This window comes from Typha angustifolia, chromosome 10, assembly GCF_048772165.1.
Source record: "Typha angustifolia cultivar Huaian chromosome 10, ASM4877216v1, whole genome shotgun sequence".
Lineage (NCBI taxonomy): Eukaryota > Viridiplantae > Streptophyta > Magnoliopsida > Poales > Typhaceae > Typha > Typha angustifolia.
In genome coordinates, this window is record NC_133248.1 from 6,772,743 (window position 1) to 6,833,690 (window position 60,948).

The 60,948-nt window shown below is 35.6% G+C and overlaps 3 protein-coding genes and 1 long non-coding RNA gene across 12 annotated transcripts; 1 reads left to right on the plus strand and 3 right to left on the minus strand.

Moving 5' to 3' along the window:
• Positions 1–7,507: 7,507 nt before the first annotated feature.
• On the minus strand, positions 7,508–16,847 carry LOC140767984 (pentatricopeptide repeat-containing protein At2g22410, mitochondrial-like). 3 transcript variants are annotated; one of them, XM_073108051.1, is made up of 5 exons: positions 15,044–16,847; positions 14,021–14,174; positions 13,200–13,266; positions 8,972–9,075; positions 7,508–7,735 (listed from the first exon to the last, which is right to left on the minus strand). In XM_073108051.1, exon 1 carries the CDS (start codon positions 16,819–16,821, stop codon positions 15,190–15,192), a length of 1,632 nt encoding a protein of 543 aa, XP_072964152.1. In that variant the 5' UTR covers positions 16,822–16,847; the 3' UTR covers positions 7,508–7,735; positions 8,972–9,075; positions 13,200–13,266; positions 14,021–14,174; positions 15,044–15,189. The 3 variants fall into 3 exon arrangements, with proteins under 3 accessions (XP_072964152.1, XP_072964153.1, XP_072964154.1); XM_073108052.1 differs by lacking the exon at positions 7,508–7,735 and having other exon boundaries at positions 8,784–9,075; positions 14,021–14,118; XM_073108053.1 differs by lacking the exons at positions 7,508–7,735; positions 14,021–14,174 and having other exon boundaries at positions 8,784–9,075.
• A 6,609-nt stretch (positions 16,848–23,456) lies between these two features.
• LOC140768656 (lysine histidine transporter 1-like) lies at positions 23,457–27,749 on the plus strand. 2 transcript variants are annotated; one of them, XM_073109011.1, is made up of 8 exons: positions 23,457–23,734; positions 25,316–25,470; positions 25,611–25,994; positions 26,074–26,467; positions 26,881–26,986; positions 27,088–27,179; positions 27,285–27,353; positions 27,438–27,749. In XM_073109011.1, the coding sequence occupies exons 1-8, from the start codon at positions 23,684–23,686 to the stop codon at positions 27,534–27,536; spliced, it is 1,350 nt and encodes a 449-aa protein (XP_072965112.1). In that variant the 5' UTR covers positions 23,457–23,683; the 3' UTR covers positions 27,537–27,749. The 2 variants fall into 2 exon arrangements, with proteins under 2 accessions (XP_072965112.1, XP_072965111.1); XM_073109010.1 differs by having other exon boundaries at positions 23,462–23,734; positions 25,316–25,485.
• Positions 27,750–31,335: 3,586 nt separating this feature from the next.
• LOC140768891 (uncharacterized) lies at positions 31,336–32,918 on the minus strand. Of its 2 annotated transcripts, none has more exons than XR_012105815.1 (2): positions 32,158–32,918; positions 31,336–31,846 (listed from the first exon to the last, which is right to left on the minus strand). It is a non-coding gene; the product is annotated as an uncharacterized lncRNA (long non-coding RNA). The 2 variants fall into 2 exon arrangements; XR_012105814.1 differs by having other exon boundaries at positions 31,926–32,918.
• A 3,252-nt stretch (positions 32,919–36,170) lies between these two features.
• LOC140768081 (4-coumarate--CoA ligase-like 5) lies at positions 36,171–55,758 on the minus strand. 5 transcript variants are annotated; one of them, XM_073108173.1, is made up of 6 exons: positions 54,251–55,748; positions 53,864–54,053; positions 51,798–51,943; positions 38,469–38,536; positions 37,025–37,127; positions 36,171–36,707 (listed from the first exon to the last, which is right to left on the minus strand). In XM_073108173.1, exons 1-6 carry the CDS (start codon positions 55,262–55,264, stop codon positions 36,582–36,584), a joined length of 1,647 nt encoding a protein of 548 aa, XP_072964274.1. In that variant the 5' UTR covers positions 55,265–55,748; the 3' UTR covers positions 36,171–36,581. The 5 variants fall into 5 exon arrangements, 1 of the variants encoding a protein (XP_072964274.1); XR_012105688.1 differs by lacking the exon at positions 36,171–36,707 and adding an exon at positions 48,281–48,385 and having other exon boundaries at positions 37,060–37,127; positions 54,251–55,758; XR_012105690.1 differs by lacking the exons at positions 36,171–36,707; positions 37,025–37,127; positions 38,469–38,536 and adding exons at positions 39,787–46,507; positions 48,281–48,385 and having other exon boundaries at positions 54,251–55,758.
• Between the last annotated feature and the right edge of the window lie 5,190 nt (positions 55,759–60,948).

A 60,948-nucleotide genomic window follows, 5' to 3' on the forward strand; every position in this document is an offset into this window, starting at 1 on the left:
GGGGAGAGGAGAAGATGATAAAAGATGGTGATAGCGGTGGCGAAGACGACCATGGTGGAAGAGGTAGGTAGGGAAGATAGTGGAAGAGGTAGGTGGGGAAGATGGTGGAAGAATATAGAAATTGAGACAGTATGATGGGATTATTTTAGTAACCTGGTCGACGTTAGTTAGTTAAAATAATGTTAGAGTATTAAATAAGAATTATAGGATAAAATGGAGAGGGTATTAATTACAAAATAAGTAAAATATGTGGTGTGATTTGCAAAAATCTCTTAGAAATAAAATGGGTAAAATTACAAAGGTAAACCAAAATGCATAAGAGTGAAAAAGGAAATTTAATTTTAGTTTTTGATAATAATCGCCCTATAAATTAGGCATATCTATAATTGTTTTATATTTTATTATATGGTTGTAAAATGGGTATAACTTTGAAATGTGTATAAAACCAAAATAAAATGTGAATAGCTTAACGCATAACTTACCTTATAAAAGGTTTTATTAATACAGACATAACTAATTGTTTTGTTGCAACTATTTAGAAGAGATCTGATTCTTGAATGAATACCCTTTATGCACGGTTGTTGACTAAACTAGGAGTTTACGTCTATTTTAAATCTGCACCTAATAACTTTTTTTACATGTCTAGTTCATTTTAAAATTTAAATACAAGATTATGCGTGTTTGAAAACAATCTAACCTAGTTGACGATTCCTAAATATAGGTCGCTAACTAAATCTCTCATTTATGAAAATTCATTCCTTTAAAAAATTAGCTAAGTTTTAGGAAGATATTTTTATATAAATTATTTTTCGATTCAATGACTTTCATATATAAGTTGCTAACTAAGTCAATGATTTGTATGAAAATTTAGTCCTCTAAATATAAATTATTTTTTCGGTTCAGTAACTTCTATATATAAGTCGCTAACAACTTATATGAAAACTTTAATATAAGTCACTAATTTAATCAACAAATTATATTTAAGTGTTAGCTACAAGATACACATAATCTCATAGTTAAACTTAGAATTGTATATAAAATAAACTTTTTGGTTAGATATATTTTACCATCCCGTATATATGCCCAAAATTATTTTACTTCTCTTATACTTAAAAAAAATTAAATTAATTTTTGTATTTATTATTAAAGTGAGATCGTTAGGTTTTCTTTTATTAAGCTGAACTAAACAGTATTAAAATAATTAAAAAAAAATACCCCCATTGTATTTGTTGGATAAGATGCACATGTTTTGAGATAATACTGCTAATGACTAAAATAATCACGATGTTAGGTTAAATTTAATAGAAAAATTAATAATTTTACTTATTTGAGACGTTTAAAAGTATAGAAAATAAAATGATTTTAAGCATAAATATAAAATGATAAGATATATTTAACTCTAAATATTTAAGAGCGCTTATTTGATAATAAAAAAACCCTCACCGTACGAGTTCTCCTATGTTTACAAGTTAAATATAAAATTAGCCTGATTTGCCATGCCATCAAAATCCACTTTTGTAGTGTTGATTGGATAAGTGACTACTTGCATAGAAATTTAAAAGCTGCTAAGAAAATATAAGTTACATTTAAATTCATGATTTATATTTGGAAGATGCTGAACCAAAAACAGAATTATATGGAAATTTCTCCTTTCCTTGGTGAATTTTAAATAGGTTGGCTGGTAACTTATTTTAGAAATCGTCAACGATTTCACACTCACCTAATCTCATATTTAAATTTCAAAATGAATTAGATATGTGATAAAAATGCTTGGCAGAGTTAAAAGAATCAAAAGCTTGAATTTAGACCACTGGTTGCTGATTCATTGTAGTTTTTGTGAAATAACAAAAATATGTTTTATTTTTTATTCACCAAAATAGGCCCCACCACAAATTTATTTACCCAAATAGTTTATCTCTCAAAGTTAACATAAAAAAGAGTAAGTTTAAGATACATCAATTGTTAACTCATAACCTCAAAGGAAAAATGCAGAACTCATCAGTATTTTATGTGAGTTGTAGCCGATTAAAATTTATCTATTCTACAAGTAAAACAATGAACTCGTCACACTTTATTCTTATTAAAACATGTACGAAAAAAGAGAAGATTATCCTTTGATTTGCTCTATGTTACTTCACTAAACTATAGAAATTTATCATGCACCATAACAAACTAGATAAAATATTAAATTTAATTGTGCCAACCTAGCCCTAAAAAGAATATAATAAAATAAATATAAATAAAAGATATTAGATTAAAATTATTTAGGCACATTGTGGTCGTCCTTTTGCCTAGGAGCCATGGTAGGCTTTGGGGACACCACGCCCACCCAGCTGTCGTCCCAACTAGCTAGCTAGGGTGGACCCCTCCATCGCCACACCCGTCGCCACCCTCCATCGACTTTCGCCACTACCTCTCTCTCTCTCTCTCTCTCAAATTTCTCCCGTCAGATTCTTATCACCATCCCTGGAACTGCCACCACCACCGAGTAGCGCCGGTGAGCCTCCTCCCTTATCCTCTCCCTTCTTCTCTTCTTCTCTTCTTCTCTTCTTCTCCCTTCTCCTCTTCTCCTCTCCCTCCCCTTTTCGGGCTTGGGTTCACCAAAATCGAGCCGCCGAAGAAAGGCCCATGATTACCTGGTAAGAAGCAGTTGATCCCTTCTCGACCGGCATGGCTTCTCCCTCATCTTCTCTTCTCTTTCCTCTTCTCTTCTTCTTCTCCTTCTCCTTATTTTTCTCCTTCTTTCCTTCCCTCTTTATTCTCCTCTCTCTACTAATATAGTGCTGGCAGACACTCTCCTTTTCTTTTAATTATTAATTTTATTATTATAAATTAGATCTAATTAGATAATTAATTATTTTAAATAATTATACTCACCAACATAATTATTAGCAAAGTATGATAAGCATAATAATTAACTAATTGTAATTATTATTTATCTATAGCTTATATTAGGTTAATATGTACAACCTTATTAATAATAATAAAACTGATAAAACTGATATATATATATATATATATATATATATTGAAAAAAAATTGAAACTTATATGAATACTTAGGTATGCTCTTATATCAATTGAAAAACTTAAGAAACATCCTAGGAGATTAGATCTGTCACACGCTATCGATAATAATATACAGAAAATAAAGTTTGAAAAAGACGATCCCAAATACAAAAAAATTTATGTGGAAAAACCTAAAATCGGGTAAAAACCACATATCCTAACTTGGATTAAACTAATCACTAAAATTTGTAGCAGTTTATAAGAAGTTTATAGATCACTCACCAATTCTCATGACTCAATCTGTACCAACTTTGCTGGTTAGACCTGCGAAACACGACACACTGCTTCCGGTGATAGATTTTCAAACCTTAGTAACCCTCGAGGTTGATCTTTCCATCTCAATAGCCCTCGAGACATAGTTCTTTCAAATCAAATGTAGATGCGTTGAGATAAGAATGGTTCAGCACGTTCCATCTAAAGCTGAGAATTGATCTTTAAATAGCCTCCAAAAGATGATCTCTAGATTAATACTTAACTATCCTTCATCCTAGGGTTAGACTAAACCCTTTTATATTCTTAGAGATAAGATAAATATCTCTTAAATATCTCTTTAAAGATTCTCTATGGGTTTTCTTAGAGATAAAGCCAAATCTAAGTCAAATCAAGTCTCACATAACTCTAGAAATTACAAATTTCACTGATGTATTCGAACGCAGCTAATTGTGTTTGAACATGATGACTTGAAGTGTGAACACGCTGTGAACGACCAAATATGAACTTCTATATGTGTGAACGCCACCACCTCTGTATTTGTGAACAGTTGCAGGTTATGTTCGGCCAAAACAAGCTCTATATATGTGTAATACTTGCAGGGTGTGTTCAAATGCAGCCCAAGTGTGTTTGAACGCCCTGTTCAAATAGTAGACTAAACAGTTGAATGCAGAGTGCCTGTTCCTATATCTTTTGGTAAAATTTTATATTTCTTTAACTATCATGACACAGTTTAAGCACTTCAATAACAATTCTAAAATCATTTCAAATACTTTGATTTTAAAATTAATTTTTCACTTCAATATTCTTCATCAAATATCTCACATATTGTATGTATGCTCATACATAAAATTTAAACACATTATATAAATATAAGTTATATTTTGAAATATAATTTGCCAATTACATAAATACAAATAAATCTAACAATCTCCCCCTTTAGCAATTTGTGACAAAACATAATTTCCTAAAATACAAAGTGTCTACTCATAATAATGTATACATCCTAATAGAGCATAGCACAAGTTATCTTTGCTATAAAAATCCTACACAAGTTCAATACTTATACCAAGTAAAATGCATGTGAGGCTATAAAAAAATTAAGCAACTTGATCATCAACCCAAAGGTTTCGATGAGGATGGGGTCTCCATTGAGGACTAGTCTTGTATTAGAACTATCTTTAATAATTTCTAACTAAACCTTTAGGCCGATGATCATGTTGATAGTGTCTTTCTTAGTCACTAGCCACCCTCCCTCAGCTTGAGCAAGCCTCTACTGCCTTTCTTGAGTGGTCGGTCACATGTGAGGAGATCAAAAAGGTTTTGTGGGCCATGCCCCCCTAACGACGCTCTTCTTGGGTTTGGAAAACCTTGTGGGTGGTTACCAACAAAATCAAGGAAATAAAGTATTCAGTGAAGAATGGTAACCTGACTAGTGTTTTACATGATCCCTTAGGATAGATGGAAAACGGGTCAGATTAACTCTGACTCGATATGCTATCCAACCCGATTCAAATTGAATTTGGATAAAATAATTTCTATCATATTTAAATATAGATTTAGATACGAATAGAACTGTTAGAAAAAATTTGGATACGAGTCGGATATAATTTTCGGATTGGGATACAGATATCGGATATCCATTTACCCACATATTTTTTTTGAATAATTTACAATTTTTAGTTTGCTTATTTAAATAATGAATATTGATATTGTTACTAATGATGTGTTATATATTATTTGTAGAGATAAATTTCTCTAATTTTTTATATATTTGACATACAAAAAATTTATTTTTTATGAAACTCTTAATATTTTTGTGTTAAATTATACCTAAATAAAATATCATAATTCGTTTAAAATTCGATCAACATCTGTTTAAGATCTGATCCTTTATTCAAAAATTATCCGTATTTGTTTAATTTGGATATGGTTTTAAATTTTGCTATACGTCTAATATCCATATCGAATCCGTATTCAGACTAAAAATATGGATCCGGATATGGATTGAGCATTATCCGGTTCGTATCCAATCTGTTTTCACCTTACCCCTCAGTGACCACCATCTCTCTATCGAACACACCTACCTATGTTAAGTATGCCAATTTGTCGACATAAATCATTGTTAGTGATTTGCGGGTAAATGGCCAATGGAATGAACGCTACCTCATGGAAAATTTTGGCACCAAGATCTGTACCTCTATCACCAACCTAATGGTGAGTTCTTTGGAGGATAGGTGGATCTAGTAGCCTAACAACAAAGGGAAGGCCAATGCTAAGGCCATCTACTCCTTCTTTAGTACAAAGACTAACCAACTTGGGCCCGAATGGATGGCCCTTTGAAAATTAAGAGTCAATTCTCGGGTCAAGGCTTTTACATGGAAAGTTCAATGGAGAAGGATTCTTATTAAAACTCTCATCTATAACTTACACATTGGGTCGGCTGACATGTGCCTAATGTGTGGCCTATGGGAAGAAAGTGTGGATCACCTTTTGTCATTGTATGTATGCCCCATTGCTCATAATCTTAGGGCAGCCTTCACCTTGGATTGCAACTGGCTGCATTTTGACTAGTCTCACTTTGGAGGAGGGGGTGGGGGGTGACTAGGGAAAGTTTAAGTCTATTATAGCCTTTACTATTTGAATGATCCGGAAGGCTCTAAACAAGCTTTGCTTTGACTCAATTAAAACGAAGACTGAGCACTCTATTTAGCTAGCCTTTTACATGGCCATGGAGTATTTTGACAAGGGTGGGGTCAAGAAACTAGCTACTAGACCTAGGGTCGAACTGGAGAACTGGACTTCCCCGACAATTGGTTTCATTAAAATTAATTTTGACGACTCCTGAAACCCTTGGTCACTTACTAGGCAACCCAATTAGCTAAAGTGGGCTCAGCCCTTGAAATAGAGGTCGAAACCCTCCTTAAAGCTGTCACTACTTCTCGCCACAACCTACACATGCTATTTTTGAAGAGGACTCTATTGTTGTCATCACAACTATCAACATCACTGAAGACATTCCCTAATGCATTTGTAACTACGTCCCCTAATGCAAGTTGATATGTCAATCCTTGACTTCCTTTTCTTTTGTACATGCCTATAGAGTCTATAATATGGTAATCAATTGGGGTGCTTGTTTTGGTAGGCTTCACACTTTTGACGCTCTAGGAGAGGACATTGATCATTTGCCATTAGAGCTAATTGTTATTGCTTTTGCTGACTGCCCGGGTCCCTTGAATCTGGGGTAGCCATTCTCTAATACATAGGTGATCTCACAGTTCTCCTTTAATCAAAAATAGAAAACACAATAGTAGTGATTGGGCTAAGTCATTGATTAGGGCCATCTACCTTAATTAGGTTGCTGATGAAATCGAGCAGATTTATCTGCTCTAAAATGAGAGAGAACAAATAAACTAGTGTGAAATACCACCAAATCAGGAAAATTCTCAACCAAATTAGCTTACATATTGTTAGCTACTAGATATTGGATGTGCTTTACTGTTGATTGCAGTAGAGTAAGGTTTTGACAATGGTTTTGGTCAAGTTCTGCGGTCATCACGAGAGTCAATGTTCTAAAGTGGCCCTATCTCTCGGGGGCTATCCTGATCTGAGGAGATTTGAAAAGAATTCTGTTGGGGTTGGACGTGAGCTGTCCATTCTATAACGAGGTGGAAGAATGGGTGAAGCACCTCTTTCGGGGTTGCCATTTCACTGGAGTAGTGTGGGTTGCGTGCTCGTGGTCGTTGACAGTTACAATTGAACCTAATTAAGTGGGTTTAAAGTTGAAGCAACTTAGCCCTCTCTCCCCTACCAGATGGATTATGGGCTTAACTCAATTTGGATTGTTTGAAACGCTCACAACTAATTGGTGTTCCAAAATATGAAGCCGGTAAGGTGGTTTTATGAGTGAATGCTTTTTAACTACTGTGTGAGGGCAGTTTTGTTTTTCTTCCACAGTTAATACCAACGAGAAAGGTGTCTTATTTTGTAACGAAAAACGTCTTCTAATTACAAAAAAATGTTGGTGTATAAATTCTCCTTATTCTTTCTTCTTGAACTACTTGATTTAAACATGATATAGTTATCTATTGAGTTGTCTGACACATTACTCTTCTTTAGATATTTGATTACAGGGAGTACTTTCTCCCCTTTCCTCTTTTGTTCCCTTTGCCAGATTTCATCTTCAGAGACAAACTGCTTGTTACTTCCCAAGAGCTTTCATGAAATTAAAATAACAAGAAAAATAACCTTAAAACTAACATCGAGCTGACCTACATTAGCAAAGCAAGAAATCTGACGGTTAAGATGTCAAAAACAAGGTTAATAGGGTATTGAATATGACGGTGTACCCAAACAAGGCACAAATTCCAATCCAAAACCAACGCCTCTCTGTAAACAAGCTGTAATCCTTCAATAAAACTGTATCACCTAATGGATCATTTGTGTTCTGCAACTTTCTGCAGTAATCATAAGTAATAGTACCTTATTAGTAACGCATATAACTTCTAAAACACCTTTCATATGACGAAAGTAACATGATATTCTGTCAGTAAGATAATCATTAGAGTCTATGAATAAGCTTGACCGCAGACATTCTTGCCTATAATTTATATCCATGTTAATTGTATCTTTTATCAGGTGCAATGCACGCACTCTCAGAAAACATCTGTTGTTCCTCCGACGGAGATAAGCAAGAAAGATAATGGTTTTGTCATAACGAATGTTCTTCCATCACACATTGTTTTAAGAATGTTGTCTTGCAGCAGATTTTACAACTTAATATTATTAGTTCAAGAATTACGGCACTTGTTTGAAATCCTATAAGGTGGCATGGTTGTGGAATATCTTCCATAGTTTAGCTATGCCCATTTTTCAAACTTGCTTAAGAAAACTAATATCGTTTAGACGATTATAGTGTTTGGTTGTAAACCAGTAATTATATAATAATTACATTTGATGTGGTATAAAAAATTAATAAATTTAAGAGATATTTCAGCAAACGACTAAAACACCCTTTATAGTGGATGGATAAGGAGGGAAAAAAGAAGAGAGAAAATGATTGAAATAATAGTTTGTGGAAATAATGTTTGACGGAAAATAATAATTAGATTTTGTTGCTAAATATAAAATATTGAATGGAATAGGAGAGGAAAAAAGAATAGGTATTAGTAAATTAGTATTGAGATAAACTATTGTTTGGTTACTATACTAGCAACAAACTTCATAAAACTAGAACAAGCTGGTGTTAATACCCTAAAAACTTATCATAATATTTCTAAATAGCATGTCTCACATAGATTTGAGCTTCTAAAATACAATATAATTGAACCCTCATTTATGGTTTCCTAAACTCATGCTAGGAAGAACTCGCAATGATTCTGACGAGGAGGCAATAACAAGCATTAGATTTTCTATAAGCTGCATTTAAGGTCTCAATATGGCATAGTTATATAATAAGTATGTTTTTCAATCAGTGATTCTAGAGATATAGGAAGTTTTACGAAATCAGACTTTTAAACGATTGATTAATAAAGAAAGTAAGATTGCTCTCCCTAATTAGCAGTAGCAAAATAACAAGGTAATTCATGTGAAACTCACATGTTTCAAGAATAAAAAAATTTAAAGATGAGAAAACATAATCGGATTCCATTGGGAGATGTATGAACATCAGTTGCTTGTAGATGCACCATTACCTTGTCCCAATAATGACCAAGGAATTCATTAATTGAAATAGCTTTTTGGGCATTCATCAAAGGCGGGATCCAATAGCACCAAATGCAAAAGCCTGGGGTGCTATCTGCGATAAATGAAGGAAAGAACCATTAGAAGAAACCAGAAGTACAAAAACAAGAAAGAAAATACTCATGGAGTGTCTTTAAAGAAAGTTCAACATTCGGAAATGATAAATCATCCAAGAATCATGACAACGAATATGGAGGAGCATCCAAAGATGTTTGAAAGTATCATATTTTGACCCAAAGATGCTGTCACATGAAAAAGAGCTAAAAAGCAACAGAAATTGTGGAAGGAATCTGCAGATTAATATACCAAAATGACACTCCAATGTCAAGCTTCTTTGCACTTACAATATAACAACCGGAAACATAGTTAAGTTGTTACCTTGTAAATTGTCAATCATAGCCAACCATATGATACATAACTAGTGCTCACATCCCAGGTTCCATAAGTGAAGTTGAAATGCTTAAAATCCAAGAAGGAAGTCTGTATGTCCAGGGAATGTCCAGGGATTTAAGTCATGAGATATCTAATGAAACCGTAGCTGGAATTAAGATCTCATTCAATGAGAAAGATAGCAAATATCTGGAGTTCATTTTTTATCCTATATGGATGAAACCACATAATATGTAATTAGCACCCACTTCCCTGATTCTATAAGAGAAGTTGGAATGCCTAAGATCCAAGAAGGAAGTGTGTTAAGTCCACAGCAGATAGAAGTGCAAGTCCCTGGGATTGTGAAGCACTGTAAGCTTTGTAATTAGTGACAAAACTTCTTTGAAGCCATTAAACAGAATCATTATTATTGCAAAATAGTGCCCGAAGATAGATAATTCCATCATCTATTGTATACCGGTGGATTGTTGATCGAAAAAACACTATCATTGTGATTAGAGCAACTAACAGAAGCTGTAAAAAGAGACAACAGGAGTCACATTACTCAAAAATAGAATACTTCTATATGGTTAAATTAAAATTATTGAGACTATCTCAGACTAGATGTCCATATCAAAAAACTGTAACATTGTTCCACATGCCATATTAATGATCCTGATGGAATTCTAATATGCACATCAGGCTGAAGTTTTTGTTACAAGATTTAGATCATACTGCAGTTCAAAGGTTCATTGTTTAGAATTCTGGCCATATCAGACAAACACAAAAGCACCGATTAAAGTGGAAGCATTGATCCTAACATGAAATTAGCAAAAAGGCCATTGATAAGCTGCAGAAACCAAATGAGTTTTAAGGGGAAAAAAAAAGTTTATTAGCACTTGGCATGACAGACAGCCTATTAAAGGCAATTTATACTATAATCATATATAGTGAAACCATATGATTATGCAAACGTCCAATATCAATTGTTAATCATCTTAATAAATCCATAGACAAATAAATCCGCTTCATCAACAAAAACTGTAAGAACTGGAAAAAAAAAAATTCTTGGAGTGCACGTGCACACCCTTCACCCTCTCCTTCGCCGTCTTGCAATGAGGCAGCCGCAAGTTTTTTGGCCAAATCTAAATCAAAATCAAAATTCAGATTCTGTCTATAAATAAAAACCCTAAATCCCTTCTCTCTCCCTTACCCCAACCCACTTCTTCCCTCTCATTTCTTCTTTCTTTCTTTCTTTCTTTATCATCGGAGTCACATTGTGGGATCGGACCATCAGAGCATCGTCGGAGCAATCGGAGACCACCATGCAACTCGCAAGTCAGCACTCTTCTACCCCTCAAATTTAATTTAAGTTTAAGGAGTTAAAATAGAAATACCTAAAATTGTTGGGTGTTGCGGTTTCATCGGTAAATCCGGCCGATCGACGGCTTCGGGTTTGTTGTAGAAATCGATTCCGTGGACGCCAACTACGAAATAGAGTCGTCAGCTGTCGTTAGCGGCTTCTCCTCCACCTTGTGTGGCCAGTGTGGTTGCATGGGTGGCAGAGACCTTGCGATGCGGCCGGTGGACCATCGACAACGATGATCACCGATGGTTTCTCCCTCTCTTTTTCTTTCTTCTTCTTCTCTTCTCTTCTCTTCGATCTTCATGAGGAAGAAGATAAGGTTGGGCTCAGGGTCAACCCGAGCTAACCTAATTTAATTGAGTTCGGGTATAGATTTCATATCCAACAGACCCGACCCAAATAAATAAGTCATGGGCTGTGATTTAGCCTGTAGCCTAGTCCATATATATTAGTGAGTTTGGGCCTTAAGTCCAAACCATTTATTGGTTCTTGTATAAGCTGCGAGCTAGCCACAGCCCAACTATTTAGACTTAATCTAGCCTATTTGAGTAATCCAATAAGTTTTAAATTTTAGATATCATGATATTGGTTAAATTAAAATATGTTATTTATGCATTATTAAAGATGGTGATTTTTCTTAGTGCGTGGACTAGAGATTTTAGTCAATTGACTTAGACTCAGATTAATGGATTTACTCACATATTTATTTGTCTTGTATTTCATATTATTTATTAGATCATGTATTTCTCTGTGCGCAAATTAATTATCATATTTCAGTGTGCAATTTAATTATTATATTTCTGTTTCTGTGTGCAAAATATATGATTCAGTGTATTGCTATACTTTGTGCAAAATAATAATTTTAATAAATAAAAAAACCTAACTGATATTTAGTATGACTTAGAAAACAGTCTCGGTATAAATTATTTGCGACTTTTCGTATACTCAAATTTACTTGAAAGTTTAAGAAAATATCTTATTTTAGATCACTGCGATAACTTTCTTAGCTGACTCTGGCAGAGTTAGAAAATAATCTTAGATTAGATCGAAAGACTTCCTAAGATAACTCTAATTTCTCTCAACGATTAATGAAAAAGACATATTGCGTTTGTCATATAGTGGCACCTGGGGCTCTTAGGGAAAGAGATAGGGTGCATTTATTATAAAGCGACATCTCTTATTAACTATAATCGGATCAGCTCTGAGAAAAAGACTCGAGCATTATCTCGTGTGACTTCTAATTAATTTTGATCCACAGGGCATTAACCCAATTGAGACATGTAATTATTATTATTATTATTATTATTATTATTATTATTATTATTATTATTATTATTATTATTAAGAAAAATTTAGTATATTGGAACTAAGCATGTTATAAAATATGACTTACTTTGTTATTATTTGCGTCGTTATTACTATTACTATAAGCATGCTTGATAAGATTGTCATTTATTTCAAGTTATGTTTATGGATTCGGATTTATTTAGCTTTTGAGTGGATTACACTCACTGAGCTATACTTGTTACCTCATAGGATCCCAATTAATGTGGCGACTGAATGAGATACACCAAAGCTCCACCTACACTTATAATCTATCATTTTTTATCTTTCAATTCTTTATTCTTTATGTTTTAAACTATTTGTTAACTTAGTTTGATTAGAGACACATTAGTAATAACATTGGTTATTTCCATTATTATTGGATTAAATTTATCGAAGTCAGATTTTCATATTAATTCTTGTCATTGTGGACTTAGAAAATTAATTTAGGTTTCGTGTATTTCAAGTATATTGAAGTAGACGGCCAGTCATGATTCCGATTTTAGATCGTGACAAAAGCTGACAGGTTAAATTGGCCTTGAGAAGCTTAAACCTCTTTACACCATAGTTAGAAGTTGAAACCACGACATGATGCTATATGGAATAGCCAACTACTCGGACAATCTCTTGCCAAACAGATATAAGAACACTCGTTTGTGATGGTCTCTCACAGGCAATTGTAGTTGGAGATATTCATCAGGATTAAGTTAAGTTTTTCACCAAATATTCTAGAGCAACATACATTATAAATAATAGTTGTGCTTATAACCTGACTATGTAGTGAGCCCTGAGGAGGGTAAAACAGAAGATATACATACCTTCATCTATAAGAAGCATCCTTTATTCAAGAGAACTAGTGTTGGAATTCAAAAGGAAAGAAAGGAAAAATAGAAATCTCTTTCAGCAACTTACAGTTAAAGTCAGAGCTATATTTCGGCCTAATAGTCACCGTCTAAATTAATCAGTTTGTAGCATGAAAGATGTGACATCAAAGAAGTAAAAGAGGTAGTAATAAATGAAAAGTGAGATGCTTCAAGGCTTAATTACAGACAGTAGCTCCAGCACAAGAAATCACAAGGATCCAACATTAAGATTAGACTCAAATAAAAGAAGAAACTTACCTGATTTATGTTACTGGGTGAGCATATGTATCTCATATTCTCATCTATTGATCCCTGCTTGGTAAGCCTGCAAAGAGAGATATCCAATAACAATTTCAATTTTCAAGTTAACCTAATCCAAATTCCAAAGTAAATTTGTCACAAAGTACATTTCTGCAACCATGACTAAAAGATAATCCAAAATAAAAGAAAAATATACTTTTACTTTTTTTTAAAAAAACTTTCTACAACCACTCAAGCACCTGCGGATAATGAAAATCATTTTCTTATGGAAACAAATTTAGGGAACCATCTTGACTTTCAATAAAAGGACTGCCGGACAGAAGCATAACATGGCAAGTTGCATTGACTTATTGTGACCACATTATGTTATTGAAAATTGAAAACAGATAGCTGCTTAGGCTAAGTGTCTAAGGCCACTTTTTGGCCCAGGCATCATCTTCAAGCATAGAAGGCATAGATCGTTTAGAGATCATTACGCATTTGCTATCAATGGAACCATGAAGGAACTTTCCAGATGTTGCGTTTGATTTCTGCGGGGCTATGCCATAATCGCAAGTGATTTACAGTGCCAACAGCTACCATCCGTAGTTCATACATCGCAGGAAGTAAAATAAATAGTCTAAAACACTCTGTCAGTACTCAGTAGGAAGTATGTCACTTTTATGGAGATTATCAGACTTGAGAGGGTGGAAGTAAGCTTTGGGCCTTGCCACCTATGGCAGCATCTTAATTAGCCAACTAATCCACAATCACTGCAACTAAACCCCTGTCTCTCTCCAGGTGGTACTAGCAAATTATACAACATCAAGTTCTAGTACCTGACCAAGCTCCAGTTGACCCTGAACCGGAAACCTCCACGGAGGCGGAGCCAAAGGTAGCATAGCTTGTTCCAGTTCCAATTTTCATCAGTGAAACCCTGAAGGAAGATCATCTGATTGAGATAACTTGCATCAAGTTCTTGTGGAGGGTCTCCTGGATAAGAAGCTATCATGAGTTCATTAGCGGAGACTACTGAAACGGGCAATTAAATTTGTCATTGGCATCTTCTGTCGTAAGCAGACCATCCTTCTCCTTTTGAACTATCATGCATGAACTATGGAAAGAGATGCTTAACTTGAAAAGGAACATAGCTTTCAACTTTATAGTGACGAAATGGAGATGGGTGGGCCAGAGACTCGGGAAGGTGAAAGAGAGGACAAGAGGAAAGGCCTCAAGGCTGGATACTAGCTTGTTTCCATATGAAAACAGTAACTTGGGAGTATAACTCAGGCTGTCACTTGGGTAACATCGCTTCTATTTTTCCTTTTTCTCATCATAAGATAATCCCATAATTTACCTAGACACCACATATTGAGTTTGAAGAGTCATAATGCTCAAAAAGTTAGGGCATGTTAGGAAATCTCGAAGTGCATCAGATCATCAAATACAATCCTCCTTTGACAATTCTAATGACTCTAAGTAGCATCAGATTGATAAAAAGTTCTATAACATTTATGAATTAACAAACATTCAAATGCAAATAGTCTATTATCATTACTAGACATTCATCCATGTATATATCTCACATATAAATATTATCTGCATATGTCCTTAACTCCTTATAAAGAATTCCAATGGTTTCAAGTTATGGATATTTTGACAATTGTAAACTTCAAAATCATAATACTCCATCTAATTCACAAACAAATCTTAAAGACAAACGGCCTCACACTACTTTTGATATCTTGATTGATGGTCATGATTGCCTAGTTGAAGTATTTATATTTTGACCAAACCATCATTTGACCCTTCTACTACATTTAAAGAAGCAAGATGAAACAACAAGCGGGCCCAAAGTGTACCTGATATGTTTATCTGCTCTTGTGAAAATGAATCATTCTAGTATGGAATCTCATCTATCAATAGAGTAGCTAGTTCCACCCGCTATGGTTTCATAGAACGAGGAGAAAGAATCACACACTCACAAGTGATGTTAGCTCACTCTTGATCAGAAATGTACATTGTCTCCATGTCGGTCCTCAGTCCAACTATATCCAGGGAGTTTTAAAGGTATCTTTTCCCTCATCGTTTTTCTAATTCTTGCAGCAGAATTCCACTGTTCTCTTTCTGCATATATACTTGAAAGCAATATATAGTTCCCAGTATTTTCGGGTTCCAACTCAAAGAGCTCACTTGCAACACTCTCTGCAATCTCAACATTGTTGTAGGTCTTACAAGCTGCTAATAGCGCCCCAAGAGCCCCGGGGTGAGGCCCCATTGGCATCTTTTGTATCATTTTGTGAGCTTCTTCGAGCCTCCCTGCTCGACCTAGCATGTCTGTCATGCAAGCATAGTGGTCAGCCTGATGCTCCATCCCATAGTCATGCACCATCGCTTCCCAAAACTCTATCCCCTTCTCAACAAATCCTCCATGGCTGCAGGCATTTAGCACACCAATGAACGTAATAGGATCAGGCACAATTTCCTCACTTCGCATCCTATCAAAGATCTCAAGTGCCTCCTCTGCATGCCCATGAGATGCAAGCCCATTGATGAGAGCAGTATATGAGTAAGCATCAGGACAAGGGATCTGCTCAAAAAATCGGAAGGCTTCACCAACATTGCCACACTTAGCGTTCATGTCCACCAGAGCAGTGAGAACACGCTCATTCTTCTCGATCTTCTTCCAATCCACATAAGCACCAACCCAATTTGCCAACTCCGCACTCCCCAACTGTGCAGCCGCAGAAATAACACCAACCATCATAGCAGCATCTGGTTCAATCCCCTCTGCTTCCATCTCACGAAACAGTGCAAGTGCCTCCCTCGGCTTCCCACACTGTGAATACCCATGTATCATCACAGTCCAAGAGACCAAATTCTTTTCCCGCATCCCTTCAAACAACACCCGAGCAGCATCCACAGACCCAACTTTACAATACCCAACTATCATCACGGACCATGAGACTGAATTCCTGACAGGCATCCTATCAAACACCTCCTGCGCAGATACCAAATCCCCAGCATTAACATACCCGACCACCATTGCATTCCACGATATCACATTCCTCTCAGGCATTTCATCAAACAATGCATGTGCGACATCCATGTCAACCCCAACCCGCGCATGAGCACCAAGAAGGGAATTATAGCTGACAACATCTCTAAGCGGCATTTCGCCGAATGCTTTGTGGGCGAGTGGGAGGTCACGGCATTTGCCATACATGTCGACAAGGGCGTTAGCAACAGGGAGGAAGGGTAGGAGGCCGGAGCGGAAGGCGAAAGAGTGGAAGGCGGAGCCGAGGGGAAGGTCGGACAGGGCGGCTGCGGAGTTGAGGACGAAAGGGAGGGTGAAGTGGTTGGGGGCGAGGGAGGAGCGGGTGATAAGGAGGAAGAGGCGGAGGGAGAGAGAGGGGGACTTGGTGGAGAAGAGGCGGATGGCGCGGTTGAAGAGGGAGAGGAGGCAGTTGGTGGCGGGGAGGTGGGAGCGGAGGATGTGAGCGTGGATTTGGTTGAGTTGGAGGTGGGAGAAGGAAGAGCGGGAGGAGAGGAGGGTCGAGAGTTGGGTGAGTCGGTTGCTGAGCTTGTTAATGGCGGGAGTGGTATCCGAGTGGTGAACTCGTTGAGGAGAGGGGCTCATCACAGTATTGGTAATGGTACGTTCTTCTATGCATGACTGTGAGAGGATGATGATATTTATATTAATTTTCTAATATACTCTCGCTCTTCTCTTCCCAGTTTAAAATATTTTAATAACCTCAAAGAGTTTTATATTTTTAGATAAAGATAAGCGTGACATGATTTAAGTATAAAAATATCATATTAATTTATCAACTATTCTAATAATTTTAGTAGTTAGTGAATGATAATTTTTATATTTATTTTGTAACAAAACATAGATGGGTCAAAAACAAAGGTGGTGTTTAGATGTTGTTTAGGGTATTTTTCGTGCTTGAATCTTGTGCGTTTATATGGATATAGATGTTTTGAGTGTTTGATTGTGAAACATGGGTATTAGTGTAATCATTCCTCTGATAAGACTTACATTTTAAATTTGAAGGTTGTTAAATTTAGAATAAGAAGGTTAACACAACTACCCTTAGTTGATAGAGTAAATCAAAATAATATTATTAATATTAACCTTCTCTTCCGCTATTTTTTGTTATGTTTGAAAGATTGTGTCTATTTCTTACTCTTATGTGCAATGCCCTGCTATATACGCATTTAGTAATACTTGTGAGTGCATAAATTTATTATTATTAATAGATTGGTAAGTAAGTATTGATTTAATAGAATTTGTTCAAAATATTTGTAAGAACTAGGTGTTTGAAAATCTTAAAAATAATTTTAATCTAATTAAAAAAATTACAAAATTGGTAGAAAAAAATAAACTTTTTTGACAGATCTTTGTTTTGAATGAGTGTAAGAGAAGTAAAAAAGGTTCCGGAATTCTCTTTGTCAATAATAATTTATATTAACTAATTAAAATATTTGTTTAACAAATCATTATTATCTTTAAATGAGTAAAATTTGTTTTCATAGAAATTATGTTTTTTCTTATTTAAAAAAGATATATAGAGTAAGACTTTTATATTAAAGTTGGTAGATAACTTATGACTAAGGAAGTTATGTGATTGACTCCAACTTTAAACAATTATTATGGAGAAAATTGTTTGGTGGTGAAAATTGTTTGGTGGCTTAACTTAATGGCTTATTTTCGTTGATGGTTTAGACAAGCAGCTTGATAGTGTGACGACTTAAAGTAGGTTTCGGTAACGTTTAGTTTGGAGTAATAGTTTGATGATGCACATGACTTGAAACCTAACCTACGCAACTTACTATATTAGCTAAAATTTAGTGGGACCTAAGTGTCTCTGTATCTAGAGAAGATTAGCGATTTGTCCGGTCTATCTTTAGCCTTCAGACTCTTGAATAATAAAAAAAATAATTAATATCCAATATCTAAACAACAAATGATTCCGAAATTAAGGTAAAAAAATATAAATAATGAAGAAGGGTCGAAATATGACAAAAATAAGAAACCCAACATTACAGAGGTCATTAGAAGGTGGAGGAGCTTAGTTATATTGAGTGGGTGACTTGTGCAGGTAGATTGTGGTTTAGATTTGGAAGTAAAATTAGAGTTCTAAATTAGATATATTCCTAAGAAAATTAACAGCTATGATTAAAAAAGTAAAAGCAAGATAAAAAAGTGGCTAAATTAATTTTTATTCCATGATCCTACATGAATAACGATCACTCATATTTATAAGAGTAGAAGCATAGCAAGTCAGATCTAACTCGCCCCACCAAGTTTACATATATAAATTATTCGCTTTAATTCAAATTTAAAAGCAAATAACAAAAGTAATCAACTAGACTTAACTCAATTCAACCTAATTGACTCAATTCGACCCAATCTAATCGACCGTTATGGTTGGATAGTATCACAAATTCAAACTAGAAGAAATTAATCTAAACTCGAAATGACTTCAATCTATTAAATATGGTTTTAGCGAAGAATACTTACGTTAAATTTGTTTGTTTCTAATTAATCTATTATCTTTTTAAAGTGGTCTAGGCACAATAAAAAAGGGATAAGCTAAGATTGTTGTGCCATATTCAAGATTCATTGCTTATATATAGACCAACATTACATACTGTAGATAATATAAAACATATTACTGTTTTTATACAAATGCAATGCACAGACAGTATTACTTATTACAGACATATAACTAGAGATTGGTCATATAGTTTACCCATTGCATATAGGCATGTATATCATATTTATTTATTTATTAAGAGAAATTAGCATATAACATCATGTCTTTTAATATAATTATGATTTACACTTTACATTTTTATTATTTGTAAATCAAGTTGTATAATTTAGCGAATATGTGAAACTTAACTAAATCTCAGAGTTAAGTTAACTTAATTAAAATAATTACAAAAATATTCTCAACTAAATATTTTAGTTATTTTAAAATAAGAGCAGATTAGTCATATTAAAAATAAAATATATCTATTTAACGAAATATTCTGACGATGTTAGTTTAAATTTAACCGGGATATATTTTACATATATTCACTAAATCAGAGGGCTCAATTTGTAAATAGTAAAAATATAGGACGTAAACCATAATTACGTTATAAAGCAAGGTGTTATATATAAATTTTTTATTTTTTAAATTATATAATTTTTATTTTAATTAATATTTACTACTAATAAAAAACTAATATACATACATACATACATATATACATAAAAAAAAATATATATGCAAATTAATATGCAATTCAAATCCATGCCGTGGATTAATTTCGCCTTTTTGAACTCGTCAGCACAAATCGATGAAGTAGTGTCACTGCCGCCAACATCTTGAGATGATCTATAAGGTGTGTCTGACTTGCAAAAGTTATTAATATATTTATTTCTCATCTACAGATTTGGAATCTCTTAAAACTTTAGATTTGGAATCTTCTTTTACTACTGTAAATTATAATCAAAAGTTTATCCTTAAACTATAAATTTTATATTTAAACTAAGAATTTTTTATTCCGCCACAAATTGAATCGAAATATGAAGAAACTCTTATACAAAAGTTCTAGATTATAGCATTACGGATCTTATCCAATCGATTTCATATTATTTAAAGATCAGATGAATATAGTCTAAATATTTTTTGAAAACTATTAAAAAATTAAAATTTTGTAAATTAAGTATGAAAGTCATAGTTATATATAAATTTCGTACTTAAACTAAGAATTTTTAATTTTGCACAGTGTTGAAAAAATATTCAAAAGACAATCGTATGAACTTTTGTATTTAAAGTTTCTTTAGATTCAAAATTTATCTGCAATGGAACCAAGAATTCATAGTTTAAATATAAAATTTATAGTTTAAGTATAAAATTTTAACAGTATTTATAGTTTTTTTAAATAGATATTATAATTTATTTATAACATAGATTAAGCTCTCTTTTTAAAACATTGATTAAAAAGTTTATATTTATTTAAATTATATATATTTAGTCTCTTATTATATTTATTAAAGAACGATTAAAAAGACTTATATAAATAAAAGAGAGAAAATTAAGCTAGTAATAGTGCCACTTGATGAGCGTTATACTTATTCATATTTAACATATGTTGCAAATTTATTTCTATCATTGTGGGAGCTCAGTAGTAGTTTCACTTAGTAAGACATTAGGTGTTATATTATTTTGTGACATGTTTATGCAATTTTCCCTTTTTTGTATCTTCTTTTCAACATGTAATCTTATATTTAGAATCTTTACATGTATTATTGTATTATTGATAGATTTGTTATAGCCTGTGAGCTCCTCCCTTATTTTTATTATTTTAGTTTTATTTTATATTAATTATATATTTCTAGCCCTCTTATCCTCTACATGAATCTCACATGGGAGGCACATAGCAGGTTGGGGATGTTTTAATTTATGTCAGATGAGTTAAGGAGATAGTCTATGGGCCTAACGTTAGGTGTGATAAGTAATTATAGTCAGCATACTTGGAGTCAAACCGTGCTAATTAATATATTGGTATGAATATCTCATTATTATAATGGTGATCAGTTATTTTGTTCATACATCTGTCATGTTTGATGATGTCACTTGCTGAGTGTTATTTCATCAATATTTTAATATATATTTATAGCAGTTCACCTAGTAAGGCATTAGGCTTCTTTTAATTCTTATGGTGCAGTAGTATTGTGAGGGGCATATTCTTCCCCTTACTGTATCTTATTTTGAAAACTCCACTTATTTGTGTACTATTTATATGCTTATTGTGACATGCAGGCTATTATATTATTTCCTTGCTAGTCTTTTTGGCCTCCAAGTAAGGCAGTTATTTAAATAGGACTTATTTAGACTAAACCCAAGGACTCCTTTTGTGAACGAAAGGTTTCTCTTGGTTATCTCTTCTTGTGAGAAGAAGCTAAGAGATTATTATCGGTTTTGCTAGCTTTCTAAAGCCATCTCACCACTCTAAGAGGTATAAGATTGGCTTCAGGTGGTTCATAGAAAACTCTGGAAACAAAATAGACTTATTACAAGGCTTGACAATGAAGGTTCTCATTGTAAAGAAGACTCAGTTCCATATCAGAGTTTTGTTTAGTTATAGACTTTAATTAATATACTTATCCACCAGTCTTCATACTAAGATTTATGTATTGAAGTATATTATTCAAGTTTGTATGTACATGCCCACATAGATTCAAAGTGGAGCAATTCTTGTTTTTAAGCCCACTCTAAAGTCCAGATCTCTATTATGCGAAGACCCAAGAAATAGAAACCTCATTGGAGGATCTGACACATTTTTCTTGAGATCTTCCATCTTCTACAAAGCTTACACGTAATCTCTTGTTGTAAATTGGTTAGCCACCTTATAGGACTTAGAAAAAAATTCTACTATTTGGGTAGAGGTTACTCCTCCTAATCTCTGTTAGATCTTTTGTATTAATTGCGAGATTAAAGGTATCTAATGAGATTATCCAAACACTTTTGATAGGGAGTTGAGGTCAAAGTAAGTGTTAGAGGATGACTCAAACTCTTGATCACATTGGTGAGTAATACGTCTTGTCGCACTGTTAGTAGGAAAGTAGAGAGAAATTTAACGAGGAGAATTCGAACATGGCAAGCTCTTAACTCTTTCTGGGTTTGACTTCTACCCTTTGAATTCTGCCATCTTTTTCATAGGTAGCCTTTCCATGGTGGTGTTTATCCTCGTCGTCAATTCTGAAAAATCTCTGTTTCTTTATTATCATTCACAAAAACCCTTTGGTGTTAGTTTTCTTAATAAATAATTACTGTATAAATGAGTTAAATTAACTCTTGACTACACGAATACGATCGAGTAGTTTCTTAATATTAGTTTAGAAGTAAACGGAGAATCATATTTTAAAATAAAATTAAGAATATTTTAGATGTTTTGAAATTTTTTACTTTGTAAAATATAATAAAATATTCTCTATTGTTTTGTAGGATTCAAGTGATCTAAATTTATCCGATAAAAATGTAGGATACGACGATAAAAATTAGTATATGAGGTGGTAAATTAGATTAAAAGCGAAACACAGTATGTTTTTGATAAATTTTGCCATGGGGTTTCTTACAGGTATTTGTATACATAAAAAATTTGAGCAAATTTAGTAGTAACAACTACCATTAAGGGTTTTCAATTTTAACATAGTTGAGAAGTGTGGTAAGAAACATCCTTAAAAGAGCTCCCATAGAAAATCCCACTCCCAGAATATTGGATGGATGGATGGATCACCTTAAAAGTGTTGTCATTTGGAAGCTGCATGGATTTCATGAATCTTCTCATCTTCCTTCATGTCTTTCTCCTCTACCCATATTCAAGCAGCTATCAATAATGTCTCACTTGATTCTTTTCACCTCTCTTTAAAGTTTAGCTTTTAAAACACTCTCCTCCCCTTTGGTCAAGGCCAATTAAATTGTAACTGTTAGTATGATGTAAATAGGCTTTATTATCCCTGCAGAAATATACTCTGATTTGAAAATAATAAGAATAGTTTTATCCTTTTACGAACTTACTTATAGCAAAAAATATTGGTGCAAATGGGCCATCGTTAATTTTGGAGAAAAAAATAATCTAATCACTATAATTTGGCCTGAGCCACAGAGGATTAAGTGCTCAAGATTGCAATACATGGGGCAAAGTTAAAATCAGATTAGATCACAAGTCATGAGATGAACTATAATTTGATCTTTTTAATTATGAATCTTATGTTGGATCAATTGAAAATCACCACCCTCATGACAGACTAAGTTCTTAATAAAATTAAAAAAAAAAGCCAAAGCCAAAGCTAGGCTTGCGAATTTACTCTCTGATACATATCTTCTCAAAGGTATGAGGAAGGTATCCAATAACTTTAGAAAAAATAAATAAAGTTACTTGCCCTTGACAATTCAACTCCCAACCAAGTAAAGGAATCAAATCTGAAAAACTAACTAAATAATTTATTTTGTCCCTCTCACTTGCCAGCCAACCCACCAGCTCTAAAAGATTTTGTGGATACAAGTTAAACAGAATCACTACATACTTTTCAAATCCTCATTTTCACAAACTAGAAAACCAGGAAAAGAAATTTCCACAGTAGATATCTGCAATCTGCATATATAGATTGGGTTTACTTGCATAGGAAAAATTCTATTTCTCCTCTAGCTTTCCATTAGTTAAAACCATCACATAATCCATTATTTATATACCTCCATCTACTCGCATTGCTATAGATAAAAATGGCTTAAATATCTTTCAGAAAGAGCGCGTAGGAATGTTCTCCTGACACATATAAAGTAGATTATATAAGAAGAAAGATCTCAGTTGTCTCTGGTCAATCATAACATCACCAACAACATTAAACAGGGTGTGAATCCTCTGCTCTTTATATATACCTGCAGGGCTCCTCTACTTCCTTGCAAGATCCATCTCTCTCTCTCCACCTTCTAACCATGGAAGCAGAAGGTGCTTCATCCTCTGGTACTAGTGGCGAGCATAGAAAGGTATGTGAAATTCCTTAATTGCTCTCTCTCTTTTGCTTTTATGTTTATTAAGGTTCTTGAAAAGAATAGAAGAGTAGCATAAGTAGTATAAAGGCTATGTCTTTATTGGGATCTTATGATGGTAGAATTACCATTAATCTGTGGTAGTTTGCACCAACCCTTTCTCCTCCCTAAATTTCTAGTGTTCTCTTTCTTTATTGACTAAAATCAGGCCAGTTTAACTTAAAAAAAAATAGAGTTTTCTTATCAGATAAGCAGGTATTCGTCTCTCTCGCTAAGCCATCTATCATGGCATTACAGTTCTAATCAATGAAAACGTAGAAAATAAAATCTAGATTAGCAATTGACTTCAGTGTTCTCTTTAGAAGACTTGGCTGGAGATATGAGACTTTTCAGGTACTAGTGTGGCTCTATATTTCTAAATCTACGATTGCTTTGTTGAAACTGGAGCAAGAGAAAGGTCCGTAGAGACTTCTCTTAAGTCTCTTCTAAGTTAATTAATCTACACACTAACACTCGAAACTTTTATTCTAAAACCTCTCTCAATCTTTTCAATGATTCCGGTAACAATTCTAGTATATTAAAGAATAGAGTAGTTATAATAATAATAATAATTCAATAGTAATCATGTAAAAAAAAACTAATTTGAATTAGAACTGAATCCATTCACCTTATACGTTTCATCCACCCGTTAAGATTTTCTTACACTCGTTGTCTAGTGATGCTTAATCACATCGTGCACGCGACATGTGGCAGCATCTCTTTGGCTTGACAAATTGGCTTCTTTGAGAAAGTCAATAAGAAAGTCAATATGGAAATCCAAGGGGGATTTTCGTTGCATGAAGGATACTGTAAATTAAATGAAATCATAAGGGTATAACTGTAAATTAATACACATCTTTGGAGAGTTTTATTTTTTTATCAAACTAGCCCTCCCAAAATTTTATTTTACATATCTAATATATTTTAAAACTTAAATATAAAACTAAGGGGGTTTCAAATATAAGTTACTAAATACAACTAGGTAGGATATTTGGATATTAGTTTTATCACTTATGCTACACCTTTATCCATTGTTCGAGCTAAGGATCTAGATAAGTCTAATATGCTTCTAGCTTTTTTAGTCGATATAGAAATGAGAGTACTTTGTGAATAAATCCTTAGTTATCAAGAATAATTAAATATTATTACACTTCAACTTCAACTAACCCCAAATAAAGTTAAGTTATTTTTGTATTTTTTTTTCTTATTTATCAAACTTCCTGTTGCTCAGTAGCATAAAAGGGTATGCACAAACCAAATCATTCTCTCCGATTAATCCACAAGTCAATGCTTTCATAAGTGCACAAGAAAGCAAAAGACTCAGCAGTGGTGGGAGAGCTCTTCTCTGTTAATCCCAAAATGCTCTACAAAATTATTTACTTATAACTGAGAGATGAGATTAGATAGCAAAATTCTATACAAAGATGCATGTCACATAATAAATTCTCCAATGTCAGCATTAAGACTTACTTTTAGACTCGTTTGTAAATCTGCAGAGATACACAGATGAGTAATAATTGTTATTGTACCTATGTGCAGGCTGAGGTGAACGGTGATTTACAGCCGGCCGGGAACATAAAGATGAACGAATGGCTTCCAATCTCCTCGTCGCGAAATGCCAAATGGTGGTACTCGGCTTTCCACAACGTCACGGCCATGGTCGGAGCCGGCGTGCTCGGCCTTCCATACGCCATGTCCGAACTCGGATGGTACATATACACACACACACACACACACACATATATATATATATATATATATATATTCAACATTTCAATCGTAATTACTCTCGATCATCCTCCTGCCAACTAAATGAGTAAATGCAATGCAACAGGGGTCCCGGCATTGCAGTTCTGGTAATCTCGTGGATCGTCACCTTCTACACCCTGTGGCAGATGGTGGAAATGCATGAGATGGTGCCCGGGAAGCGCTTCGATCGGTACCACGAGCTCGGGCAGCACGCCTTCGGCGAGAAGCTCGGCCTGTGGATCGTCGTCCCGCAGCAGCTCGTCGTGGAAGTGGCAGTGAACATAGTGTACATGGTCACAGGAGGGCAGTCCCTTAAGAAGTTCCATGACGTTATTTGCCCCCACTGCAAGAGCATTAAGCAAACTTACTTCATCATGATCTTCGCCTCTGTCCATTTTGTTCTCTCACAGCTCCCCAACTTCAATTCCATCGTTGGGGTCTCATTGGCTGCTGCTGTCATGTCTTTGAGGTATTAAATCCTAACTTAGCATACCAGAACATGGATTACTCTTCATGACTAAGTCATTGGGCTCTTAATTAATTACCAGCTACTCGACCATTGCATGGGGAGCTTCTGTTGACAAAGGGAAGCAAGCCAATGTGGAGTATGGCTACAAGTCCTCTACCGCAGTAGGCACTATGTTCAACTTCTTCAGCGCGTTGGGCGATGTGGCCTTCGCATACGCCGGCCATAACGTCGTCTTGGAGATCCAGGCGACCATCCCTTCCACTCCGGAGAAGCCCTCCAAGAAGCCAATGTGGAAGGGTGTCATAGTTGCCTACATCATAGTTGCTATGTGCTACTTCCCTGTTGCTCTAGTTGGATACTGGGCTTTTGGTAACGCTGTTCAGGACAATATCCTCATCACACTGGAGAAGCCAAGGTGGCTCATCGCCACGGCCAACATGATGGTCGTTGTCCACGTCATCGGCAGCTATCAGGTAATCATAGTTGGTCATAGTTAAAACGTACTGAATTTTAAATTAATAAAAGGATCGTTTCACTCTTTTAACAAATTGTCTAAAAATAGTGGGAAAAACAAGTTCATGAGGAAGCTGTTAGCATCTTTTAATTAAAATGTTGCTCTGCTTGATAAGTAATATAATAGCTAACTCTGATTTCTTTCTGTTGCTGGTATGACACTCTCATTAATAGTCACCACAAGCTCTATTCATTGCATTCATCGTTGTAGTGATAGTGTAACTGAAACTTGAGAGTACTGTAAAGGAAATCAGAATAAGATAGTTCTGAATAGTTCATTTGGCTAGCTAGCTGTATCTTCTTGATGATCTTAAAACTATTAGCCAATAAACTAGAATTTTAGATGACATTGTATTATTATTCATCAATGCAGATCTATGCAATGCCAGTCTTTGACATGATGGAGACAGTGTTGGTAAAGAAACTTCACTTCTCACCTGGTCTCACTCTTCGCCTAATCTCACGTTCTGTTTACGTCGGTAATGCTCTCCTTTCCCCCTTGACAACATCATATCCATATCGCTTTACATTCCACTGTAAGAGCTAGTAATTCATAGTTTTACATCATCTTCGTTTGCAGCCATTACGATGTTCCTCGCGATGACCTTCCCATTCTTTAGTGGGCTGCTTGGATTCTTCGGGGGATTCGTATTTGCTCCGACTACATATTTTGTAAGCCTAAACATTCCCCTGAAATAGTACAAAAGTTCCTGTTCAAAGGCTATATGATCTATTACACAAGATCTTACTCTAACTCTCTGAACTATTCTTCAACAGCTTCCTTGCGTAATGTGGCTTTCCATCTACAAGCCTAAAAGATATAGCTTATCTTGGTTTACTAACTGGGTAAGCTAACTTATTTTGTATCTGTTTTACATTTAACATGATTTTGAGTTAGAAAACTGATCTTCTAACGCCATGGTTCACCAGATATGCATCATTCTGGGGGTTATATTGATGATTGTAGCACCCATTGGAGGACTACGGCAGATCATTATTAAAGCAAAGACTTACAAATTTTACTCATAAGCTTCTTCCAATCAAGAATAGAAGAAGACGATATAGATGGACTTCAAAAGTACTATTCTACATGGCGAAAAGTGATTCCTTAATTATTGGTGTTAATTAGTTCCTTACGAGAAAAAAATACCCAAATTGATGTATTCTGATAGCATTAGCGTGAAACTCGAATAAGTTGAAAAATAAAATAAAATACCCAAATAGATCAAACTTTGAACTGTTATTCTTATTTGTTGAAAAGTGTAGCCATTTCTATTTAATTGCTTGTGAGGGACATCTACAAACTAGAGCCAACTTGTACTTGGTTTACTGCTGAGAAAAGAATGCAGCCTATTTTTGCTGCCAGACATACTTAGATCCATGAATCCTAGAGATAAAGTATGCTGCAAAGAGTTAGGCCAGAAGTCATATGATCAATATGCTATAAAAATATGCATGATGTACAATTAAATTAGGTGCTCATTTGCTGTATCACAGTAGTTTCAAAGGTACTTCCAAGTAATAAAGAAGGTGGAGTAAAAGATAGTAGCGAAATGTGCATGACTTATATAATTAAGCAATAGTTATATATTCTGATATTCAATAGGAACCTTAATTTTTCTCATGAATTTGACTTGTTCTCAACTAAAAGAGGCCTTTTGTAGCAATGCGGGATTAGAATTTTTATGCACTCAATGTAGAACTATAAGTTGAGAAGCATCTTTTTAATGCTCTTAAGATTGACATGTTCTTCTTTGCCTAGATTACCTTCATATTCCAAGTTTTGAATGGTGAGTGGGTCGTCACGAGACCATTAATGTGAGATATTGCATATGTGAAGAAGACGTTTAAATACATGATTTTAGAGATGCTTAATTTTCAATGTTCCTGTCATTGATATAGGTGTGGCAACTGGTTTAGGTTAGCCGAGTTTGAGTTGGATTGGTTCGGATCGAGTCATTATATCATAAACACGAATAGGATTCATTTATTAAACAAGTTACACGTGTCATAAACGGGTTATTAGGTTGTACAAGTTATTAAAATTTATATATATTATTCATGTTAAAAATGAGTGTTTGGAGTTATAAATAAATTTCTTTGGATTACAAATGAGTTTTTTTTAATGTTATAAATGAATTAGTCAGGTCATAAACGGCTTAGCGTGTCATAAATAAATTATCGTGCCATAAATGGGTTGGAGGGTCAAGCCATAATTAAACCGGTAATATAAGTTGAAGTAATAAACATAAATACCATTGTTCGTCGGATCGACGGATTCTCATCCCAATCCAGGTTTATCCGAACTCTTTCTCTCTCTTTTTAACTGTTTCTTTTCACTCTCTTTTTTACTCTCTGTCTTCGGCGAACTCCAACAAACTTACGGTATATAATTTTTAATTAATTTTTTATTTCTCTCTCAGTTTTTTTATTTCTTCTACTTTCTCTCTTTTCTCCTTCTTTTTCTTCTTCTTCTTCACTGCATTATGATTTTTTTTTTCTTTTATTTGATTTTCTTCCATTGATGCTCTTTCTAATCTCTTCTTCGTTTCAACTTTTATTGTACCATAGTTTTTTTTTCTTTTCTTATTTTTGGTAAAATTTTTTCTAAACTTTTAGAAGTTTTCCTATATTTTTAAATAATATTTAGAATTTTATGTAATTAAAAAGTCTGATCCGATCTAGGCAATCTATACGTATCATTTTTTTAGAAGGCCGATCCGATTTTTCGAACCTTAATAAACACTGCTCTTTTAATAATTAGGTTGACCCCATAAATTAAATCTAAATCTATTTAAAAGACAGTGCACTGCTTCGGATTAGGATCCATCGACTTTTACCACCTGCAACAGGATGAAAACACTAGAGATTGGTTGTTATATAGAGAAGATTTAAGAAAGAAATGGTAGGCTTTTGCAAAAAAACTGTCTCAACTTTAATCGAAACCACAAAAGAAGGTTTCATGGGATGAGCAGTTAGCTTTAGAAAGGATCAAACAAAGTCCTCCAATGGAAAACGGTCATTTTCCTATAAAATAGGAAGGAAAAGCAGCATACTCTAAGAACATCAGATTATTTAATAGACATAATGCCTTAATTCTTTGCAAGGTAATGAAGATTAATTAAAAAGACTGCTAAAGATTCACGTTATAATGTCCCTCCTAAACTTTGGGGCAAAATAAACTATTAATGATAGTGACGAAAAATACCAAATAATAATTATACCATTTGTAAGCTAACCAGCTCATCAATTTAATTAGCAAAATAAAAAAAAATTCTGAAATTACTTAAATATCCTCAGTGAACCTATAATTTTTAAGCCTCTCTCTTCCAGCAAACCCAACCACCCATCATCAAGAACCTTGCCTCTCTCCTTTAGCAAACCCAACCACCCATCATTGGCGTGGATGACAACCCTTAGTAACGTTGCGCTGCATGTCGTAACCGTCTTGGAGGCAGTGGCCAAGCTCGCGAAAAGCGTCCACGTGGCCGACCCCGATGGCGCGAACACAAAGAGCAACGACAACACTCAGCGATATTGTGCCAGACGCTGTTACCATCTCCACATGCCATAGCCGTCCTAGAGGTAGTGGGCGAGCTCGCGGAGGACGTCCACATGCTAGACAGTGGCGATGCGGGCACAACTGTCCTACAGGTAGTGGCTTGAGTGGTTTGATCACTTTGTTGTTTGGAGTCATGTCATATGATTCTTATGTTGTTTGATTTGAAGTTTGAAGCCATGGATTATCTAGTATCATAAAAAATCCTTCATCTCTATTGCTGAATCTAATACTGTTATTTATTTTTTCCAAGAAAGTATCAAAAAGCATCTATGGCTGCATTTCCTTTAGCGATCTTCATATTAGTAGTTAATAGCTGCATAATGGATGTTGATGAGAAAAATAGTTACGATATTGGTGTGAGACCTTTAGGCTCAAGTATGTCCTCATATTAATATTGTCTATAAGTGAGCAATGTGTATCTGTTGCTATTTGAACTATTGTCCTGTGTTTATTTGAAAGTTACAGACATTATTTGAATAAAATTGATCATAGTTCTAAAGAGAAATCATTGTCCTCTAATCCGAGAACCTCTTTTTCTCCAAGTGTAGAAACTCAATATTTCCTACATGTCCAAAATCGCACAACCTAAATAGAAATAAGAATGGAGAAAATAACCTCACAATAAAACACCCAAATAATCACAATGCATATAGATCATAATATTAACCTCAAGAGATAATAACTAAGGTATAAACCCAATAGTGCCAAGTCTTCACAAATAGAAAATTATGAAACTTACTGGACAAACTTACAAAGAGGAGGTAGAATAGAAAATCACCCACCATCTATCTAGCAAAACTTGACACCAAAAATGAAAAAAATGACCTTAAGTTCTCTTGACATATATAATGACTTACTTACATATTACTAAACAAGACTCATACCTAACAAGATAAAATTATTTCCAAAATGCCCCTAATAAGTATGAGGACTATCAAAATAACCTTGGTAGTAACACACCAACTAGATGAAATAGTATGACAAAATGATAACCAAGTTTAGCACTAACTTTTAACACTCCCCCTTAGTACAAACTTGTGAGTAACCAAACCAAGCTTCTTTGAAGTTTTTCAAACTTGGCTTTTGGAATAGTTTTAGTAAAGATATCCGCCAAGTTGTCTTGAGAGCACACAACTATAAGCTTGATTTCTTTCAGAAGCACTTTCTCTCAAATGAAATGATGCTCCATTTCAATATGCTTTGTTCTTTTATAAAAAAATTGGGTTTGTCGCTAATTTGATTGCACTTTGATTGTCACAACTAACCTTCATCAAATAGTCAATCTCTTTTTAAACATCACCAACCAAAGTCCGCAATCATACATATTTTTATGCCACAAGGGTCATTGCTTTATACTCCGGTTCCATACTAGAGAATGCCACGGTATCTTATTTTTTGCTACACCACGATACACAAGACGAACCCAAGCTAAAAACATAACCCGATGTCGACTTTCTCTCATCAAGACCATTGGCCCAATTTGCATCAGTGAAACCTACAAGTTCACAACTTGCATTTTTCTTGTAAAGTAAACTAATATCAAGAGAGAAATTGACAAACCGAAGAATTCTCTTGGCAGCATCCAAATGAGGCTTTCTAGGTGCTTGCATAAACCGGCTCATTCCTCCAACCAAAAATACAATATCCGGCCTTGTAATTGTGAAATACAATAAGCTACCTACAAATGTTCGGAAAAGTCTTGGATCTTCAAGAACCTTGCCATCACCTTTCCTCAATTTGACATCCACATCCATGGTAGTAGAACATGATTTACTTCCTTGCAATCCAAAAATTTTAATAAGCTTTGATGCATAGTTCTTTTGAAAACTAAAAATGTCATCAACATGTTTCTCTACCTCCAACACAAGAAAATGATTTAGCTTCCATAAGTTCTTCATTTCAAATCGAATAGCAAGCTCATCATGAAGGTTGCTAATCTCTTTATCATTATCACTTGTAACAACCATGTCATCCACGTAAAGTAAAACTATAACATGCATATCACCATGCTTCTTCAAGAACATGCTACGATAGGAATTTGAAACATGAAAGCTACAAAATATAAGGTATTGAGCAATTTTACTATACCAAGCTCTAGATGCTGCTTGAGACCATAAAATGCCTTTTTCAATTTGCATATATGGTTCGATGAAGTCCTCAAAATGAAACTCGAGGGTTGGTTTATATAAATTTCTTGATCTACCTTGCCATACAGAAAGCATTTTTGACATGAAGTTGTCACATCTTCCATCCCAGGCTAGTTGCTAATGAGATGAGAATCTAAACTGATGTCATCTTGGCCACTAGACTAAAAGTCTCATCGTAATCTATACCATGTTGTTGTGTGAACCCACGAACGACCAACCTTGACTTGCACCTATCCACGGATAGGGGTGTAAACGAGCCGAGCTCAGGCTTGGCTTGAAATTACTTTTGAGTCTCATAATTTTGCTCAGGCTCGGCTCAGCTCAACTCAAGCCGAGCTCGAGCTGAGCCTAACCGAGCCCGAGCAAAGCTCGGGCTTGATTAGAGGATGAGGCGGTGGTTGCATGGACAATGCCTTGCCGAAGGAGTCGGAGACAGATGGAGGAGGAGGCAACGATGAGGAGATAGTGATTGAAGGAAGAAGAAGCCGATGAAGTGGATGAGGAGGAGGCCAATGGAGGAGGGGGAGGAGGAGGAGGAGGCTGATGGAGAGGAGGACATGAGGTCGTGGTGGTGGCTTGCTGATGGAGGCCGATAGAGAGAAAGGAGGTCGCGACGCATAGGGTGAGGCTATGAGTGGTGATCGGGTGGATGAGGGTGAGGGTGAGAGTGAGGGTGAAGGTGAGGGTGGTGTGGGTGAGGGAATTGAGGGTGATGGCCTAATGGGTGAGGATAGGAAAAGTGACGTGATAGGGGAGAGTAGGGTAGGTGAGGGTGGGGTGGTTGAGGGAATTGAGGGTGATGGCCTAATGGGTGAGGATGGGGAAGGTGATGTGATGGGTGAGAGTGGGGTAGGTGAGGGTGGGTGAGGGTAATGGATGGGTTACGGGTGAGGGTGAGGATGGGTTAGTGAGGGACACGTGGTAATATTTTTTTATGCCACATGTCCTTAGTTATAGCTAGTCAGGCTATCGAGCCTATCGAGCCGAGCCTAAGTGAGCCGGCTCTAGCTCAAGCTCGGCTTGATATTAATTTTGAGCTTGTTACAACGGCTCAAGCTCGGCTTCACCCAAGCCGAGCCCGAGCCAAGCCCAAGCCAAGCCGAACTCGAGCTTCACCCATCTTTACAACACCTGAGCCAAGCTGAACTCAAGCCGAGCCCGAGCCGAGCCTGAGCCAAGCCCGAGCCGCTCGTCAACCCTGACAGCCCTATCCACAGATCTATCGACCTTTCTTTTAATTTATACACCCACTTACATGAAGCTGGCTCCACATCCTTTGGCTTTGGCACCAAATCCCAAGTTTCATTCTTCTTAAGTGCTCTAATTTTTTTTTCTTCCATGGCATTCTCCCATATATGAACTCCTTTTGCATCATCATAGCATACGGGCTCATCTACATCAATAGGACCCACAAAGAAGCATGAAACAACATCTACCAAATTTAACATCATTTAGATAAGGTATTTCATACACCAACTTCTTTGAGAATATATGTTTCATTTTATCAAGCCCACATGTGCCAATCTTGCATACCACAAATTAGCATTGTCATCTTTATTAGTTTTCTCCACATATGAAGTCCCAGCTGAAAGAATATTAAGAGATTTCACCCTCTTTCCATAATGGATAACATCCGCATCAACATTCCAAACATTCCACATAATTCGCACATCATTAGGCCCAAAGAGAATATAATGATCGAAATCCGCTACTTGATAGATGGAAAAAAGATTTTTAGGTATACTGGACACATGGAAGACACTCTTCAAAGTGACTCCATCCATATTCACCACTGGATGAACTGTTTTGTCTGTCGTGACAATAGCATCATTCCCTTCGTAATGCATGAACTTATTAAATTTAGACTTGTTACCGGTTAAATGATGAGAGCACCCCGAGTCAACTATCCAATCATTATGATGGTTAACACTTGTTAATGCTTGAACATATTTAGAGCTATCTTCCAAAGTATCACTAGATATAAAGCAAGAGCCTTGATCATACCATTGCTCTCTTTGAGTTTTCTTAGAGCCAATATTTGCATCTTTGGGCTTGACCCTACAATATCTTTTGATATGCCTCATCTTGCCACATCGATATCATTTCTTCTTGGAGCTTCATTTCTATAACTTGACCTTTCACCTTCATATGCCTTTATATTTGTCTTACCTCTACTAGAATCGCCTTCTTGCCTTTAGTGAACAAAGCTTCTTCTTTTTCATCTTTACTAGAGATTGAACACTCCGTCATTTGCTTCACCAATTCTTCTTGGTTGCTAAGCAAATTCTCAAATTCTACTATACTTGGTTGTTTAGCTCAATCTTGTAGTGATGAGACAAAAAGATGATATTCCTTTCGAAGCCCTCAAATAAGGTATTGCTTCATCTTTGCTTCACTAATCGATTCATCTGAATCCAAACTAGAAATCTCCACACACAGGTTTTTTACTTTCAAAAAATACTCTTCAATGCTTATGTTCCCTTGAATTGTATTTGACAACTCATTCTCTAAAAATTTCAATCGAGCCTCATTTTTTTTTTGTCAACAACTTTTCAAAAGTATTCCAAATTTTTTTTGGTGTCTTGGCCTCCCGGATATAACCAAACATATCCCTATAGATAGATGTCTTCAAGACAAACATAGCCTTGCCACTTCTACCAAGTCATCTATTTCTTCCTTCTTCATTTTCCAGTGCATCATCCAGTATTTGGGTGTCACTCTCACAAACGGTCTCCCATAACTCTCCTTGAAGGTATGCCTCCATATATGATTTCCATATTAGGTAATTTAAACTTGTGAGCATTTTCATTCCAAGATGATTGAACCTTCCCATGAATCCATTACAGAGACAATTTAACAAACACCTTGTGTGCACAAATTGAAACACCCCCCTCTTGCTTCTCAAGGATGTAGAATCTACAAATGCCCTTGTAGCTCTGATACCATAAAGAGAAATCGTTGTCATCTAATTCGAGAACCTGCTTTCCTCAAAGTGTAGAAACTCAATATTTCCTACATACCCAAAATCGCATAACCTCAAATAGAAATAAGAACGGAGAAGATAACCTCACAATAAAACACCTAAATAATCACAATGCATATAAATCATTATATTCACCTCAAGAGATAATAACCAAGGTATAAATTTAATAGTGCCTAAGTCTTCACAAATAGAAAGTTACCAAACTTACCAGCCAAACTTACAAGAAAGGTAGGAGGTAGAATAGAAGATCATCCACCTTCTATCTAGCAAAACTTGACACCAAAAGTAACGAAGATGACTTAAAGTTCTCTTGATATATACAATGACTTACTTACATATGATTAAGCAAGACTCACATATAATATGATAAAACTATTTCTAAAATGCCCCTAATAAGTATGAGGACTACCAACATAACCTTTGTAGTAACACACCAATTAGCTAGATGAAATAATATGACAAAATGATTATCGAGTTTAGCACTAAACTTTAACAAGTTCTACAAAAAATTTGAATGCTTAGGGACCGGTAAGTTTTAACTCAAAATGAATTGCAGGGCAAAATGGGCGAGAAATGACTTAAAGATCTGAAGAATTGGATCTGATGGCCTGAGGCAAGTAGATAAAAGAAGAAATGAAGAAGTTAGTGTAGAGTATTTCAAGCCTTTTTTATGCGTATATATGGATATAAAATGGGAAAATTCCTTCAACTCTACAGTGAATTCAATAGATATTAGTTGATTGGACTTTTGAGTTTTGAGTCCAAAAAATTATACCCCTCGAAATGCTTATGCTTTAGAAAGCTCAATTGGTGGTTATAAGCTGGTATCGCCCATTCAATGGCATGAAAGTTAGAAGAAAAATACATTTTAATTCTCTATTTCTGCCAACTATTTTACAGTATTAATCTATCAATCTCCTATTCTGTAGAGCAGATATACATATGAACACTTTTATGAAAATGCTTTTTGCATACCAACTATGTCAAATGGTAGAAGTACCTATGAGATCCAGATGTAAAGAAATAATGTTTACAACTTTAAGAAAATTATAAGTTTAGAACTTCCAGCATTCACTTGCTAATGGTCAGTTAACACCAACGTTAACACCAACAATATACATAATCTCTTCAGTTACTAATGAATAACAGAAGGGCAAGCTCTGGCACACACCACATATGCAGAAGAACAGAAATCCATTGTGCTGTTTGATGCTGTAGTCTGCTTCAGATATTTGGATATATCCCTTTATATAAATTTCCCCCAAATGTTATTTTTTTATTCTCTATTACCTTTTTGAATTCAATAATTAATCATTCTTTTCTCTTTTAACAAATCAACTACACATATATAGGAACTGGTTCTTTAAGGGCAACAATACCAATCAAAGCTTAGAGGCAGGGATTGATGTAGCATAATTCATGAGCTCCCTTCTCAAAATCTTTCCTGCAGCTGATTTTGGTATCAAGCTAACAAAGGCAACTCGTCGGATTTTCTTGTATGGTGCAACCTGTTGAAAAAGGAGAAACTTTTGTTAAAGAATTGTTTGGCTAGCAGAACTTCCAAACTACTTGAATAATGGTAATGAAAACTACAGCAAGAACCACATATAGTTGAGTAAGAAATTATCAGGAAACCACTATAATTAGTGTGCTACTTTCATGATAGTGGAGAAGATGGGAAGGTAAGGAAGCAAATTTAAATTGGCATTTATTTTCTCAACAGAAATCACCAAAGAAAACATGCAGAGAGGACCCTTACGTTGTCTGTGGCAAATGGAACAATAGAGAACAAATGGTAATATTATCATTGTCTGTTGTATATTACCTGTTCTGCAGTAAAATCCATGACTTGTTTGTCAGTGACGATGCTATTAGGTTTTCTTACAATGAATGCCATTGGTATTTGCCCAGCTTCTTCATCTGGATACCTGTCATATTACAGAAGAAATTGAAATCATCAATTGTTCTTTTTCTCCCAGTAAGAACAAGCCTTTCAGCTCAAAATATTAAAAGAATGTCATGATCCGAGAAACACTAGTGGATTCACTGTTAGATATAGGTTGAGGGCCATAGTACTTGTTTGTGGACTGTCATAAGATGCAGTTTCTGAGTAGATGCTTCATCAGAAGTTTTAACTTGATGAAGACTTCACTAGTTTACAATACTTTCAGTTCATATGGACTAACTTATGCTTGTAAAACTCTTGCCAAAAGGCCCAAAACCAACAAGTTTAACACCTTACTACAATAACAAGCCTTGTTCCAACTGAGTAGAATTTACTCTGATAGATTTCTGACAACTCACTCCATCATGCGCTTCTCTGATCTAATTCCAAGATTTCCAGTATTCTTCCTCACAAACTCTTCCATGCTTTCTTAGGTCCTTCATTTCGTCTTAAGGCATTCGTCAATAACTGATTTGTTCATTGCAACCACTTCAAATGTAACTCTTTGTGTGCATACCATTCATCCATCCACCCTGTACTTGAATAGGAAGTCCACAACTTTCTAGTATATTTGTTAATTTGCCCTTCCTCATTAAACCAAACATTCACCACAGTATTCAAATATTACAATATTTATCTTGAAATTGTAAATTTTCAGTCAGACATCAAAGGTCAGTTTACCTTTGCCCACATAATATTACATCTCTATTGCATATAAGTGCACAAAGCGCAAGTCACTCACAGCTAATCCGAAAAGGAAGCACCTAATGTCCTAAACTCTATAAGTATGTGTTCATTGTAAATTCTAATAGTGGAAAATCTCATTTAGAATTGCGGACCAATGATATTTCATTGACAACCTAGACTCTTTGGCACCACTCATAATTGGGGTAGCGTAGTGCTGATTTTAAAAGTTCCGCACGAAGCTACTTCTACTCCACAATATTTCTCATATTTTGTACAGATGACATACTTAGAATACAGTTTAGTGCTAACAGAACTAGTTAATTCTGTTACTTGAAGCTCCTTTTCTATAATATAGCCGAGTGTTTATGTCAACTCTTCCAGAACATTCAACTGTTTGTAGGAAAAATAGAGTGCTCTGAGATGGTTGAGGCTCATGATATTTCTTTACATTGCACAAATAGGCATTTTCTTCTGCAATATTAAGTTTTGATAAACTAAACGGTTCTGAGTTATGCAATCTCATCAGTGAAAGGATAAACACAATATTTCCTACTTTATTGCATTTTCACATATAGCACCATATGAAAGTAATAAAGAAAAACAGATATAATCGGAAGATTTCATTGTGGATACATACGGTATGACAGCAGCATCAGCAATTTCTGGATGCGATTGAAGAATATGTTCTAATTCAGCAGGAGGCACCTGAACTTGGGGCAGTTAATATATGCAATAACTGTGGTTTGAGGAACTTAAATTCAAATAAGGACTTCATAATTCTCAAACTGTGAAGCACAGATATGAATACAGGATATGGATACACTAGAATACGAATATGGGGACATGGTAAAATCCTTATAGGAACAGATTCAGATATGGCAAATCCATAAAAATAAAGGATACAAATACCACAAGTATATGCCAATAAATAGATTAATTTAATAATATATTTGCAATCTATTTTCAACCAATATAATAAATGATAAAGAAAGCATATCAATTTATCCACAATAAGCAATTCATATTGCCAAAAGTTCATTGGGAGGATATTGCAAGCCTTCCATAGTCGCACATCACAATCCTTGTGCCATCGAAGCATGAGAGAGGAGTGGCGCAAGCTTTTTGCCGTCAAAGCGTGAGAGAGAAAACTAGAAATTAGGGTTTCTCTCCTCTCAATTCAATTACCGGGAAAAAGAGTAAAGGCTTTCCAATTCTATTCTATTGATCCGAGTTTGGATCCGTGATTTTTTTCCGTTTGGGTTTTTTCTATATTAAAATTTTGATGTTCATCTTTGCTTTTGTTTTTTAATATTTCTTCTGCTTTTTACTTAAGCAAAGAAATGATATCATTGCCTAGGGTTTAGATACATACGTGTGTCTAGGTGTTTTTTAATTGGTATTAGAGCAGGTTCTCTCACCCTTAGAGAGAGATCAAATAGGCATGGATTTTCATAAATATGGACAATTGTCTATTAGACCTCCTATTCTAGATGGATCAAATTATGGATATTAAAAAGCTAGAATGAGAGCTTACTTGAAATCTATGCAAAACTGAGTGATATAGTCAACTCCAGTTTCAACCTAAGAGAGAATTCGTGAAAACAAAATTGTTCGTAAGATCATTAGGCCTCTCTTAGAAAGGTTTCAGGCGAAAGTTACAGCTATTGAGGAAAGTAAGGACATCAATTCTATGAAGGTTAAACAATTGGTAGAAAATCTACAAACTTTTGAATCCAGTCTTTCAAAACCTAGGAAGTCTAAAGGTATGACCTTAACCACTGTTGAACAAAATTTAGAATCTGATGATGAAGTTAATTTAGATGTTGTGATGTTGGCCTTGTTTGTTAAAAAGTTCAATAAAATTTTTCGGAAACCAAACAAATTAAAGGCTGAAAAACTTGAGAAAAACAAAACATTTGTGAAAAAGAAGAATCCTGTGAGTTTGAATATTGAGGTAAGTAACAACAATGTGAAACAGAAAAATAAGAATTCTGATAATAAAGTTCAATGTTTTTTTAATATTCTGCTTTTGGACACATTGCACAAGAATGCCCTAATCGTCTTAAGAGGAAAGGTAAAGCTATGAAAGTCACTTGAGATGACTCAGCTGAATCTGATAATGATTTTGAGAAAAACCAAGAGAACTTTGTAGCTTTCGTCTCCTCTCTTTTTAATAATGACTCTGTTATTGATTCTGATAGTACAAATGAACTGGAAGTGTTACCAGCTGAAGAAGAAGAACATGAAGGGTAGTTGTGACATTTGGAGATGGTAATTCATCCAAGGTAATAGATAAGGAAAATGTGAGTACTCCAAGTGTTTCTATTCTTGAAAATGTCCTTTATGTTAAAGGCTTGAAAGCAAATCTACTAAGCATTAGTCAATTTTGTGATGAAGATTATGAGATAAAATTCTCCAAAAATTATTGTACTATTCTAGATGATGATGGTAATGTTATATATTATGGATCTAGAACATCTGATAATTGTTATGTTGTTAGAACTTCATATAATCTGAAATATAACAGTGCTTCTTTTGACATTGTAGATCTTTGGCATCAACGTCTTGGACATGTGAATCACAAGGAATTGTTTAATCTATTCAAACAAGAAGTGGTAAAAGGAATACCTAAGATGAAGAAAATGTCAAAAGGTGTGTGCGGTCCGTGTTAAATTGGAAAACAAATTAGGATCTCACACAAGAAAGTAAATACAACTACCATTGACTGTGTGTTACAATTAGTCCATATGGACTTAATGAGTCCAACAAAAACGAAAAGTCTTGGAGGTAAACGGTATATATTCTTAATGGTTGATGATTTCTTCAGATATACCTGACTTGTTTTTTTACATGAGAAGTCTGAAATTTTTGAAGTTTTTAAATCACTGTGCTTGAAACTGCAGAATGAAAAATCTACCATCTTAGTTAGGATTAGTTTTGATCATGGTAGAGAATTTGAAAATAAAAGTTTTTTCATATTTTGTAATTCTCTTGGTATTTAGCATGAATTTTCAGCTCCTATAATTCCACAACAGAACGGGATTGTGAAAAGAGAACCGTGTTATGTAGGAAATGGCTAGGGTTATGCTTCATACTAAAAATGTTCCTTAAAGGTTTTGGGCTGAGGCGATCAATACAACCGTACATGTGATAGATCGTGTTTATTTAATATCAGGTACAAAAATGACTGCATATGAAATATGGAAATGCTATATCTTGATATTTTCGAGTATTTGATAGCAAATACTATATCTTGATATTTTTTAGTATTTGATAGCAAATACTATATCTTGATATTTTCGAGTATTTGATAGCAAATGCTATATCTTGCGTGATCGAGAACACTTGACTAAATTTGACACTAGTAGTAATGAGGGCATCTTCTTAGGGCATTCTGATAATAGCAGAGCCTACAGAGTATTCAATCTTGACACTTCTATTGTTATGGAATCTGCTAATATTATTATAGATGAAACCACTGCTGACAAAACAAAAGTTACTTCTATTCTTGTTCCTGCAGGTACATATGACGAAGACTTGAAAAAGGAGCTTAATCTATCAATTGAGAAACTAGACGAGGACAAGGTTGAAATGAACAAAGATGACTGCAATGTACTAGAACCATCAGCTAGAGTAAAACTAAATCATCCACTGTCACAAGTGATTGGAGACGTGAATGTACCAATGAAGACAAGACAAATCCAAAGTAAGGTATCATTTACTTATTATACATCTACTTTTGAACCTAAAAATGTTAAGGAAACATTGTTAGATGATTTTTAGGTCAATACTATGCATGAGAAATTAGAGCAATTTTTTAGAAATGATGTTTGGTATTTAGTTCCTAGACCCAAGAATGTGAACGTAATTGGAACAAAATGGATATATAAGAATAAAAGTGATGAACATGACAATATAGTTCGAAATAAAGTCAGACTAGTAGCATAGGGATACATTTGAAGGTATAGATTTTGATGAGATATTTGCTCCTATTGCTAGATTAGAGTCTATTCGTATACTGCTTGCCATTACTTATCATTTAAAATTTAAATTGTTTCAAATGGACGTTAAAAGTGCTTTCTTGAATGGTATCTTAAATGAAGATGTATATGTGGAACAACCTAAGGGTTTCGAAGATCATAAATTTTCTTCTCATGTGTTTAAATTGAAAAAAGCTCTTTACGGACTAAAACAAGCTCCAAGAGCTTGGTATGAGAAGTTGACCACTTTTTTAGTGAATACAGAGTTCACTTAAGGGGGAGTGGACAAGACATTGTTCATTAGACGTGAAAACAAGAATTTAATTGTGGCACAAATATATGTGGATGACATTGTCTTCGAGGCAATGAGTCAATATTTAGCTAAGGAGTTTGCAGATCTCATACACAGTCATTTTGAGATGAGCATGATGGGTGAGTTGAAGTTCTTTTTGGAACTTCAAATTACTCAATTGGAGAGAGATTTTTATTGCTCAAACCAAATATGCTAAGAATCTTGTGACTAAATTCGGATTAGAAAATGCAAAACATACTAGAACTCCTATGAGTACAACTACCAAACTAGGAGCATGATTAGTAGTCTTTTGTACTTAACTGCTAGTAGACCAGACATTGCATTTAGCACAGATGTGTGTGCTAGGTTTCAGTTTGAACTTAAGGAGACACATTTGTTTGCCGTGAAACGTATCATAAAATATGTCAGTGGCACAGTTATTTGTGTATCTGGTTTACTTATGACTCGGGTGCTATCATATCGGGATACATAGAATTTAATTGGGTAGGTTCATGTGATGACAGAAAAAGTACCTTAGGTGGCTGTTTTTATGTTGGAAATAATCTGGTTGTTTAGCACAGTAAGAAACAGAAATCGACATTTTTATCTACTGCAGGGGCTGAGTACATTACAGCGAGCAGTTGTTGCTCTTAGTTATTGTGGATGAAACAGATAGTCAAGGATTATGGCATTGAACAAGATACTATGATGCATATTATGACAATATGAGTGCTATTACTATATCGAAAAATTTTGTTCAACACTCGCATACAAAACACATTGATATCCAACATCATTTTATACGGGAGTTAGTTGAAGACAAAGATGTCGGATACCAATCCAAGATCTAAGTACATTCAGTTTACTCTAAATTTTTTTTTTGTTTCAGTTCTAGATTGTATATATGTTATTTGTTGAGAGTTTCTTTTTTTAAAAAAATGGTGCACTTCTAGATTCAAAAATGCACTCTTGACATATAAATATGACTTTTTCCTTAATTATGAGTTATTAAAGTCAATTTTGTCATCTTATAGTATATTGTCATTTCTGATTTATTCTCTCTCGATTTATATAATAATTAAATTTAATACACTCATAACGTGTGTATAATTTTTGAGTGAGCATGACATCATGAAATATCTTCTTAGATAGCTCACTATTGACTTTGATTTACACAGTTTGACCTCATACTTAGTCATTAATAATGTGTTCATAAAAGATCAATGAAAAGGGCTATAATGAGTTAATATAAAAGCCATCTTGTTTAGATTTCAGTTTGACTCAGTACATTACTTGAAAATTTTTCAAAAAAGAAAGAGATATATGCAAATATCTGTTTACACATTGTTCAATATGTACTCCAAGAAAAGAGCTACCTACTTATGTGTGAAAGTGATCATTGCACCTATATAGTTTCAGTGAAAAAAAATACAGAAAATATTCTTGTCAAGTTCTAGAAAGTAGGTCAAAAAATGCATAATTATATACTAAGTCGGTTTAACTACTACGTTGTATCATTGTTTAAATATGAAAGTTTATTTAAGAAGATTGTTTCATGTCTATGCTTAACTTGCATATGGATATTGTTATAATCAATCAAGATTAATTTATAATTTGAGTGATGCATTAGAGTTGATCATAATATGCTCTTGATTATTTTATTGATCTGTGTATAACTTATTTCATTTAATTGTCATATTTTATGTCTTGAATCTATTCTGAATTTTTAGAAGTACATCTCCAAAAATATATATATTCTTTTTACTGATTTAAAATAATAATGACGGCGTTCGAACGCACTCGAGGGTTCTTTAATATTACGTCCGAACCTAGGGTTTCATCTTTCTCCTTTCAAACCCTAAAACCCCTTCTTTTCACATTTTTCACCAAATCTTTCACTTCATACTCTCTCAAAGGCTATTTCTCCTACAGATCTAGTGTTTTTTGGTCGAATTTTCATCACTTTTTGCGAAGTATGATTTGTGAATACTTTTTTCTTATTCAAATTATCCAAAGTTCTCTTCATCAAATGTTACAGATAGATACAAACACTACTTTGAAACTTGCCCGATAATTTGTGAGAGGCCCGTAGTCATCTCAAATTGTCTTCTTGGAATTGAAAAAATGTTCACTGAACAAGGGTGGCTATAAATTTGTAAGATGGATGGGATAGCGTATGTGGAGGTTGTCTGAGAGTTTTTCAGTAATGCCACTATTTTGGATCAGTGTATACAGTTTATAGTCTGAGGTGTATCCGTGTACTTGGATTTTGACATCATCCGTGCAGAATTTCAACTTCCTAATGGCGACTTCGAGTATCCCTCTTCTGAGCTTTTTTTCTGCTATTCAAGATTATGCAAGTAATATCTTAATACAGGGGGAAGAGTGGATAGGTAATATGATGCCACATGCAAAACTGACATCTGTGGCTCGCATGTTACATCTCATTTGTCTATACAACATCACTCCGAAAACTCGGCATTCCAGTATCAGTCAGGACCAGGTCTTCCTTCTTCATACGATGCTATCAAGCGTTTCGTTTGATTTGGCCATTGTTATATATGATTCCATTGTGACAGTTGTACAAAAGGAAGCCCCCCGTGAAGGTTTGCCATTTGGAATCTTTATCACCAAACTGTGTATGCAGAGTGGTGTGAGAATAAACTCCACAGAGGCTTCGGTTACGGCTCAGAAATATTTAGATCGGATCACCATTAAGAGGAGTCAAGCTCATGATCCACCATCTCCTTACAAGCCGACCTTCTCTTCTACCGTTGAACGTCGATCACACCAAGGACAGCTCCGATGATAAATCATATCAACCTGCGGGAGAGTTTATCACTGAACAGTTTAATCAGCTTAGCACTCAGGTGCATGACTTACGGGCTATGCAAGCTCGCCAGAGGACAGTGCTCGACTCGGTGTCAGGAGATGGGCTTAGCCTAGTGCTTAGCCTTTGGAGGGAGTAAGTTGTATTTGAATTGCTTAGTGACTTGCATTATTGTGTTTGAATTGCTTAATGACTGATTTTATTTGTATTATTCTATAATGTGCTGAATGCTTTGGTTAAACTGAACATGTGTTTACTATTTTTAAATTTATATGATCTTACTTCAAGTTATTTTCACTTGATCTTAGATTGATATACATGTACAAGTTATTTTCAATTGATCTTGGATTGGTATGGTCCAAGATCAAGTAAAAATAACTTAAAATAAGATCATACAAATTTAAAATTAATAAACACATGTTTAGTTTAACCAAAGTATTCAGCATTAAAGAATAATACAAATAAAATCAGTACCAATGCAGGTCACTAAGTAATTCAAACACAATAATACAAGTCACTAAGCAATTCAAATACAACCGACTTCCCCTAAACTTCTAAACTCACTCTTTACTCCCCCTAAACACACGATCTCTAAACTAACTCTCCCTTTTTTCTAACACAAATTTCCAAAAGCTAAGCACTAGGAGAAAAATTACGATGAAGGATAGACAACACCGAGTTGAGCACTGTCTCTTGACGAGCTTGCTCAGCTCGTAAGTCATGCACCTGAGTGCTAAACTGATCAAACCGTTCAGTGATAAACGGAAACTCTCTCTCAGGTTGATATGATTCATCATCGAAGCTGTCCTCAGAATAGAGTTCTCGGTGTGATCGACGTTCAGCGGCGGAAGAGGAGGTCAGCTTGTAAGGAGATGGTGGATCATGAGCTTGACTCCTCTTAATGGTGATCCAATCCAAGGGTTTCTGAGCTATAACCGAAGCCTCTGTGGAGTCTACTCTCACACCACTCTGCATGCACAGTTTGGTGATGAAGATCCCAAACGGCAAACCTTCACGGGGGACTTCCTTTTGTGCAGCTGTCATAATGGAATCATATATAACAACGGCCAAATCAATCGAAACACTTGATAGCATCGCATGAAGAAGGAAGGCTCGACCCTAACTGATACTGGAATGCCGAGTTTTCATAGTGATGTTGTATAGACAAATGAGATGTAACATACGAGTCACAAATGTCAGTTTTGCATGTGGCATCATATTACCGATCCACTCTTTCCACTGTATTAAGATCACTTGTATAATCTTGAATAGCAGTAAGAGACTCAGAAAAAGGATACTCAAAGTTGCCATCAGAAAGTTGAAATTCTACACGGATGACGTCAGAGTCCAAGTACACGGATACACCTCGGACTGTGGACCGTATACACCGATCCAAAATAGTGGCATTACTGAAAAACTCTCGGACAACCTCCACATACGCTGTCCCATCCATCTTACAAACTGACAACCACCCTCGCTCAGTGAACATCTTTTCAATTCCCAAGGAGGCAAAATCTGATATAACTATAGACCTCTCACAAATTATCGAGCAAGTTCCAAAGTAGTATTTGTATCTACCTACAACATTTGATGAAGAGAACTTTAGATAATTTGAATTAAAAAATAAGAAAGTATTCACAAATCATACCTCACAATAAGTGATGAACTTGAAGATTCAACCAAAAAACACTAGATCCGGAGGAGAAATAGCCTTTGAGAGAGTATGGAATGAAAATTTTGGTGAAAAACGTGAAAATCTTGAAGATTTGGGAGAGTGGAAAAGAAAGGGTTTTAGGATTTAAAATGAGGAAGATGAAACCCTGGATTCGGATGCAATATTTAAAGAACCCCCGAGTGCGTTCGAACACGCCAGTCACTACGTTCGAACTCAAGAAACCTACGTTCGAACGCCATCATTTTTTTTATTAAAAAAATCAATAAAAAATCTAAAATATTTTTGGAGATGCACTTCTAAAAATTCAGAATAGATTCAAGACATAGAATATGATAATCAAATAAAATAAGTTATACACAGATTAATCAGATCATCAAGAGCATATTATGATCAACTCTAATACATCACTCAAATTATAAATTAAACTTGATTGATCATAATAATATCCATATGCAAGTTGAGCATAGACAACATGAAACGATCTTTTTAAACAAACTTTTCTATTTAAACAATGATGTAACACAGTAGTCAAACCGACTTAGTATATAATTATGCACTTTTCAACTTATTTTTCAGAACTTGATAGGAATTTTTTCTGTATTTTTGTTTCATTGAAACCATATAGATGCAATGATGGCTTTCACACATGAGTAGGTAGCTCTTTTCTTGTAGTACATATTGAATAATGTGTAAACAGATATTTGCATATATCCTTTTCTTTTGAAAAATTTTCAAGCAATGTACTGAGTCAAACTAAAATCTAAACAAGATGGCTTTCACACTAACTCATTGTGGCCCTTTTCATTGATATTTTATGAACACATTACTGATGACTAAGTATGAGGTCAAACTGTGCAAATCAAAGTCAATAGTGAGCTATCTAAGAAAATATTTCATGATGTCATGCTTACAAAAGAATATGCACACGTTATGAATGCATTAAATTTAATTTAATTATTATATAAGTTGAGAGAGTGAATAAATCAGAAATAACACTATACTACAAGATGATAAAATTGACTATAATAACTCATAATCAAGAAAAAGTCATATTTATATGTCAAGAGTACATTTTTGAATCTAGAAGTGCACCATTTTTTTTAAAAAGAAACTTTCAACAAATAATATATATACAATCTAGAACTGAAACTAAAAAAAAAATTCAGAGTAAAAGAAAAACCAACAAAATAAAAAAAAAACAAATCCCTAAAGAGGTACGAAGATACTCAAATCTCTGTACATCCAAAGGTTTTGTAAACAAATCCCCCAATTATTTCTCCGTCTCAACATATTCCAATGCTATTACTTTGTCTTCAACTAACTCCGATATAAAATAATGTCGGATATCAATATGTTTTGTACACGAGTGTTGAACGAGATTTTTTGATATATTAATAGCATTCATATTGTCACAATAAGCACCATAGTATTTTGTTCAATGCCATAATCCTTGACTAAAATCAACGTACTTAGCCTCTACAGTAAATAAAGATGTTGAGTTCTGTTTCTTACTGTGCCAAACAACCAAATTATTTCTAACATAAAAACAGTCACCTGAGGTACTTTTTCTGTCATCACATGAACCTTTGTAACACACAGTCAGTGATAGTTGTATTTACTTTCTTATGTGAGATCCTAATTTGTTTTCCAATTTAACACGGACCGCACACACCTTTTGACATTTTCTTCATCTTAGGTATTCCTTTTACCACTTCTTGTTTGAACAGATTAAATAATTCCTTGTAATTCACATGTCCAAGACGTTGATGCCAAAGATCTGCAATGTCAAAAGAAGCACTGTTATATTTCAGATTATATGAAGTTCTAACAACATAACAATTATCAGATGTTTTAGATCCATAATATATAACATTACCATCATCATCTAGAATAGTACAATAATTTTTGGAGAATTTTATCTCATAATCTTCATCACAAAATTGACTAATGCTTAGTAGATTTGCTTTCAAGCCTTTAACATAAAGAACATTTTCAAGAATAGAAACACCTGGAATACTCATATTTTCCTTACCTATTACCTTGGATGAATTACCATCTCCAAATGTCACAACTACCCCTTCATGTTCTTCGAGATTAGAAAATAAGAATTTGTCTTGAACAGACACTATCTAAATACCACAAGTCAGAATTTAAAGCTTTCAAAACAATATGCATAATATAACATTTCAAATCACTTTTCTTAACCCATATGGCCTTTGTTTTCACCCCCATAAATGAAGGCACTCATAGGTTTTTGTAAAAAATTACAATAAGGTCGAATATGCCTTAGGATGCCATAATAAAAGCATGTCGGAACAAACCCTTTCTTACTCACCTTTTGTTGAGGAGTATGTCTAAAGTTTACCTTTGGCGCCGTTGAAGATTTACTAATTTGTTGATTCAACTTCAGTTTAGAGATATTTATCCAGGATTGCTTTGTAAATGTGGTTGATGACCTTAAGTTTTCTTCCTTTTATAGACTTGTAGAAATCTGAGCGTTTAAAATCTCGTCAAGTTTGTTCTTTCCTTTTAAAAATGTCACTTCCTTCTGCAATCGCTTTAGTTCAATTTCATCAGCCTTCATCTTATCTTTCGCATCATCAAGTTGTTGAGTAAGGTTTTTGACACGTTCAAGTTCCAATTTGTACTTCTCCTCAAATTGATTTCTTTTTGGTTCAATTACCTCGAGTCTCTGAAGTAGTCTTAGATTACTCTTCTTGAATTTTAACAACTCCATGTACAAATCATTATGTGCCTTTTGTATTTCTGATTCTTCTTCTTCAGCTGGAAACACTTCCTGTTCATCTATACTATCAGAATGAACAACAGAGTCAGTATTAAAAAGAGAGGAGACGGAAGCTACAAAGTTCTCTTGGTCTTTCTCAGAATCGTAATCAGATTCATCTAAGTCATCCCAAGTGACTTTCATAGCTTTACCCTTCATTTTAAGATGATTAGGGCATTCTTGTGCAATGTGTCCAAAACCAGAACATTCAAAAAACATCAAACTTTATTATTAGAATTCTTATTTTTCTATTTTACATTGTTGTTACTCACCCCAGTATTCGAACTCATAGGATTCTTCTTTTTCACAAAGGTTTATTTTTCTCAAGTTTTTCAGCATTTAACTTGTTTGGCTTCCGAAAAAATTTATTGAACTTCTTGACAAACAAGGCAACATCTCAAAATCTAAATCACCTTCATCATTAGACTCATTTAAATTTTGTTCAACAGTGGTTAGGGCCATACCTTTGGACTTCTTAGGTTTTGAAAGATTTGACTCAAAAGTTTGTAGATTTCCTACCAATTGTTCAACTTTCATAGAATTAATGTCCTTACTTTCCTCAATAGCTGTAACTTTCGCCTGAAACCTTTCTGAGAGAGATCTAAGGATCTTACGAACAATTCTATTTTCAGAAATTCTCTCCTAGATTGAAACTGGAGTTGACTATATCACTTAGTTTTGCATAGAACTCATCAAATGTCTCATTCTTTTTCATACGTAGAGTTTCAAAACTAGTAGTCAACCTCTGAAGTTTCAATAGTTTTACAACTATGGTTCCTTCGTGAATAGTTTCTAAAATCGTCCAAGCTTCTTTTGCTATCTCACAAGTAAAAATTCTTCTAAATTCTTCTGAGAAAACACAACTAAAAATTGCATTTATTGCCTTACTATTCCAGCCAACTTTTTTATAATCTATCCTATCCCACAACTCAATCGGTTTCTCAACAAGCTTATCATTCACCATGTACATTGGTGCACTTTAACCATTCACAACGACAATCCATACTCACTTACCTATAAACTTTAAGTAAGCTCTCATTCTAGCTTTCCAATATCCATAATTTGATCCATCTAGAATAGGAGGTCTAATAGACGATTGTCCATCTCTATGAAAATCAATGCCTATCTAATCTCTCTCTAAGGGTGAGAGAACCTGTTCTGATACCAATTGAAAAATACCTAGACACACGTATGTATCTAAACCCTAGGCAATAATATCACTCATTTGCTTAAGTAAAAAGCGGAAGAAATATTAAAAAACAAAAGCAAAGATGAACACTAAGATTTTAACGTGGAAAAACCCAAACGAAAAAAAACCACGGATTCAAACTCGGATCAAAATCAATCACTAGAATAATAACAGTTACAAGACTGACTCACAAAACAACCCGTCGATCCCCACGACTTTGTTCCTTTCAGTCTTGCTCGCTAGAACCCACGATTCACCGCTTCTCGTGATTGATATCCAACCTCAATAGTTCTCGAGATTGATTTTTCGTCTAGATAGCCCTTAAAACGAAAATTTAATGCCTTGTAGAAGAGTCGAACCTTGTTGGTTGAAGAAACAATGTAGCCCCAAGAATTCTCCTTCAATTGCCTTCACCAACCACCTTAGAGTTAGGGCATCACAATGCTTATATATGTAGCCAAGATAGAGCCAAATCCAAGTCATATACGAAAGTCCAAAAAATTACATACTACATAGGTGCGTTTAAACACAGCCCGGGTGCGTTCGAACGGCCTGACTTGTTCTCAAGTTCGTTCGAACGGGCCCAAGTGTCAAACGCGGTGGCTTGATTTTCATAAGTTGCATTCAAACGCGCAAAAATACTTCTCTGTATGTGTGAACGTGCTGTGAACGTATGCAAGGTGCGTTCGAACAACCCCTGATTGCATTCGAACGGCAGAAAAACATTCTCTATATGTGCGAACACCTACACACGCGTTCGAACGGCTCGAACGCGTTCTCTATATATGTGAACGCCTATGCTCGCGTTCGAATGGCCCGAACGCGTTCTCTGTATATGTGAACTCCTGAGAGCGCATTCGAATACGGTGTGAACGCAAAAACCTTTCTTATTTGATCTTGGAATTCTTCAATCCAATCCAAATACTTTCTAGACTTGTATAAATGCTCATGTACATGTATAAAAACACTTAGCATATTTTGTATACAATTGCCAATACTAAAAACCTAACAAAAATGTATCCTAGTCATATCCTATTGTATCACGACGTATCCACAACATATCGAAAAATTAATTTTGGATACACTTTTTGTCGTACCTGATGCTTATCGGTGTCGTATCGGAGGTGTATCCATACTCAATACATATTGAATACATGTATGGCATCCCAAATGGAGTATTCGTGTTTCATAGTTATCAAACTAAACTTTTAGTACCTGATATGCCTTGTACTTGATCAACTCTTTTAACCTGTCAACTATAAAAAGGAATCCATCATCATCAAAGTAACAAAGATCCCCTGTTTTTAACCAGCCTTCTGAATCCAAGGTAGATTTGGTTGCCTCATCATCACCTACATAACCTGCAAACAGAACTTATATCTTAATTAAAAAATCAAGGAAAATCTCTATCGATTATTAGAACAACATAAATTATGCATTGTTATAGAGGTTGATATATCAACATAGGTAGAATTGTAGCTACAAAAAAGAGTCAAACAAAGAAATAGAAGCATCAAATTTCACAAGTTTGTCTTGCATTTATGAGGCAAGGAAGCGTCAATAAAAGTTTAAATCCATCTACCCGCAAACAAAATACCGGACCAATGTCTTCTCTAATTTGTTGACTTTATTGTATACCAGATCAAATGTCAACTCTTAAAACACAAATGCCAGAAATTTGAGAAAAATTCTTGAACTTTTATTGAATAACAAACTAAAATACAATGGCGGATTGGCAGCAGGCCTACATTATCATATTTAGGCTAAATTAGGATTCAAGACTCTAATTTGATAAAAAAAACAAACACTTAGAAAAAGTAGAGTTGTCTTAGATTCAAAAAACCCTAGTGTAAATTTTGGAACAAACAAAATTGAATCTCTAGTTTTTTGAATAACAAAAAAGATTTAAGAAAAACAAACCTTCCCTAAAATAAGAAAAAGACAATATTGCTAGCCTAAAATGGAATTTGGCAAAAATTAATTCACTGGCATGTTATGCCAAGCTAATACAGAGCTTATAATGAACATCTAGATGACAAGATCCTTTCTTTCCTGGAGCAACTATTTTTATTCGCAAATGTGATGCCATTATTTGCATTGTAAAATTAGTTCACTGCAGTACTGTACATCACCTATTAAAAGGTAGAGAAACAATCCTTCATATCCCATGATGGCAGATCAAATACCTAACCCAGCAAACCTCAAATATAATTTACAAATTACTAGATGTTACAAGTACCTAAATGAAAGAATGATGACACATGCAGCAACTGACTATTATGGAATTAACACTACATCTTAACAAAATTATTAGACTGGTAGGATGAGGTGACTACTTTTTGGTAGCTTGTTGTTATTAAGTATGTTCTTGCTTTCTGGCAACCTTTTAAAGTATTAATATCAACACTCCATTCCGACTAACCAAAGAAGAAAGCCAATCTGCTATCCCTTCCAAGTCTAATCGCAGTTTGTTTCAAATACTTCAGCAATAAAATAAGTAACAGTGCTCAAAGAAAGAGAAAAGGCAGAGCTTTCGGCATCAATCACCTACTCATTCAAACAAATCTTAAAATCTTCTGCCCATGTGGTTACTGCACTACTTCTAATAAGCATGATGCCGTGCCTCACAACTCGCTTGAAATTAAAGCCTCACAATTCAAACTTGCAAGAGAGACGTGGGTTACAAGGCACCATATATAAAACTTTAAATTGGCAAAACGCCAACCATGCATTTGCCATGGAGTATACTGGAATGACAAGGACAAGAAGAACGTCTCATGGGAGTAGGAGGAGGAGGAGGAGGTGATGGCGACGGCGACGGCGGCAAAAGGTCATGCACCTAATCACGATTCAAAGGTACTAAACCTTTTCCCATTTTTTTTCTAATTTTCTTTAAACCTTTTCCATCACTAGGAGGGAAGAGTCAAAGTAGTTTAAAAGGAAGACGAACTTGTGGGTCAACTTAAACTAATATTTGGTTATGTTGACGGCACCCAAATAACCTTGTGCACTTGTTACTGTTTGTATTAACTATACTTGGGCCACGTTGGATATTTGGAATCCACATAGCTTTGACCGCTTTGGGACAGCTTACGACCAAATTGAGGGGACCCCTGCTGGTTTTATCTGCAGGAATTTGCTCCATCCCAATACTTGGCAGGCATTGATTAGCTAACAGTCCTTGAGTGGCTGCACACAGGGGCATTGGATCAAGAACACGTGCTTGTGCTCATTGACCATATCATTATTCTGTAGGGGAGAGTGGTAAAAGACGAGATTACCCTTCATGATGATTGGTCCACGGATCCAGAGCTCCCCCCGCTGCCCCGGGCCCAACGCCTCCCCGGAGGAGGGGTCCACTATCTTTGCCTCCAGGTCGGACGATATCCTCCCCGCCGACCCGTAGACCCGCGACTCCTCCGGCCCCATCGTCGCCGCCACGCCCCCGGCCGACTCCGTCAAGCCGTACCCCTACATCACAATGAATATAACCCCCAGCAAAAAGTTAACAAAGTAAAAAGAGACTCGTGTTGCATATTCAACACATTGATCTTTATGGCAAAATTCGGCCCGGTCTCAGAATAATAAGTTTTTTATTTAAATATACTCTAAAAAAGGGCAAAAGTCCAACGAAAGAGATGGATTCCAAACCGGATCCGGATGCTCACCTGGACGATCTCGACTTGGGGAAACCGCGCGCGGAACAGCTCCGCCAGCTCACGCCCGAGCGGCGCGCCGCCAACCCCGATGATCTGCAAAGACGAGAGATCACGGCCGATCACCTCGCTGGACTTCGCCATCGCTACCACCAGCGGCGGCGCCGCCGGCATGAAGGTAACTCTATACTTCTCCACCGCGCTCAGCATCGCTCCGAACTCGAACCTCTCCATGAGCACCGTCGTCTCCCCCACCGCCACCGCTCTTAGAAGCATGAAGAACCCGTACACGTGGAAGAGCGGTATCGTGAACAGCCCCGCCCCCGGGGCCATCGGCTCGCCGGCCTCCTCCGCCGCCTGCAAGAGCCGCTCCCGGCCGGCGTGGCCTCCGGCGGTGAGGGAGATGAAGTTGCGGTGGGTGAGAACGACCCCCTTGACCCTCCCCGTGGTTCCGGAGGAGTAGAGTATCGCCGCGGCGTGCGATTGCTGGATTTCCGGAGACGGCGGAGACGGCGGCGAGGGATCGGAGAGGAGAGACCGGAAGAATGGGGAGTCCAGGATAATGGTTTTGACGTGCGAAGGGATCTTCGAAGCGGCTGCGGCGGTGGCAAAGGCGACGGACGGGTTGGAAATGCGGATCTGGTGGGCGATCTCGGAGGCGGTGGAGGCGGGGTTGATGGGAGAGACGACGACGCCGAGGGAGAGGAGGGCAAGGTAGAGGACGGGGATGTCGAGGCGCGAGGGGGCGACGACGAAGGCGACATCGCCGGGGTAGACGAGGCCGCCGCCGGCGAGGGCGGCGGCGAGGGAGCGAGTTTGCGAGATGAGTTCGGGGAAGGAGATGGAAGCGCCGGTGGCGGCGTCGATGAAGGCGGGGTTGGAGGGGAGAGGGTAGGGGAGGAGGGAGAAGGAGAAGGCGGCGGCAGAGATAGGGAGGGATTCCGGCGGGAGAGAGGTCGGCGGGCGGAGGCTGTGGAAGGTCTTCGTCTCAAGGCAGAAGCCACTCCGGGGGTCGACGGTCGGCATTGTGATCTCGTATGGTCAAGGTAGGGTTAGGATTTGGGGTTTACGATGCGGAGCGAAGAAGAGGTAGTAGTAATGACTGACGGAGGAGTGGAATAGTGAACAGGGTCAGATGACGGGAGGAGTGCAAGTATTAAATTCCATCCGCATATTATTCAGCATTATATGGATAGTTGGATTTGGTTTGAACGACGGATGGATAGTAACGCATAGAAGGGTCCTATAGGGACAGCGTGATAAATAATTAAAAACATTTAATACCGTGTGTCCTTCGAGTGGGGACTCACGATATCCAAGGCTGCGCTATGTGTCAATTGTCATGTGGCAATAGCAACTTATATAGGACAGAATCAGATTTAGGGTAAAGTTGGGAATTTAGAAATCGAAGAGTATCTTTATCTTTTTATCACTTGAAATGATCGATTTATCTGTGATTCGCCGAACGAGGGATATTTTTGGTAATTCCACTTCTAACCTGGGTCTGAGAGAAATCAGAGATAGGAATAGGATCTTGTTGTAGAGTGTTTTTTTTTTTACCATTTCGATAGATATGACGCAGAGAGGATCTTGTTGTAGAGTTCTTTTTCTTATTTTTAATAGATAACGAGCTTGTAAGCTAATTATAATTATGTTGTATAACTTAAAATTTGATGTATAATTAGTTCATACTATTTATAGAAGATTTGTACATCCAAAGAAATCTAAAATGGAAGACCAAAGAAGCAAAATTCAGCGTTCCTACTTAAATGGTTCTGATAAGTTTAAATAGTGTCATAGTTTTGGCGAGTTTTTTTTTTTTAATCAAACTAGACTCTTTTCTTTTTTACCGAAATAGACTGTCACTCAAATTTATTACTAAAGGAGGTTTGGATATGGTGGAGTTGCAGGTCGAGTTGTGGTCAAATTTATTATTAAGACAAAATATACGTACTGATGTATATCATTTAGAATTTATTCAAAGTAGAGTTGGGAAAAAATACTTTATTAATTTTATTGATGATTATACAAGATACTATTATGTGGTAACCAAGTTGTTACGAACTGGCCTAATTCGATCCGCAACGATTCTGAAACTTAGTAACCAGCTTAATAGCCCTCGCTAGATGGATGTTAGGATTAGTTCTTAGTGTGACGGGAAATAAGTTGTTGTGGAAAAGAGGGGATAGATGCTAGAAGAGACCGATCAACAACTTGGGCGGTGGAAGAAGGGAGGTGGGAGAGCGCGCCAATAGCTAAAGACAAATAGAGAATGAGATAAGGCTAAAGCCAATTCCAATATCATCATCATTATCATCATTATCATCGTCATACTCCAATTAGGGTTTCCTCCACATATATATATAGACTCATCCTAAGAACTCCTTAATTAAGTTAAACAACTCTAAACAACCCTAACAAATCAACAACTAAGTTAAAACCCTAACAAACCAACAAAATTAGTCTTTCTTATCTTCTCGGATTAACCCTTCGGTTCATCGCAGATAGTTGGCGACCTTATCCAATTGGTTTTATATTATTTGGATATGTGTAGAATATTTGATAAATATTTTTCCAAAACTGCGCAGAGTTGGATTTAGCTAATTAAATAAACTCATAACCTGCTAAGACTCTAACTAAACTAAATAGCCGAATAAGATAATTAAACTCAATCCATTGAGCCTAATCTCTTTTTGATGTGATCTAATCTGATCCGATTCACATCAATTCACCACACTTTTGATCACCTTGTTCTCAAGGTGTCCATGGTGGTTTCCAAACCTTCCATATTTATCGAATCGTTCCCACCAACATCCAAGCCGAGTCCATGAGCGCAAGACTTATGGAGGAGACCATGGCTCGGCCAAGTGTAACACAATGTAGCCTGCTAAATTGTGCAGAGGCCAATTCGTCCAAGACTAAGATTTAACTCACCCACAATCTAATGTACGCTCGAGTCTAGTCTAGGCCTCGTGCAAGGGCTGATCTGTTTAGGCTTTGACATATTGCTTATGGGCTGAGGAGGTTGTCATTTAGATCGGCAAGAAACTTGATGGGCAGCCATAACCATAGGATTGAGCCGTCGAGGTATCGGATCCTCGATATTTTTCAAAGCTTCTGTCCTCAATCAGCGACTCGGGTGGCGATTGGTGATGGCTGACGACTGCTTTGGGATTCCTAGCTGTCGGCGTGGGTAGCAAAGTTTCTTTGATGGTGATGTATACCTTAGTGGTTCTTTATCATGTTGTGGAGGTGCCCTCGGTGCAGGTTCAACCCACGTTGCCATGGCTTGATCTAGTTCGATGGCTGCGCTTGCTCTTGTCAGTGTATCGCCTTGATTACCTTCCCCACGGTTGGTATGATTAGGAGTACGTCTTGGATGACTTTGGTTCGTGTCCACAAGGATTGCCTTGATCTCCAACAACGTTTGTACCATGAGCGCTAAGGTTTGCGAGAAATCGGGATGGCCTTTCGTCTGACCTCGTGAGCTCTGTCAAGATGGTGATCTTGATAGAGCCGTGTGGTCTGTCTCCATACCTTGCTCATTCAGTTGCTTTAATACCTTCGATCTTGTGGTAGCCGTGATGGTCCGAGGATTGTTGGCTCTAATACTAGTTGTTACAAATCGACCTAATCCGATCCGTAACAGTTATGAAACTTAAATCCTAACTTAATGGCCCTCCAATGGCTAGATGGATACTATGGTTAGTTCTTGGTGTGAAAGGGGAAAAGCTGTTGTGGAAGAGGGGGATAGAGGCTGAAAGAGGCCGACCAAAGACTTGGACAGTGAAAAAAGGGAGGTGGAAGAGGGCGTCAATGACTAGAGACAAATAAAGAAAGAGATAAGGCTAAAGTCAATTCCAATATCATCATCATCATCATCATCATCATCATACTCCAATTAGGGTTTCCTCCACATATATATAGAGGCTCACCCTAAGAACTCCTTAATTAAGTTAAACAACTCTAAATAACCCTAATAAATCAACAACTAAGTTAAAACTCTAACAAACTAACAAAATCAGTCTTCCTTATCTTCTTGAATTAACCCTTCATTTCGTCGTAGATAGATTCTGAATTTGGAGAAGTTATGAATATCAAAGTTGTAGATCTAAATATTGGCGACCTTATTCAACTAGTTTGATATTATTTGGATACGTATAGAATATTCTACAAATATTTTTCCAAAACTGCATAGAATTTGATTTAGCTAATTAAATAAAATCCTAACTTGCTAAGACTCTAACTAAACTAAATAGCCAAATAAGATAATTAGACTCAATCCATTGAGCCTAATCTCTTCTTGATGTGAATCTGATTTGATTCGCATCAATGTATTTACTTAGAAGCAAACATGATGCATTAGAAATATTTATACATTTAAAAACTAAGGTTGAAAACCAACTTACCAAAAAGATTAAAATACTAAAAAGTAATAGAGGTGATGAATATGAATCACTATTTGCACAAATATGTGCAGAAAGTAAAATTATTTATCAAACAATAGCCCCTTATGTTTCACATTCTGCAAATCACATTCTCAACTGATTACCTATAAGAAATTAAATTAAACACTTTATGAATTATAAAAAGGTCAAGAACCTAGTTATAAATTCTTAAAAGTGTAGGAGTGTTTAACAAACGTTGCAATTTCAATTCCTAAAAAAACTCATTACTTATGCTCATAATAGTAGTGCATATCAATTTTTATTTCACAAATCAGATCATTCTGAAGTACATGAGAATACAATTATTAAGTCTACGAATACATCATTCTTTGATAATATGTTTTCATATAAGTCTATATCAAAAGAAAGTTCTCTCAGAAAAATTTACGAAAATGTAGAAAGAGATGAGCAAGACCAAGAGTCTATATAAGAATGAAATAATAATGAATCTAGATGAAGTAAGAGGGCAAAAACTTCTACATCTTTTGGTCATGATTTTCTAATATATTTATTAGAAAAGAAACCTCAAAGTTTCAAGGAAGCAATGCCTACTCTTGAAGCTCCTTTGTAAAAAGAAGCTATTGATAGTGAAGTTGTATCTATTTTGTAAAATCACACTTAGGAATTGTTGGATCTTCCACTATGGTGTAAATCTTTAGGGTTACAAATGGATCTTTTTCTAACATATTTATTAGAAAAAGACCTCAGGAAGCAATGTCTACTCCCGAAGCTCCTTTATGGAAACAAATTATTGATAGTGAAGTTAAATCTATTTTGCAAAATCATACTTGAGAATTGGTAAATTTTCACAAGAATATAAATCTTTGGGTTACAAATAGATCTTCAAAAAGAAGATAAAAGCAAATGGTTCAGTTGACAAATACAAGGTAAGACTTATAGTCAAAGGGTATAGACTGACAGAGGGAATAGCTTACTTTGATACATATCTCAAAATATTCTCAAATAATAGAGGCAATTTGATGTACGTCATAAATTGCACTAGTCCGTACATTATGTACTTTGTGAGCAAACTACGTAGATATACACGTAATTCAAGGAATAATCAGTAAAAAGAAATAGTTAGGATACTCAAGTATTTGAAATACACTACTAATTATGGATTGCACTACTCAAGATATCCAATAGAACTTGAAGATATAGTGATGCAAATTGGATTTCTAATACAAAAGGCACTAAATCCAAGAGTGAATATGTCTTTACACTTAAGGTGCATCTGTATCATGAAAATCTTTTAAACAAACATGCATAGTCAAATCTATTATAGAATTTGAATTCATACCATTAAATAAGTCTAGAGAATAAGCGGAGTGGCTTCAAAATTTCTTAAAAGATATTTCTATGTGGCCGAAATTTGTGTCAGCAATTTGTATACATTCGATAGCCAATCGGTTATTAGAATGGCACATAGTCAAATATATAACGACAAGTTACGCATCGTAGACATAATATTGTATCACAATTGATCTCAAATAATATAATATCCATTAATTATGTTAAATCAAAGGATAACATCACAGATCCCTTAACAAATGGCTTAAAAAGATATCAAGTGTATTGCTCATCGAAGGAAACGGGTTTAAAACCTCTCACATAGACTAACGACACAACAACAACCCATCCTAGATGACTAGAGATCCCAAGATCTAGATTTAAAGGGACAATTAAGTTATGAGAACGTTCTCTGAAATCACTAAAGAATTATTTCCAATAGCTTGTGTGGGCAAATTGCCCGGTTGGGCAATGACCGACAAACAACCACAGCTAGGGGTGGCAATTGGGTCGGGTTAAGTGGGTTCGGGTAGGGTCAATTTTATCCTAACACGAACACGACACGACCCATCTAACCCATTTAATAAACGGGTCGTGTTAACACGACACGGTAACACGACCCATCTAACCCATTTAATAAACGGGTCGTGTTAACACGACACGGTAACACGACCCATCTAACCCATTTAATAAACGGGTCGTGTTAACACGACACTATAACACGACCCATCTAACCCGTTTAATAAACGGGTCGTGTTAACACGACACGATAACACAACCCATCTAACCCGATTACCCTATATAAAATTTAAGTTTTATTCTATAAAATTAATGTGTTTAACAAACAAATTAACCTACTTTCATCATCAAACTCATTCAAACATAAAAATTCAAGTTCTATTAATTTTAGCTAGATCCCGAGCACGAAAAAGAGCAGCCGCCACTTCGGGAGGAGCACCGACGACAGCCACC

Excerpts from the sequence above, each read along its gene's own strand:
- LOC140767984 (XM_073108051.1), bottom strand. The coding sequence starts at position 16,821 with ATGAGCCCCTCTCCTCAACGAGTTCACCACTCGGATACCACTCCCGCC.
- LOC140768081 (XM_073108173.1), bottom strand. The coding sequence starts at position 55,264 with ATGCCGACCGTCGACCCCCGGAGTGGCTTCTGCCTTGAGACGAAGACC. Across the intron at positions 51,944-53,863 it reads TGGACCAATCATCATGAAGG|GTTATGTAGGTGATGATGAG; the intron begins GTAATCTCGTCT and ends TTCTGTTTGCAG. Across the intron at positions 38,537-51,797 it reads TCAAGTACAAGGCATATCAG|GTGCCTCCTGCTGAATTAGA; the intron begins GTACTAAAAGTT and ends CCCCAAGTTCAG.
- LOC140768656 (XM_073109010.1), top strand. The coding sequence starts at position 23,684 with ATGGAAGCAGAAGGTGCTTCATCCTCTGGTACTAGTGGCGAGCATAGA. Across the intron at positions 25,995-26,073 it reads GCTGCTGTCATGTCTTTGAG|CTACTCGACCATTGCATGGG; the intron begins GTATTAAATCCT and ends ATTAATTACCAG. Across the intron at positions 26,987-27,087 it reads CTCACGTTCTGTTTACGTCG|CCATTACGATGTTCCTCGCG; the intron begins GTAATGCTCTCC and ends CTTCGTTTGCAG.